The sequence below is a fragment of the Tachypleus tridentatus genome, chromosome 3 (assembly GCF_004210375.1).
Source record: "Tachypleus tridentatus isolate NWPU-2018 chromosome 3, ASM421037v1, whole genome shotgun sequence".
Lineage (NCBI taxonomy): Eukaryota > Metazoa > Arthropoda > Merostomata > Xiphosura > Limulidae > Tachypleus > Tachypleus tridentatus.
In genome coordinates this window covers 104258820-104319327 of record NC_134827.1, presented here as the reverse complement: position 1 = coordinate 104319327, position 60508 = coordinate 104258820, and the positions used below count along the sequence as shown (strand labels likewise).

Below are 60508 nucleotides of genomic sequence, written 5' to 3'. Positions count from 1 at the left end.
TTCAATGTATTCCTATTTCAACATTAACAGGCATGAAACCAAACCCATAATTCAAAATTATTCCGATTTCAACATTAACAGAGCATAATGAAACCAAACCCATAATTCAATGTATTCCTATTTCAACATTAACAGAGCATAATAATGAAACCAAATCCCATAATTCAATTATTCCTATTTCATTAACAGAGCATAATGAAACCAAACCCATGAATTCAAATGTATTCCTATTTCAACATTAACAGAGCATAATGAAACCAAACCCATTCAAATTATTCCGATTTCAACATTAACAGAGCATAATGAAACCCCCATAATTCAAATTATTCGATTTCAGCATTAACAGAGCATAATGAAACCAAACCCATAATTCAAATTATTCGATTTCAACATTAACAGAGCATAATGAAACCAAACCCATATTCAATGTATTCTATTTCAACATTAGGCATAATGAAACCAAACCCATAATTCAAATTATTCCGATTTCAACATTGAAGGCATAATGAAACCAAACCCATAATTCAATGTATTCCTATTTCAACATTAACAGAGCATAATGAAACCAAACCAATAATTCAATGTATTCCCTATTTCAACATTAACAGGCATAATGAAACCAAACCCATAATTCAAATTATTCCGATTTCAACATTAACAGAGCATAATAAAACCAAACCCATAATTCAAATGTATTCCTATTTCAACATTAACAGAGCATAATGAAACCAAACCCATAATTCAATGTATCCTATTTCAACATTAACATTAAGAGCATAATGAAACCAAACCCATAATTCAAATTATTCGATTTCAACATAACAGAGCATAATGAAACCAAACATAATTCAAATTATTCTGATTTCAACATTGACAGAGCATAATGAAACCAATAATTCAATGTATTCCTATTTCAACATTAACAAGCATAATGAAACCAAACACATAATTCAAATTATTCCGATTTCAACATTAACAGAGCATAATGAAACCAAACCATAATTCAAATATTCCTGATTTCAACATTGACAGAGCATAATGAAACCAACCCATAATTCAATGTATTCCGATTTCAACATTAACAGAGCATAATGAAACCAAACCCATAATTCAATGCAATGTATTCCTATTTCAACATTAACAGAGCATAATGAAACCAAACCCCATAATTCAATGTATTCCTATTTCAACATTAACAGAGCATAATGAAACCAAACCCATAATTCAAATTATTCTGATTTCAACATTAACAGAGCATAATGAAACCAAACCCATAATTCAAATTATTCCTATTTCCAGCATTAACAGAGCATAATGAAACCAAACCCATAATTCAAATTATTCCTATTTCAGCACATTATGAGCATAATGAAACCAAACCCATAATTCAATTATTCCTATTAACAGAGCATAATGAAACCAAACCATAATTCAATGTATTCCTATTTCAACATTAACAGAGCATAATGAAACCAAACCCATAATTCAATGTATTCTATTTCAACATTAACAGAGCATAATGAAACCAAACCCATAATTCAATGTATTCCTATTTCAACATTAACAGAGCAATAATGAAACCAAACCCATAATTCAAATTATTGATTTCAGCATTAACAGAGCATAATGAAACCAAACCCATAATTCAATGTATTCCTATTTCAACATTAACAGAGCATAATGAAACCAAACCAATAATTCAAATGTATTCCTATTTCAACATTAACAGAGCATAATGAAACCAAACCATAATTCAAATTATTCCGATTTCAACATTAACAGAGCATAATGAAACCAAACCCATAATTCAAATTATTCTGATTTCAACATTAACAGAGCATATGAAACCAAACCCATAATTCAAATTATTCCGATTTCAGCATTAACAGAGCATAATGAAACCAAACCCATAATTCAAATTATTCCGATTTCAACATTAACAGAGCATAATGAAACCAAACCCATAATTCAAATTATTCTGATTTCAACATTGACAGAGCATAATGAAACCAAACCCATAATTCAATGTATTCCTATTTCAACATTAACAGAGCATAATGAAACCAAACCCATAATTCAATGTATTCCTATTTCAACATTAACAGAGCATAAAAACCCATAATTCAAATTATTCTGATTTCAACATTGACAGAGCATAATGAAACCAAACCCATAATTCAACATATTCTATTTCAACATTAACAGAGCATAATGAAACCAAACCAATAATTCAATGTATTCCTATTTCAAGCATTAACAGAGCATAATGAAACCAAACCCATAATTCAAATTATTCCGATTTCAGCATTAACAGAGTATAATGAAACCAGACCCATGAATTCAAATTATTCCTATTTCAAGCATTAACAGAGCATAATGAAACCAAACCCATTGTTCAATTGTTTCGATTTCAACGGTAAAACGGGCATAATGAGAATAAAGCACATGAATTCAATGTATTCCTATTTCAGCATTGAACAGAGCATAGTCAAACCAAACCCATAATTCAAATTATTCTGGTTTCAGCATTGAAGAGCATAATGAAACCAAACCCATAATTTCAATGTATTCCTATTTCAGCATTGACAGAGCATAATGAAACCAGGCCAAAAATTCAAAATGTTCCGATTTCAACATTGACAGAGCATAATGAAACCAAGACCCAATGATTCAATGTGTTCCTATTTCAGCATTAACAGAGCATAATAAGAACCAAACCCATAATTCAAATTATTCCGATTTCAACATTAACGGAGCATAATGAAACCAAACCCATAATTCAATGTATTCCTATATCAGCATTAACCTGGAGGCATAATGAAACCAAACCCATAATTCAAGTAATTCCGATTTCAGCATTAACAGGGCGCATACCAGGCCATGCGGTGGATTCAAATTCCTCCGTTTTGCAGCTTGATAACGGAGCATGTAAGAGAGCAAAAGCATACATGGTCAAATGTATTCCTATTTCCAGCATTGGCAGGGGCATAGTAAGAACCAAACCCATAATTCAGGTTATTCCGAGTTTCAACCATAACAGAGCATAATGAAACAAACCCATAATTCAGTAATTCCTATTTCAGCATTGACAGGAGCATAATGGAAACCAAACCAATAATTCAATGTGTTTCTATATTCAACATTAACAGGCATGAAGAGCCAGACCATGAATTCAAATTATTCTGGTTTCAACATTGACGGAGTCGAACCAAATATAATTCAATTATTCCTATTTCAGCATTAACAGAGCATAATGAATGACATAATTCAAATTATTCCTATTTCAGCATTGACAGAGCAGCTCATGAAACCAAACCCATAATTCAAATTATTCCGATTTCAGCATTGACAGGCATATAAGAACCAAACCAATAATTCAAGGCCTTATTCCTGATTTCAGCATTAACAGGCATAATGAAACCAAACACATAATTCAAATTATTCTGATTTCAACATTGACAGAGCATAATGAAACCAAACCCATAATTCAAGTTATTCTGATTTCAACATTAACAGAGCATAGCAAGAAACCAAACCCATGAATTCAATGTATTCCTATTTCAACATTAACGGAGCATAATGAGACCAAAGCATTAACATTCAAGTGTATTCCTATTTCAACAATAACAGAGCATAATGAGCAAACCCATAATTCAGTGTTCCTATTTCAGCATTAACAGAGAATAACCAAACCCATAATTCAAATTATTCACAGTTCAGCATTGACAGGCATAATAGACCAGGCCATAGACGTATTCCTATTTCAGCATTGACAGCATAATGAAGAAAGGCCCATGATTCAGTGTATTTCCTATTTCAGCATTAACAGGCATAATGAAACCAAACCATAATTCAAATTATTCCTGTTTCAACATTAACGGGCATAATAAGAGCCCAGGCACATGGCCTCAATGTGTTCTGGGTTTCAACATTGACGGGTAATGAAACCACCATAATTCAATTGTTCTGGTTCCAGCATTGACAGGCATAATGAAACCAAACCCATGATTCAGTGTGTTCCCTATTTCAGCATTAACAGAGCATAATGAGCCAAACATAATTCAGTGTTCCTATTTCAACATTAACAGGCATATGGAACCAGACCCATAATTCAAATTATTCTGATTTCAGCATTAACAGGCATAGTGAAACCAAACCATGATTCAAGTGTATTCCTATTTCAACATTAACATAGCATAAGGAAAGACCAGGCCCATAATTCAATGTATTCCGATTTCAACATTGACAGGGCATAATGAAACCAAACCAATAATTCAAGTATTATTCCTATTTCAGCATTAACAGAGCATAATGAAACCAAACCCATGAATTCAAATTATTCCGATTTCAACATTAACAGAGCATAATGGAGACCAAACCCATTAATTCAGTAGCCATTCTATATCGGCATCAACAGAGCATAATAAGCCAAACCCATAATTCCAGGTGCATTCCAGTTTCAAGCATTAACAGGGCGTAATGAAACCAAACCCATAATTCAAATTATTCCGATTTCAACATTAACAGAGCATAATAAGAAACAAACCCATAATTCAAATTATTCCGATTTCAGCATTAACGGGGCATAATGAAACCAAACCCATAATTCAGCGTATTCCTATTTCAGCATTAACAGAGCATAATGGAGAATAGACCCATGATTTAAATTGTTCCGATTTCAGCATTAACAGAGCATAATGAAAACAGGCCCATAATTCAATGTGTTTTCCTATTTCAGCATTAACAGGCATAATGAAACCAAACCCATAATTCAAGTGTGATTCCTATATCAGCATTAACGGAGCATAATGAAACCAGAGCCATAATTCAAATGTATTCCGGTTTCAACATTAACAGGAGCATAATGAAGACCCATAATTCAAATTATTCTGGTTCCAGCATTGACGGAGCATGTGAAACCAGGCCCATGAATTCAGTGTGTTCCTATTTCACATTAACAGGGCATAGAGCCAAACACATGATTCAGGTTATTCCTATTTCAACATTAACAGAGCATAGTGGAACCAAACCCATAATTCAAATTATTCTGGTTTCAGCATTGACAGAGGAGAATAATGAGAGCCAATGATAATTCAATTATACATTCCATATCAGCATTAACAGAGCATAATGAAACCAAACCCATGATTCAAATTATTCCGATTTCAACATTAACAGAGCATAATGAAACCAAACCCATAATTCCAGATTATTCTGATTTCAACATTAACGGAGCATAATGAAACCAAGGCCATGAATTCAGTGTTATTCAGATTTCGGCATTAACGGAGCATAATGAAACCAAACCCATAATTCAGTAATGTTCCGATTTCAACATTAACGGAGCATAATGAAGCCAGACACATAATTCAATGTGTTCCTATTTCAGCATTAACAGAGCATAATGAAACCAAAACCCATGATTCAAATTATTCTGATTTCAGCATTGACGGAGCATAATGTGAACCAGACCCATGATTCAATGTATTCCTATTTCAAGCATTAACGGAACATAATGAAACCAAGCCCATAATTCAGCGTGTTCCTATTTCAACATTAACAGGGCATGGTGAAACCAGACCAATAGTTCAATGTGTTTCTATATCAGCATTAACAGAGCATAGTAGAACCAAACCCATGATTCAATGTATTCCTATTTCAGCATTAACGGAGCATAATGAGACCAAACCCATGATTCAATGTATTCCTATTTGAACATTAATAGAGAGCATAGTGAAACCAAACAATATAATTCAGTGTATTCCTATTTCAACATTAACGGAGCATAGTGAAACCAAACCCATGAATTCAAATTATATTCTATTTCAGCATTAACAGGGCATAAGGAAACCAGAGCCATGATTCAATGTGTTCCTATTTCAGCATTAACAGAGCATAATGAAACCAAAAACCAATGATTCAAATGCATTCCTATTTCAGCATTGAACAGAGCATAATGAAACCAAACCCGCCAATTCAAATTATTCCGATTTCAGCATTAACAGAGCACAATGAAACCAAACCCATAATTCAAATTGTTCCTATTTCAACATTGACGGTGCATAATGAGACCAGGCCCATAATTCAATGTATTCCCATTTCAACGTTAACGGAGCATAATGGAAATAAACCCATAATTCAAATTGTTCCGATTTCAGCATTAACGGAGGCATAATGAATAGGCCCACATAATTCAAATTATTCTGTTTTCAGCATTAACAGAGCATGATGAAACCAGGCCCATATCTCAGGTTATTCTGATTTCAGCATTAACAGAGCATAGTGAGAGCTGAACCCATGATTCCAGGTGTTTCGATTTCAGCATTAACAGAGCATAATGAGAGCCAAAGCCATAATTCAAATTATTCTTGATTTCAGCATTGACGGAGCATAATGAAACCAAACCCATAATTCTTGTAATATTCCTATTTCAGCATTAACAGAGCATAATGAGACCAAACCTATAATTCAATGTATTCCTATTTCAGCATTAACAGAGCATAATGAAACCAAACCCATAATTCAAATTATTCTGATTTCAACATTGACAGAGCATAATGAAACCAGAGCCCATATTCCAGCGTGTTCCTATTTCCAGCATTAACAAGGCATAGATGAAACCAAACCAATAATTCAATGTATTCCTATATCAGCATTAACAGAGCATAGTAAGAGCTAGGCTATAATTCCAAATTATTCCGATTTCAGCATTAACAGAGCATAATGAAGACCAAACCCATAATTCAAATTGTCTTCGATTTCAACATTAATAGGCATAGTGAAACCAAACCCATGATTCAAATTATTCTGATTTCAACATTAACAGAGCATAGTAGAGCCAAACCCATGAATTCCAATGTATTCCTATTTCAACATTAACAGAGCATAATGAAACCAAACCCATAATTCAAATTATTATTCTGATTTCAGCATTGAAAGGGCATATAGTAAGAGGCCAAACCCATAATTCAGTGTATTCCTATTTCAACATTAACAGAGCAGCATGAAACCAAACCCATAATTCAAATTATTCTGATTTCAACATTGAACAGAGCATAATGAGGAATAAACCAATAATTCAATATGTTCCTATTTCAACAATGGAGCAGAGTATAATGAAAGCCAAACCCATAATTCAGGTTATTCCGGGTTCAACATTAACAGAGCATAATGAAACCAAAACCCATAATTCAATGTGTATTCTATTTCAGCATTAACAGAGCAGGGCATGAAACCATAGGCATAATTCCAGTTATTCCGATTTCAAACATTAACAGAGCATAATGAAACCAAACCCATAATTGAAGGCATGCCGATTTCAACATTAACAGAGCATAATGAAACCAAACCCATAATTCAACGTGTATTCCTATTTCAACATTAACAGAGCATAATGAAACCAAACCCATAATTCAAATTATTCCGATTTCAGCATTAACAGAGCATAATGAAAACAAACCCATAATTCAATGTATTATTCCCATTTCAACATTAACAGAGCATAATGAAACCAAACCAATAATTCAATGTATTCCTATAGCTGCATTAACAGAGCATAATTAGGCCAAACCCATAATTCAAATTATTCCGATTTCAACATTAACAGAGCATAATGAAAACCAAACCCATAATTCAACCCATATTTCTGATTTCAATATTGACAGAGCATAATGAAACCAAACCCATAATTCAATGTATTTCTATTTCAGCATTAACAGAGCATAATGAAACCAAACACATAATTCAAATTATTCCGATTTCAACATTAACAGAGCATAATGAAACCTTGGCCATAATTCAAATTTTATTCTGATTTTGAACATTACTGGAAAGCATAATGAAACCAAACCAATAATTCAATGTATTCCTATTTCAACATTAACAGAGCATAATGAAACCAAACCCATGATTCAGGGTTGATCCGATTTCAACATTAACAGAGTATAATGAAACCAAACCCATGAATTCAGGTTATTCTGGTTTCAGCATTGAACAGAGCATAATGAAACCAAAACCCATAATTCAATGTGTATTCCGATTTCAGCATTGACAGGGCATAATGAGAACCAGGCCCATAATTCAATGTATTCCTATTTCAACATTAACAGAGCATAATGGGCCAGGCACATAATTCAATGTATTCCTGTTTCAGCATTAACAGAGCATAATGAAACCAAACCCATGATTCCTATTATTCTGATTTCAACATTAACAGAGCATAATGAAACCAAACCCATAATTCAACGTATTCCTATTTCAACATTAACAGAGCATAATGAAACCAAACCCATAATTCAATGTATTCCTATTTCAACATTGACAGAGCATAATGAAACCAAACCCATAATTCAAATTATTCCGATTTCAGCATTAACAGAGCATAATGAAACCAAACCCATAATTCAATGTATTCCTATTTCAACATTAACAGAGCATAATGCAAGATGAGCCAATAATTTCAATGTATTCCTATATCAACATTAACGGAGCATAATGAAAACCAAACCCATAATTCAAATTATTCCGATTTCAACATTAACAGAGCATAATGAAACCAAACCCATAATTCAAATTATTCTGATTTCAACATTGACAGAGCATAATGAAACCAAACCCATAATTCAATGTATTCCTATTTCAACATTAACAGAGCATAGTGAAACCAAACCCATAATTCAATGCTATTCCGATTTCAACATTAACAGAGCATAATGAAACCAAACCCATAATTCAATTATTCTGAGTTTCAACATTGACAGAGCATAATGAAACCAAACCCATAATTCAATGTGTTCCGATTTCAACATTGACAGAGCATAATGAAACCAAACCCATAATTCAATGTATTCCTATTTCAACATTAACAGAGCATAATGAAACCAAACACATAATTCAAATGTATTCCTGTTTCCAGCGATTAACGGAGCATGATGGAACCAGGCCATAATTCAGATTATTCTGAGTTTTCAGCATTGACAGGGGCATAATGGAGCCAGACCCATGAATTCGGCGTATTTCCTATCCCAACATTAACAGAGCATAGTGAAACCAAACCCATAATTCAGCGATTATTCTGATTTCAACATTAACGGAGCATGGTGAAACCAAACCAATAATTCAATGTATTCCTATATCAACATTAACGGGGCATAATGAAACCAACCTATAATTCAATGTTGTTCCTATTTCAGGCATTAACCGGGCATAATGAAACCAAACCCATAATTCAATGTGTATTCCTATTTCAGACATTAACGGAGCATGGTGAGAACCAAACACATAATTCAATGTGTTCCTATTTCCAACATTAACAGAGCATGATTAAGAATGGAATACATAATTCAAGTTATTCTGGGTTTCAACATTAACAGGAGCATAGTGGAGACCAAAACCCATAATTCAATGTGTTCCTATTTCAACATTAACAGAGCATAATGAAACCAAACCATAATTCAACGTATTCCTATTTCAACATTAACAGAGCATAATGAAACCAAACCAATAATTCAATGTATTCCTATTTCAACATTAACAGAGCATAATGAAACCAAACCATAATAAATTATTCTGATTTCAACATTGACAGAGCATAATGAAACCAAACCCATAATTCAAATTATTCTGATTTCAACATTGACAGAGCATAATGAAACCAAACCCATAATTCAATGTATTCCTATTTCAACATTAACAGAGCATAATGAAACCAAACCCATAATTCAAATTATTCTGATTTCAACATTGACAGAGCATAATGAAACCAAACCCATAATTCAAATTATTCTGATTTCAACATTGACAGAGCATAATGAAACCAAACCCATAATTCAATGTATTCCTATTTCAACATTAACAGAGCATAATGAAACCAAACACATAATTCAATGTATTCCTATTTCAACATTAACAGAGCATAATGAAACCAAACCCATAATTCAATGTATTCCTATTTCAACATTGACAGAGCATAATGAAACCAAACCCATAATTCAAATTATTCCGATTTCAACATTGACAGAGCATAATGAAACCAAACCAATAATTCAATGTATTCCTATTTCAACATTAACAGAGCATAATGAAACCAAACCCATAATTCAATGTATTCCTATTTCAACATTAACAGAGCATAATGAAACCAAACCAATAATTCAATGTATTCCTATTTCAGCATTAACAGAGCATAATGAAACCAAACCCATAATTCAAATTATTCCGATTTCAACATTAACAGAGCATAATGAAACCAAACCCATAATTCAATGTATTCCTATTTCACACATTAACAGAGCATAATGAAACCAACCCAATAATTCAATGTATTCTATATCAACATTAACAGAGCATAATGAAACCAAACCCATAATTCAAATTATTCCGATTTCAACATTAACAGAGCATAATGAAACCAAACCCATAATTCAAATTATTCTGATTTCAGCATTAACAGAGCATAATGAAACCAAACCCATAATTCAAATTATTCCGATTTCAGCATTAACAGAGCATAATGAAACCAAACCCATAATTCAAATTATTTCGATTTCAACATTAACAGAGCATAATGAAACCAAACCCATAATTCAAATTATTCTGATTTCAACATTAACAGAGCATAATGAAACCAAACCCATAATTCAATGTATTCCTATTTCAACATTAACAGAGCATAATGAAACCAAACCCATAATTCAATGTATTCCTATTTCAACATTAACAGGAGCATAATGAAACCAAACCCATAATTCAAATTATTCTGATTTCAAGCATTGACAGAGCATAATGAAACCAAACCCATGAATTCAATGTATTCCTATTTCAACATTAACAGAGCAAAATGAAACCAAACCAATAATTCAATGTATTCCTATATCAGCATTAACAGAGCATAATGAAACCAAACCCATAATTCAAATTATTCCTATTTCAACATTAACAGAGCATAATGAAACCAAACCAATAATTCAAATTATTCCTATTTCAACATTAACAGAGCATAATGAAACCAAACCCATAATTCAAATTATTCCGATTTCAACATTAACAGAGCATAATGAAACCAAACCCATAATTCAAATTATTCCGATTTCAACATTAACAGAGCATAATGAAACCAAACCCATAATTCAAATTATTCTGATTTCAACATTGACAGAGCATAATGAAACCAAACCCATAAATTCAAATTATTCTGATTTCAACATTAACAGAGCATAATGAAACCAAACCCATAATTCAATGTATTCCTATTTCAACATTAACAGAGCATAATGAAACCAAACACATAATTCAATGTATTCTATTTCAACATTAACAGAGCATAATGAAACCAAACCCATAATTCAAATTATTCTGATTTCAACATTGAAAGAGCATAATGAAACCAAACCCATAATTCAATGTATTCCTATTTCAACATTGACAGAGCATAATGAAACCAAACCCATAATTCAAATTATTCCGATTTCAACATTGACAGAGCATAATGAAACCAAACCCAATAATTCAATGTATTCCTATTTCAACATTAACAGAGCATAATGAAACCAAACCCATAATTCAAATTATTCCGATTTCAACATTAACAGAGCATAATGAAACCAAACCCATAATTCAATGTATTCCTATATTCAACATTAACAGAGCATAATGAAACCAAACCCATAATTCAAATTATTCCGATTTCAACATTAACAGAGCATAATGAAACCAAACCCATAATTCAAATTATTCCGATTTCAACATTAACAGAGCATAATGAAACAAACCCATAATTCAAATGTATTCCTATTTCAACATTAACAGAGCATAATGAAACCAAACCCATAATTCAAATTATTCCGATTTCAACATTAACAGAGCATAATGAAACCAAACCCATAATTCAATGTATTCCTATTTCAACATTAACAGAGCATAATGAAACCAAACCAATAATTCAATGTATTCCTATATCAACATTAACAGAGCATAATGAAACCAAACCCATAATTCAAATTATTCCGATTTCAACATTAACAGAGCATAATGAAACCAAACCCATAATTCAAATTATTCTGATTTCAACATTGACAGAGCATAATGAAACCAAACCCATAATTCAATGTATTCCTATTTCAACATTAACAGAGCATAATGAAACCAAACCCATAATTCAATGTATTCCGATTTCAACATTAACAGAGCATAATGAAACCAAACCCATAATTCAAATTATTCTGATTTCAACATTGACAGAGCATAATGAAACCAAACCAATAATTCAATGTATTCCTATATTCAACATTAACAGAGCATAATGAAACCAAACCCATAATTCAAATTATTCCGATTTCAACATTAACAGAGCATAATGAAACCAAACCCATAATTCAAATTATTCTGATTTCAACATTGACAGAGCATAATGAAACCAAACCCATAATTCAATGTATTCCGATTTCAACATTGACAGAGCATAATGAAACCAAACCCATAATTCAATGTATTCCTATTTCAACATTAACAGAGCATAATGAAACCAAACACATAATTCAATGTATTCCTATTTCAACATTGACAGAGCATAATGAAACCAAACCCATAATTCAACGTATTCCTATTTCAACATTAACAGAGCATAATGAAACCAAACCCATAATTCAACGTATTCCTATTTCAACATTAACAGAGCATAATGAAACCAAACCCATAATTCAACGTATTCCTATATCAACATTAACAGAGCATAATGAAACCAAACCCATAATTCAATGTATTCCTATATCAACATTGACAGAGCATAATGAAACCAAACCCATAATTCAAATTATTCTGATTTCAACATTGACAGAGCATAATGAAACCAAACCCATAATTCAAATTATTCTGATTTCAACATTGACAGAGCATAATGAAACCAAACCCATAATTCAATGTATTCCTATTTCAACATTAACAGAGCATAATGAAACCAAACCCATAATTCAATGTATTCCTATTTGAACATTAACAGAGCATAATGAAACCAAACCCATAATTCAATGGAGAAAAAAACCCAAACAAACTGGAAGTTAATTTTCTTGATTCTACTCAGATAATGAAATATAGAAAAATTATCTTGAAGTATTGAATAAAAATAATGGAAATGTTGTCAGCAGATGGCATGAAATTCTTTAATAATAAATTGTATTTTTTTGTAATGGTATAAATAAGTGATTTTGGCAAAACAACACACACTTGAAGACATACAGTGAAAACCTGTGAAGTGTGCGACACTGTTTCAATCTCATTGGACTTTTTTTTTCTTTATTCTGTACACAAAGTTATTTCTTCTATTGCACTTTTGAGACTGGGACTAATGTGGTTTTTAAAATTGTTTCCACATATCATCATTTATTACTATGTGTGGTTTTTAAAACTGTCGCACAGATTGACTGTTTTCACCTACTGATGGAGAACAGATACATGACATTTTATACCTGGTAATTTTTGTTTTTGAATTTTGCGCAAAGCTACACGAGGGCCATCTGTGCTAGCCGTGCCTAATTTATGAGTGAAAGACTAAAGGGAAGGCAACTAGTCATCACTACCCAGTGCCAATTCTTAAGCTACTCTTTTATCAACAAATAGTGGGATTGACCATAACATTACAATGTCCCCATGGCTGAAAGGACGAGGATGTTTGGTGCAATGAGGATTCGAACCATGATCGTCACACGACAAGTCGAATGCCTTAATCCACCTGGCCATGCCAGGCCACCCGGTAATGACTGACACAAACTATTTGATGAAGAGAAACCCAATTGAAATAAAAATGTATCTCAAGACAGCTGATATGGGTATTAACACTTTTATTGGTAAGGAGTGAACAACGTTTTGACCTTCCTAGGTAATCTTCAGGTTTAGACACGAGTACTGATTTCAACTGCTAGTGTGTACATAACTCATATTTTTACCATCTGAAGAACAAATGGTTACACCGATTTATTTTGAAAACAAATGTATTACTTTTCTTTAATATAACCAGTTTGTACAGTATCTTATATTATTAAGATAAATATCTAAGCATGAAAGACTGGGGTTTTAATTCTGAACCAAATATACGGTCTGAACAACCTTGGAAGTCTACAACGTTTCTCTCTCTCTCTCTCTTTTAACCTTTGACTGCAGTAATAAAAGCTAGTCAGCAGCATTGACCACCACAAAGTCCTTTAACTGAATAACTACAGCTAATAGAATGATCAGTTACATTAGGTCACAAATGTTATGATCCTTGGTGTATCATTAACCATTGGGTTATGGCAACAATAAAATAAGATGGATAAAACCACTTTGAGATTTGTTAGTTGACAAACAACAACTGTTTGTTGTAAACGATCTATGGCAACAATAAAACAAGATGGATAAAACCACTTAGAGATTTGTTAGTTGACAAACAACAACTGTTTGTTGTAAACGATCTATGGCAACAATAAAACAAGATGGATAAAACCACTTAGAGATTTGTTAGTTGACAAACAACAACTGTTTGTTGTAAACGATCTATGGCAACAATAAAACAAGATGGATAAAACCACTTAGAGATTTGTTAGTTGACAAACAACAACTGTTTATTGTAAACGATCTATGGCAACAATAAAACAAGATGGATAAAACCACTTTGAGATTTGTTAGTTGACAAACAACAACTGTTTGTTGTAAACGATCTATGGCAACAATAAAATAAGATGGATAAAACCACTTAGAGATTTGTTAGTTGACAAACAACAACTGTTTGTTGTAAACGATCTATGGCAACAATTAAACAAGATGGATAAAACCACTTTGAGATTTGTTAGTTGACAAACAACAACTGTTTATTGTAAACGATCTATGGCAACAATAAAACAAGATGGATAAAACCACTTTGAGATTTGTTAGTTGACAAACAACAACTGTTTATTGTAAACGATCTATGGCAACAATAAAACAAGATGGATAAAACCACTTAGAGATTTGTTAGTTGACAAACAACAACTGTTTATTGAGATTTGTTAGTTGACAAACAACAACTGTTTGAGATTTGTTAGTTGACAAACAACAACTGTTTATTGAGATTTGTTAGTTGACAAACAACAACTGTTTATTGAGATTTGTTAGTTGACAAACAACAACTGTTTATTGAGATTTGTTAGTTGACAAACAACAACTGTTTATTGTAAACGATCAATACCAAAAACTGCTTCTCTTCACCACCAGATTTGTCTCATTTCTCTTTAACATTTTATCAAAATTTTTGAATTAAATTATAGAACTTAAATACAAAGTTATTATTCTGTTTCATCTGAATATATTATCTACAGTAATGTAGTGTTCTTGGTCTAGAATAACAACTACACATCTGTTGTACTTGTCACATTTTTGGATTAACACTTAACTCTGTTTAATGTTACAGTGAAATGCATGGTGGATCTCTTTTTTTTTTTTAAATGACTGATTTCAGAAGGAACAGTTGCTGATGGAACATTGCCATTGGTTGGTGTCATAGTGATTCTTGGGATAATCCTATTGATTGCAGTAGGTGCCACAGGTTACCACCTATGGTCACAACCTCACCTTAATATGCGGGGCAAGGAACATGCCAACAACAAGAAGACATTGGATAACATTTTCGTAACAAATAACAAACACATAAGCAGTCAGCAAACAGTGTCAACCCACGAAATGTTCAAGAAACCAGGTCTAGTAAGTGTATAACTTTTGAGGTAAGAGGAAACATGTCTTAAAGTCTGTAAACAGTAGCAGTTACATATCTGCCCCCACAAAAGCTATTTATTTATCAATAACACTAAGACTACAGTACTATAAGGTTCAACAAAGTAATGTTTTACTAATAAACTTCTTAAACCTCAGTTTCATTGTGCACACAAACATGTATTTTAGTTCCATCTCACTTTGTAGACAGAACAAACAAACAAAAATGAGCACGATTTATGGCTTTACATTAAAAAAAATACTTTTCTTTCTTAATAGTGAGGGAATGGGACATCATATTTTCTAACACTTAAACCACCAGTACAATGCTAACTTATTTTATTCCATGAGTCACCCTAAGCCTTTTGTCAAATTATATTTACGCTATTGCAAAGAAATACAGCAATCTTAAAAATTAAAATTTTCTGTTCAATACAGCCATATAAATATTAAAAAAGATCCAGTGCCACGTAAAAATTCTAATAAACGACAGAGATTTGTTATTGGACACAAAACTACACAAAAAACCATCTGTACTCTGCACACCATGGGTATCAAAACCCTGTTTCTTGCAGTATATGACCACAGATATACTACTGTGCCACTATACAGTGCATTGGAGAATAAAGTGGGACTATATATGTGTTGAGCCAAGTTTCTAAATAAGCTGTCATGAGCAAAAAATGAGAGAGAAAAGAAAATGGTCAAAATGGTATTGACGATGGAGAAAGGGGATATATTTTACTTATACTAATGAAATATTAGCACCTCTTCACCAAATAGACTGGTCATCAATGTATATTTCTCATTACTGGAAAATCTGAAGTGTCATTTCTGTACACCCAAACTGTCAATGTTACGTTTTCTCCACCCTTGACTGTTGTAGTTCAAGTCTTCAGAGCACAACTCTCGGCTTGCATGTGGAATCTAATTTACAAGTACGATTTCCTAAAAAAAGATATCCACATAGCTTTTTCTTCTCCCCCCAAAACAATGTGCAACAGGTAGGATCCTCAGCAAGCAGGATAAACGGTTTACGAGGTACAGTAATGAGATAAGTTAAGCAATAACTAAAAGGTATTCATAAGGATATGAAGTGTTGAATTTCTCGTTATGTTTGTTGTCTGTTAATACTATTTCCATGTTCTTTTTAGAACTTATGCAATACCCGAGCTTGGTGTTCGAGTTATAGTAACCCCTAGGGTTCAGACACAAGCATTCCAATTTAGAAATGATGCCCGTGCTAACTATCCAAAAGCATCAAGAATATATTTTAATTGGAAAGTGAGCTATCACAGTTAGCCCATACATATGGGAGTGAACAGCCAGTTAAGTGAATCAAACCTTATACCCTATGATATGCATCCTGGCCTTTAGTGCAGAAAGCTTCAGTTATATGTAAATATATGTAATTTTCTATCCTAATTAAGGAAATAAAAATGGTTATCAATATCCTTCAATCATTTATATCATACTGAAGTGTTCACAGGTTATAAAATGTTTTGCTTCTTTTCAAATATAGAAAAGAAAATATCAAACTTCAGTAAATGATACAGTTACAAAACAAATAGGTTCGAAACCATGTTCACAACTGTTCGACTAATGAAGGTTAAATATTTTAATACATTTTAAAACTTTAGTTCAACACAACTGACTTCAAAAATACAAAATTTGATAACATCCAATATTTGTTTTGTTTATAAAGCACAGAGCAGGATATCGGGCTACGTGTGCTGTGTCAACTGTGAGTATTGAAACCAGGTTTCAGCACGAGTCCACAGACACACTGACATTCAATGCTGAACAATTTTTGTCATAAGTTTGCAAATGTATGGTAACACTGCTTAAGGTACACACCTAAATATTTAAAGCAAAAACAAAAACACAATCTTACTGTTCCAATTACACATAATTTGAAGATACCATTGGATATTAAAAACGTAAATAGTTTACCTAACAACAAAAAACTTGCTTCCAAATTATCACATAAATTTGAGAAATGTGATAAAATAAGTAATTTGTTTTGTATAATACTACTGCAGTATCGTTCACCTGTTGTTCATTTGTAAATTGCAACTTTTATACAGATACCAGTGACTAATTAATTAAACTGAATTAATGAATATTAACAAAATTCTTTGTTATTTGAACATTAAATGCAATATAGTAGGAAGAGAAATGTCTTGAAACAGTGCAAAAGTTTCATTCTTATTTTAATTGGATTTTACAAGTGTACAGAGTAGGAATATTTCTGTGTTACTACACTTTGTTAAAGGCACATTGATTAGATCCCCAAATAAAATAGTTCTTTACTCATTTTAAGAACTGCACAGTTATTGTAATTTTGTAATTTGAATAAACTGAACATATTTTATGTATCAGTGATTTATAATTTTTGTGGTTGTTACTCTAAATGCAAATTTAACTTTCCTCTGACACCCAAAACAAAGAATTTGGTATTTTTATCTGAATGCATCTTATGTGACACAGGGCTAAAGGGTCAGGCCAGAGAATCTTAAGATTCATACCTAATTTAGTACAGTTGACCAGAGGGAGGAATACAGACCACCAGTTCTTGATCAAATTGACCAATATTAACCCCCCCCCAGTCTAATATAAGGAGTGTGTACGAGTGTGACCCTTTGATACACAGTGCAGCATGCTAGTAAAGAGGCAACAGTTCTTGATCAAATTGACCAATATTAACCCCCCCAGTCTAATATAAGGAGTGTGTACAGGTGTGACCCTTTTGATACACAGTGCAGCATGCTAGTAAAGAGGCAACAGTTCTTGATCAAATTGACCAATATTACCCCCCCCCAGTCTAATATAAGGAGTGTGTACATGAGTGTGACCCTTTGATACACAGTGCAGCATGCTAGTAAAGAGGCAACAGTTCTTGATCAAATTGACCAATATTAACAACCCCCAGTCTAATATAAGGAGTGTGTACAGGAGTGTGACCCTTTTGATACACAGTGCAGCATGCTAGTAAAGAGGCAACAGTTCTTGATCAAATTGACCAATATTAACAACCCCCAGTCTAATATAAGGAGTGTGTACACGAGTGTGACCCTTTTGATACACAGTGCAGCATGCAACACTCAAGGAACAGAAATATCTCGGGACTTACTATTAATACATTGTAATTAGTTACGTAAACTTCAGAACTACACAAACGAATTAGGTTAAAAGGCATACTGTTCAGGAAAACAGCTCCTGCATCAATATTATACAAACTTAAAACAAATTGTAGAAGATAACTTGAAGCTCCTGGAAACTGATTTTTAAAAGGTTCATTAACCTCCAATCACACACTTACATAATTCTACAGAATTAAACTTTTTTTGTTTGATTGACATCTTACACCTTAAAAAGTTTTCAATGGATAAGCTCAGACTGTACATGAAGACCTGCTAGTATTACCAAACTTAAGAACAAAGTTTGTTTGTAACTTTTCCCCTTAGTTTTAACTTTCAAATAATTTCATATTTTAAATCTCAGAGAATGGACAAGTTGTTGTAAGGAAAGATGTTACAAATGGTTGGTTAAGAGTTTTAAATTCTGATGAAAATTTTAAATAATAAGTTGATTTTTTAAAAACTTATAAAACAAGAACAGTAATTGTCTTGTACCCCCAATTTATAAATGATTTAACAGTGACACCATTTAGGAGTATAGTGGTACTATATAAGCATTGAGCCAAGTTTCTTTATTTAACTGCACACAAATAAAGAACTCTTGTCCTTGTTTAAGGAACAGCTATACAGTTTTATGTAGAAATCCAACAGATTGCATCAAAATCATAAGCAAAAATGTCAGGATAAACTTAAGAAAACCACTGAAGACTTTTGTTTAGATTCAAAGAATTTCCAATAGTAACACCACTGGTACATTAAAAGAAAAGGTAATTTGTAAGAACATCACTGTAATTTTACACAAATTACAAGTTTACAAAAAACAGATATTAAAAGTTGAAGTGAATTAACTCTTTTTTACATGATAAAATTACAAGTGAAACATTAAAACACCCAGATGTATAATGCTGATGATACAGAAAGAAACAGGGCCTTTGGTCAGCTTATCATCCTTCAACTATGAAAGTGTTTTATTAACGTGTTTAGTATTCATAGATACCAGAAAACAGTACAAAATCATTATCACACCAAGTCTGCAGTTGAAAAAACACCAACACAAACTGTATTCAAACAGATCTTGGGCACTTTTTAAGGTACTATAATAAAACGGATCATCAACAAAGATCTCTAATTATACGATAATGATTTTGTATGTATTAAATCAGGGATGTAAATACAGATCATGTAATTGAAAAGAACAAATAAACAGACATTGATAACAGTAAACCCTCAATTTGGAAGTATTTCTAACAGAATCTGATAAACTATTAAAACCACTTCTCTATATCTATAACAACATAATGCTGAAAACAATTAGTATATATATATTTGTATATATATAAAGCATTTAAAATACATCTTGGCCTTACTGGAATTTATCTTCCAGATAAACATAGACTAGTTTCATGTCAACTTTAACATAACTCTACTTTATTATGATATAATAACTGTTTAAAAAGCACCAAAGTTCAAGAAGAGAGCTAATTAAACTTCCAGTAATAAGATTTCTATGTCTTTACTTTCACGTGAAGTTTTGATGGCTTCTTTTACATGTCTGTTTAAGTAAAGAATACTTTCTTATAGTACACAATTACATTAAAACTTTAACTTCATCAACTTAGTTTAATAGTCTAACTAATTTGAGAAATAATCTTGAGGGAAGAGAAACAAATATTTCTGAGTTACCCATCTCGTCACATCAACCCTAATTCCTAAGACAAGATTTTATTCTAAAAGAATACTCACTATATGAAGAAACGTTGAACACGGAGATATTCACATCACATTTATCCTGTACATTATTCGATATCTTGACATCCTCTTCATCAGAAACAAAGGTAACGGGCCAAATCCTTCATACCAAACCTTCCCGAACATGCAAACATTTTTTTTTTATTGAATGAAAGAAATAAAGTTTAATAATCGATGTAAACTTCAGTAGAGAATAACATCATGCATCTATAATTTATTTACTGAGTAAATAAATATGTTACAACATGTTATTCAATATTGGGTTACGAATTTGATATCAAAATCAACTTTCCAAGCTACTGTACACTGCTGATTTGCAACAGTTCCCATTAAGAGAGAGAAAATAACAGATACAGTAGTGAAAGGTTGCTGAATAAACAACTAGATAGGAATTTAGGAGATTCTACAGGTTATTTAAATGTCAACTCTACAACGGGAAGGAGGGGAGAATGATTTTTATTTACACCTATGCATTCTGGTTTCTCAAAGACCAAGTCTGACTGACCCTACCGTACCACTTACATATAACATCAGTAACATAGTTTTCTTTAATAAAGCAGACCTTTACTGAAAACTGCTTCATTTTAGGAAGGTACACTTCATGTATTTAAATTTATAGACATTATTACTTCTTTAGTATGTGGCTGGTCTCACTGGCTAACCCTGTGATCATTCGTTTACTGCATAAAACATCATCAAAATAGTAAATAAATATAAAGTTTTCGTAGAACTACTGATTTATCTTATTTTTTAATTTATAAAAAAAAACGTTTTTCAAAAAAATAAAATACTGTTGTGGAGTTTTACAAAGATTAGAAGAAAGATGTGTTTAAAATGGTAAGGCCAAACACAAACATGTTTGTTTGGTGATGTGTTTGAGTTTTTCACTGAAATGTTGTAGGTATGGTAGGTAAATGGTAACTTTATGATCTTTTCTTTCTGTTGTGGTCTTCTTCAAGGTGTTTCTGATCAAGGAGGAGGTGTAACCATTCTGTTTAAAACTCTCTATGATCTTTTGACATTCTGCTTCGATGGATGTCTTATTGCAAATGTTTTCCGCTCTCTTGTTTAGGCATTAGATTATACCACGATTTGTCAAGGTTGGATGATAGGACTGGAAGTGTAGATATTTGTTCATGTGGGTGGGTTTTCTGTATACAGTTGTGGTTATTTGTCTTGCTTGTTTGCTGATGAGTACTTCAAGAAATTGTAGACTGTTTTGTTCCTCTATTTCCACAGTGGATTCTTTTGTCTATGGAATTGAGGTGTTCTAAGAAGCATGGCAAGTTCTCATGACTGTGGGACCAAATAACAAAGGTGTCATCAACATAACGCCTGTAGAAACTTGGTCTACAGAAGACTTTCAAAACGTCATCCCCTATGCTGGTGTCTCCACAAGAAGCAGTTGCCAGCCCATTTTGAAACGCTTTCATCAGTTCATAATCTGCTCTATCCAATGGCATTTAAACTTTATCTGTAACTATTTTCAAAACTGAACTACAGTTAGTAGTCGTTCCAATCACATGCTTTAAAATCATAAAATGATAAAAACAGATTATTAATAAATTCAGAGAAAGAGAAGAAAATCTGCATGAGGAACAAAACTTCTCAAAGGTTGACAGATTCTTAGTAAATATAAACCCCTGCTTTAGGATGGGCGCATTTACAGGTGAAGATTTTAGAGGTGAGGCTCTCTCTGAAGTTGTGCAGTAAATGTAACAATTTATCTTTAAATTACACTAAATGTTCCAAAATGACAATTCTATAAAAATGTTAAATCACATTTATTATTTTTACTTAAATTTTGAATGCATCAAATGACTTGGAGGTGTATATCTTACACCTAATAGGTGCTCATTGATTCAGTAAAGCTTAATAACATAATATTTAATTTCACAATCAAACATACACTTGCTTGATTGTTTCCAGTCAGTTAAAATGGTGAATAGTGTACACCATTTCTTGCACCAATTCTAAAACAAGGCAAACTTTATTAACTTTCATCATGGAATTATTATTATTTTTTTTTTTAATGAAGTGATGACTAAAAAAACCACAATGATAATACAGTTGCTAGATGCTATTTTAGTATCACTAAACTGATAGAACAACAAATTTCTCATCAGAAAAGTCACTAACCACTAACCTTGGTTTTTATTTTAAATTCCTAACATACCTGAGCTGCAGTCACATTGATAAATACATTAAAAGTTCTGTTTGACTCGTACATTGAATAAAAATTACCCTCAAACATTTATATTTTCATTTCAAAATACAAAGGAGAATAAAAAAGTAAGCATACTGGTTAGCTGTACTTTGTCTGAACACTTTTAGTAATACATTTTAAATGTATAACACTTTTAGTTTATGGTCAAGAGCTGAAACTTGGTTAAGTCCTATAAAATATGCATTAGGCTTAGATCACTGAAAATACAAGTTTGCCCATAATTAAAATATTTACAAACATCCAAAGTGTTGAAAGGAAACTCATTTGAGTATCATAAAATGTTTTAAATTTCTAGAATGCATGCAACTAGTTAATTTACTTTTTAGCCTATGTACTTTTCACATGTTTTATAATTCACTTTACTTGTTATAAGCACTTCTGTTAAACTTGCTAAGAATGATAAACATTTAGAGTATCCTATTTATAAACATACAAATAAAATAAAATATAAGCAAATTTGGTCAAAATCTTTCGAGAAAAATAATTCAGTGGAGTGAAAAAAAATAGAAAAAAATACACATCTGGGATTTTTATGTAATGAGAAAACAGCCATACATAATAATACCATTTTTTTCTTTTTTTAAACCAATTTAACCAATGTGTTAAACTAGGAAAACAAATTTACTTTTGAAACATGACACTCTAAGACAACACTTCTCAAACTGGGGGCCCACAAGTCAGGTTGGAAGTTTCACAAACAAATTAAAGAAAAAAAAATCTAGAATAACAATGTTTTTCTTTAAAATTAGACTCATATGAAGTAAAACATTAAATTATGGAATACAGTTTTTCATGTACGTGAATTTTTTTAAAAAACAAAAACAATGACAGGACTAGAGGTCTGGGAACAATTTAAATTAAAACGAGTCCTCAGGACACAAAGGTTTGAGAACTACTGCTTTCAAATTTATATATCCATAATCTTCTCTTTGATTGTTTCATGAAACAGTTTTTTATTTGTATTCACTAGCTGAATTGGAAGCTTCAGTGCTAATTTTTTTTATAAACCTTTTACATATGGCAAGGTTTAACCTATTCAGTTCAGAATAACTCGTCCAAGCCGATTGGTAACACAGTGCCATGGACGAGTTAATTCGTTTTCAGTAATACCTAACTTCAACGCTAGATGTCAGCACCATCATGCATTTGACCTACTTAAAATTGTTTCACTTTCGATCCAAAATGGCATCACAAAAAAAGTTACAAAATGAAAAGCATTAGAGTTGTATTTTAAACTTGGTTCAGAGTTGCCATAGCAGCTGAAACATTTGGCATTCAACAGGTTAATTAGAACATTTATATTATGCATACAATTTAATATTTGTTACACTTTAATCTACCTTAGTATTTTAATATGACTTTTAAAACAATCTACTAGCATCTAAGTTACAAGAAATGTGAGGAAATTGAAAAAAAACTAAATTAACATAAGATTAAAACTGTAGAGGACTGAGACAAGAATGATATAACCCTCTAGTCAATGCTGTTCTTTTTGTTTCAAGGTAGGCTCTCATTACAATCAGATCCAGCAGGCTTACTGTTCATCAGATGTACTATGTAAGAGCTGCTTAGATTGATGTTCATGATGACCACAGTGACATCCTTCTGCACATGAGAATTTAAGAGGTAAAGAGAACATCACTAAGTGGGCCCGCTTTCACAAGCAATTACCTGGAATTCAGATACTAATAATGTTTTCCAGTCCTTTCATAAAAAGTCCAATACTGAAACAAGGAACGGATGTTGTTTTGTCCGCTAACATCACATCTCCAGCAACACACTAAACATATAAAAACACTATCTGGATCCCACCTCCGCTTTCATCTTCAAGTGAAAGATTTTCACGTCATCCTCTACACTTGTGTCTCCACAACAGAGAGTTGCCGTCCATTCTACAAAGTTTCATAGTGAGATATTATTGGAAATCAGATCAATTTTGTTGTTTACCCAAAACACTTTATTTCATTTTTGTGTGCAATAAGAAATTATGTTTACCTGTGTAGTCCACACAGACACTGATCATAACTAGCATAATGAAACATACTTTCTTCCTGTGTAGTCCACACAGACACTGATCATAACCAGTATAATGAAACATACTTTCTTCCTGTGTAGTCCACACAGACACTGATCATAACTAGCATAATGAAACATACTTTCTTCCTGTGTAGTCCACACAGACACTGATCATAACTAGCATAATGAAACATACTTTCTTCCTGTGTAGTCCACACAGACACTGATCATAACCAGTATAATGAAACATACTTTCTTCCTGTGTAGTCCACACAGACACTGATCATAACCAGTATAATGAAACATACTTTCTTCCTGTGTAGTCCACACAGACACTGATCATAACCAGTATAATGAAACATACTTTCTTCCTGTGTAGTCCACACAGACACTGATCATAACTAGCATAATGAAACATACTTTCTTCCTGTGTAGTCCACACAGACACTGATCATAACTAGCATAATGAAACATACTTTCTTCCTGTGTAGTCCACACAGACACTGATCATAACCAGTATAATGAAACATACTTTCTTCCTGTGTAGTCCACACAGACACTGATCATAACCAGTATAATGAAACCAGTATAATGAAACATACTTTCTTCCTGTGTAGTCCACACAGACACTGATCATAACTAGTATAATGAAACATACTTTCTTCCTGTGTAGTCCACACAGACACTGATCATAACCAGTATAATGAAACATACTTTCTTCCTGTGTAGTCCACACAGACACTGATCATAACCAGTATAATGAAACATACTTTCTTCCTGTGTAGTCCACACAGACACTGATCATAACCAGTATAATGAAACATACTTTCTTCCTGTGTAGTCCACACAGACACTGATCATAACCAGTATAATGAAACATACTTTCTTCCTGTGTAGTCCACACAGACACTGATCATAACCAGTATAATGAAACATACTTTCTTCCTGTGTAGTCCACACAGACACTGATCATAACCAGTATAATGAAACATACTTTCTTCCTGTGTAGTCCACACAGACACTGATCATAACTAGCATAATGAAACATACTTTCTTCCTGTGTAGTCCACACAGACACTGATCATAACCAGTATAATGAAACATACTTTCTTCCTGTGTAGTCCACACAGACACTGATCATAACTAGTATAATGAAACATACTTTCTTCCTGTGTAGTCCACACAGACACTGATCATAACTAGCATAATGAAACATACTTTCTTCCTGTGTAGTCCACACAGACACTGATCATAACTAGTATATATAATGAAACATACTTTCTTCCTGTGTAGTCCACACAGACACTGATCATAACTAGCATAATGAAACATACTTTCTTCCTGTGTAGTCCACACAGACACTGATCATAACCAGTATAATGAAACATACTTTCTTCCTGTGTAGTCCACACAGACACTGATCATAACCAGTATAATGAAACATACTTTCTTCCTGTGTAGTCCACACAGACACTGATCATAACTAGCATAATGAAACATACTTTCTTCCTGTGTAGTCCACACAGACACTGATCATAACCAGTATAATGAAACATACTTTCTTCCTGTGTAGTCCACACAGACACTGATCATAACCAGTATAATGAAACATACTTTCTTCCTGTGTAGTCCACACAGACACTGATCATAACCAGTATAATGAAACATACTTTCTTCCTGTGTAGTCCACACAGACACTGATCATAACTAGTATAATGAAACATACTTTCTTCCTGTGTAGTCCACACAGACACTGATTATAAGCAGTATAATGAAACATACTTTCTTCCTGTGTAGTCCACACAGACACTGATCATAACTAGTATAATGAAACATACTTTCTTCCTGTGTAGTCCACACAGACACTGATCATAACCAGTATAATGAAACATACTTTCTTCCTGTGTAGTCCACACAGACACTGATCATAACTAGTATATATAATGAAACATACTTTCTTCCTGTGTAGTCCACACAGACACTGATCATAACTAGTATATATAATGAAACATACTTTCTTCCTGTGTAGTCCACACAGACACTGATCATAACCAGTATAATGAAACATACTTTCTTCCTGTGTAGTCCACACAGACACTGATCATAACTAGTATAATAATGAAACATACTTTCTTCCTGTGTAGTCCACACAGACACTGATCATAACTAGTATAATGAAACATACTTTCTTCCTGTGTAGTCCACACAGACACTGATCATAACCAGTATAATGAAACATACTTTCTTCCTGTGTAGTCCACACAGACACTGATCATAACTAGTATAATGAAACATACTTTCTTCCTGTGTAGTCCACACAGACACTGATCATAACCAGTATAATGAAACATACTTTCTTCCTGTGTAGTCCACACAGACACTGATCATAACTAGTATATATAATGAAACATACTTTCTTCCTGTGTAGTCCACACAGACACTGATCATAACTAGCATAATGAAACATACTTTCTTCCTGTGTAGTCCACACAGACACTGATCATAACTAGTATATATAATGAAACATACTTTCTTCCTGTGTAGTCCACACAGACACTGATCATAACCAGCATAATGAAACATACTTTCTTCCTGTGTGGTCCACACAGACACTGATCATAACTAGTATAATGAAACATACTTTCTTCTGTGTAGTCCACACAGACACTGATCATAACCAGTATAATGAAACATACTTTCTTCCTGTGTAGTCCACACAGACACTGATCATAACTAGTATAATGAAACATACTTTCTTCCTGTGTAGTCCACACAGACACTGATCATAACTAGTATAATGAAACATACTTTCTTCCTGTGTAGTCCACACAGACACTGATCATAACCAGTATAATGAAACATACTTTCTTCCTGTGTAGTCCACACAGACACTGATCATAACTAGCATAATGAAACATACTTTCTTCCTGTGTAGTCCACACAGACACTGATCATAACTAGCATAATGAAACATACTTTCTTCCTGTGTAGTCCACACAGACACTGATCATAACTAGTATAATGAAACATACTTTCTTCCTGTGTAGTCCACACAGACACTGATCATAACCAGTATAATGAAACATACTTTCTTCCTGTGTAGTCCACACAGACACTGATCATAACCAGTATAATGAAACATACTTTCTTCCTGTGTAGTCCACACAGACACTGATCATAACCAGTATAATGAAACATACTTTCTTCCTGTGTAGTCCACACAGACACTGATCATAACTAGTATAATGAAATATACTTTCTTGCTATATTATTTATATCTATCCACGCTTTTGTTCAGAAAATAATTATTTAATAAGTTGCGTGTTCCTAAAAAAATATCTTAAACTTAAGTTTTAAATACACTAGTTTTGACTCTTCAACTGTATTTCATTTCAATCACCTTTGCCCTCAATACGTTATGAAATGTTATGTCATACTTTATTAGTTTAAAAGTGTTATTTATAATAACTGGAATCAATTACAAATAAACGTAAGTTAAAAAAAGTGATGATGGTAAAATCTGTGGTTGATTGGTTGATTTAGTGTTTTATAGCACAAACCAGCTAGGCTATCTGTGCCAAGCATCCAGTAAAAAGTTAAAATTAAAGTATTTTTGTAAAATTCATAAAAGGAAATTAAGGTAAAACAAAACAAATTTTAAAATAAAATATAAATAGCATAAAACCAATGTTTACATCTAATGTACAGCAGTAAGAGAAAACTAGAGTAATACAAGTTTGACTAACAGGTAGTTCAAACAGCAGCATTAGTCACCTGAAGTTGGCCTTTCCAGTCCTGGTTTCGAGTTATTTGATGTTACAGCCATTTTCTAATTTCAAATCGAACTAGATGGGCTTTGATTCTTAAAAGGGAATCACATCAAAAAAGGTCTAATTTTTAAATAAGAAACTTAAATGATATTAAAAAGATTAATGGCCTTTAAAAACTAAAAACATTACCAAGGTGGACAGTGTCACCATCACCAATAACACTGTCTAATGTTATGGACAAATCTTGAGATAGAACATGTTTAAAATTGTGCTGATGTTGAGAGTCGTAAAATGGCAAAAAAGTAAAATGTGAGTTTGTTGTGACCTGAGCGTTACATAGACTACGCACTGGTCACATTTTTTGACTTATCGGTTTCTTTTATCTGGAACTTCCTCTTACCAATTCTCATGGAAGCAAGATGGCCAAAGTCCAATAGAGGGTTTTATTTGGAAAAGCTTGTTTTCACGCTGCTCACTCCAAGTCGACTGCCAGCTGGCATGGAGTCGAGCCTTGAATACAGGACCATAGTCCATGTATGGAACAGGCACAGTGGTGCCAGAGAAGATAGATTTAGCTGTGGTGTCGGCGAGCTCATTCCTGCAAGTACCAACATGGCCTGGTATCCAGAAACACTGGACAGAAGTAGATGTTAAAGAGAAATGGGCCAGTCGGTTTTGAATATCAGTGAGATCAGGTTGTGAACCAACATGAAGTGATTCCAGGGCCAGTAGAGAACCAAGAGAGTCAGTATAAATAGTGCAGTTTAAGTACTGCTTAGCTTCTATGTGATCCAGGGCAAGAGAAATGGCATACAGTTCAGCAGTGAACACAAAAGCTGTAGAGGTGATTCTGCACACAACCACAACAAACACACAGTCACCTGATTTTGAGCCATCTGTATAAATTGGAATGGAAACATGGTTCGAAAGATATTCAGCAAATAGCAGACAGTATTTCCAAATGGGAGTGTCTGCTTTTCTCAGATGACTTAACGATAGGTCACATTTGGGAACCGCAAGAAGCCATGGTATGATGGGCTGACCAGTGGATACAGCAATGTTATCCAAGGACAGATCCAATTCATCCAACTATGCCTGGATATGTGGGCCAAAAGGAGCAATGGCAGATCATCTGTTCTGAAAAAGTATGGACAGTCTGTAGCTGCTGCTCAGTATACCTCATGATCGACGACTGACATAAGACGTGAAAGTTGCCGACACAGAGCCCCTTTGCAACAGTGAGAGGGAGTTGTTCAGTGATGGCATTAATTTTTACACTGAAAAGTTTAACATTCAAAACACAGCCCTGATGAACTCCAAGTTCTTGTAGAAAAGAACAGAAAAGTGTTGAACCTACACAAACTTGGAATCTCCTGTCCATTAAAAATTTTTTAATAAAAATGGGCAAATGGCCAAATAACCCATATATATGAAGGTCTCGCAAAATACCATACCTCCATGTTGTATCATAAGCCTTTACAATGTCAAAGAATATTGATACAAAATGCCATATGAGAAAGGCTTCTCTGATTGAAGTATCAAGTTGAATCAGGTGATCCACGGTGGAGTGCTGTCGTCGGAATCCACACTGGATGGGCGAGAGGAAGTTGTTTGATTCAAGGAACCAAACAAGATGAGCATTAACCATCTTCTCTAAGGTCTTACAGAGACAGCTTGTCAAAGCAACTGGATGGTAGTTTGAAGTAATCTTGGGACCCTTCCCAGGCTAAAGATAAGGTAGAACAATAGTCTGGCACCAGGCATCAGGAAAAACATTCTCCTGCCAGATCCAGTTAAAAACAATCAGAAGAATTGCAAGAGAAGCAGGAGATAGATGGCACAGCATTTCATAGTGTATATCATCAGGTCCAACTGAGGTACTGCCAGATGACAAGGTGGGCACACGCTGATCAACCAATAGTGCCACCCCTCCATGCACTCATCCCTCTTACAGCCTGTCATTTCTGTTGAAAGAAAACCACCAAAGGTGACTGTATTGGCAGGTTTCAGAAACATTTCCTGTAAGGAAAGACATACAGGATAGTAGGAAGCCATCAGTGTTTTGATATCATCCAGATTAGAACATAAACCTCGACAATTCCATTGTATCAAGGTGGTCATTTTATTTACGTAGGCGAACTGGGTGGAGAACCCTTCTGTTTATGATTATGTCTTTTTGCCTACATGGATCCTGTCCTTGGCCATTTGGGCAGGTCTTTGCTGTTGGAAGAGGATCCCAGTGACTAAGGACATGAAAGAATGATCATTTTGCATCTTGGGGTGAGAGAAAAAGATGTATCTGAGGAAATGCCTGTACCCAGAACCAAAGGAAGTGGATCTTGGGGTTTGCTGGAATGTATGTTAGGGACAGAAGTAGGTACTGAATTTGATAACAATTTGATCATGGAGGTCAAAAGACTTTTCATTTTGTTGGAGAATGATTTTTTTGGAGGCACAGAGAGATCTGTCTGCACTCCATTGTAGTTGTGGAACGAAGTGCAGCAAAATGTCCGAAATGAAGTGCTGGACAGCAACCTTCAAGCCTCAGGATAGGTAATGTTATGAATCATTATTAAACACTGCACCTCTTTTTCTTCCAACCATTTAGGGCAAGAACGAAAGTAGGACAGATGAGAGCCATTGCAATTGACACAACGAGGGCCCATTTCACACTCATAAGCATCATGGTTCTTGCCACCGCAACGAGCACACGTCTAGAACCACAACATGACGTCTTCAAGTGACCGATCTGCTGACATTGGAAACATTGGAGAGGGTTTAGAATATATGGCAATTAAGATATCCTGTTTTGATGGTGGCAGGTGGGCGTGGTGATGTAAATGTCAGAACAAGGACATTGGTCAGCATTGTAATTCCATCTTTGTGAGTGGAGATATGCTTCACTCTAGAAACTCCTGAAATGGAGAAACCAGAAAGAATCTATAACTCTGGGATGTTCTTCAAAATCCCTCTCAACAATAACTCTTAGTGATGAATTAAAAGTAGGATGACGTGTAACCTCAATAGGTACATACCCAATTGTCTTTGAATGCAAGAGGAGTTTAATGTGTTGAGCTGTGGATGTTTCCACCAATATGTCACCAGATCAAAGCTTCTTTACTGACTTTAGAGAGCCAGCTAGTCCTTCTAGTCCCTACTGAATGAAAAAGGGAGACATATGCCCAAAAGGTTTGTCTAAAAGAGAATGTAGTATAATAAAATGAGGTACAAGAGGTGTTACAGATGTTGAAGATTGCTGCTCAGAATTTCATGACGTGGTCATTTATCTTTAGATTGTTTTTTCACTATTTTATTTAAGTTTTTATTTGGAGGGTCCATAATAAAAAAGGAATATTTCGGTGCCCACTGACCCCACCCACCCATCATGGAGCCCTACGAGGGGACGCACTACAATGTCAAACCAGGACATTACAGTAACGCCAGGGTTTCGTGAGCACTATACCCAAACACATGTTGAGAACATCCAACACTGGTACTTGGTTGACCACAGCCCAAGTAGACCTGCCAACTGACCCAAGAGGGGCCACCCCAAGGCCGCCTATCTACAGGAATTCAGGCCAAAGTGGTGTGTTAGTGTAGAACCCCTTAACCACCAGGATCCTCTCCTCCCCTTCATGGATCACCACACATGGCAAACACGTGAGTGGATGTTTAGATCCAAGAGGAGGTAAACTGAAAGAATAGAACCTTCCCTGGGAGGTCCTCTCACCACATACAGGAATCCACACTGAGGAGTAGTATCTATGTAGACCCCACATTACATTGTGAATATCTTTATAGATTGGATGCTACAATAGCACTGAAACTTTAAGATTATGTTTTCTCTCAAAAGAGAAGGAAATGCATTGCAAAAATTATTTCAGTAAAATTAACATGCAGGAAAACACGTATATATTTGATTTACTGCCTTACAAATAACAGAATAATCAAACTAATTTTACAGCAAAAATCCTGATACAGGCTTGAGACGCATTCAGTTGACTTTAAGTACTGTAAAATGTTTTACATTCTTGTCCACCAGGTGAGAAATAAAGTACATTCTATTGCAAATATGTGAAAGAAAAAAAATCACAAGATTTATGTGATATATTTATGATTTTGACAACACTAGTTATACACAAAAAACGTAAATAGTTTAATTTTACAGTTCGTGATATAACCAATTTCAAAAACTGTTTTCAGGCATGTGATACACTTCCCCAGCAATCAATTAGCAACCATTATATAATTCACTACCAACAAAACTAACTTTATGTTCAATAACCAAAACAACCTACAAATAAGTATGGGCAATCCCATGTCATCAGTTCTAGCCAACATTTTTACGACACAGATTGAACCACAAGCGATCAATTCAGCCTTACACCCACCACTATAGTGGTACAGGTGTGTTGATGATAGTTATTTGATTCACATATACAGAATAAACACTTAGTCTTTTTCACCACTCAATACACCCTAACATTAAGTTCACCTGTGTGCAGGAAGAAAACAAACCAAATAACATTTCTCAACCTCCAGATCATAAGAACTGCTACACAAATCAAAACAGAAATCCACAGAAAAATCACCCATACTGGATTACACATTCCCTGGGACTCAGCACATGAAACAAAACAAAAACTCGACATATTAAGAAACCAAATAAACACAGCCACAAAACTATGCTCACCTGATAAAATTAATGATTAAATCAACAAAATAAAACAACACTTCATCAAGATTTACAAATTTCCTTAAAAAACTGTTGAGAAAAATTACACACACACCTAGATCAACAAGAAACAAATAACAATGAATCCCAAGATACAACAAACTGCAACGCCTTATACTGCTGCATACCATATGTTCCTGACATCAGTGAAAAAAATAACCAACATTTGGAAAAAAACTTATTACAAAACACAACATTCCAGTAAACATCAAATTTATTCAAAAACCAGACACAAAACTGAGGTCTATACTATGTAAAAACTACACTGACAAACACCACACCAACATTATTTATAAAATACAATGTGATAACTGCCACGACTTCTATATTGGAGAAACAAGTAGAAAAATGGAAACCAGATTCAAAGAACATAAAAAGTCACCTTCACACGTTTCTGAACACCACAAATCAAATAAACACAACAAAACCATACAAAACACCCAAATACTAAGTACAAAAACAAATATAAACAAACACAAAATCAAAGAAGCCCTACTTATACAACAATTAAAAGTAAAATTAAACCAACATGAAGGAACACCTTTATATCAATACTAATATACTTGTTTACACTTTTGTCTCTGAGGTGTGCCCAGCAACATTCAATTGCAAACTCTCTCTTTGTCAGCCTGGATATGACCCAAGAAGTTCAAAACATTGTTCTGCACTTTATTTTAAAGTGCTAATACCCATACCAGCCATCTTGAGAATATATTTTTACTTCAAATTAGTTTCTTGTCATCATGAAAGCTAAATGTTTGTTCCCTGAGAATCTATACTTGATAGAAAAACTTTCAAATCACATTTTTAGATTCAGATTGGTAGAGACAATAAACCTCACAATATTTTTTTTGTAATGAGCCATTGCTATTTTACCTGACTTCCAACAGGATTTAACTGTTGAAGAGTGGCCAACACAAAAACAGTAATCTTTCCCGTACCAGAGTTGGCTCAACATAAAATACCCATTCCTAATACTGGGATACACTCATGTTGAACTGAAAGCAGAAAATCAAACTAATACTGGAATACACTCATGTTGAACTGAAAGCAGAAAATCAAACTAATACTGGGATACACTCATGTTGAACTGAAAGCAGAAAATCAAACTAATACTGGGATACACTCATGTTGAACTGAAAGCAGAAAATCAAACTAATACTGGGATACACTCATGTTGAACTGAAAGCAGAAAATCAAACTAATACTGGGATACACTCATGTTGAACTGAAAACAGAAAATCAAACTAATACTGGGATACACTCATGTTGAACTGAAAGCAGAAAATCAAACTAATACTGGGATACACTCATGTTGAACTGAAAGCAGAAAATCAAACTAATACTGGGATACACTCATGTTGAACTGAAAGCAGAAAATCAAACTAATACTGGGATACACTCATGTTGAACTGAAAGCAGAAAATCAAACTAATACTGGGATACACTCATGTTGAACTGAAAGCAGAAAATCAAAGTAATACTGGGATACACTCATGTTGAACTGAAAGCAGAAAATCAAAGTAATACTGGGATACACTCATGTTGAACTGAAAGCAGAAAATCAAACTAATACTGGAATACACTCATGTTGAACTGAAAGCAGAAAATCAAACATACTGGGATACACTCATGTTGAACTGAAAGCAGAAAATCAAACTAATACTGGGATACACTCATGTTGAACTGAAAGCAGAAAATCAAACTAATACTGGGATACACTCATGTTGAACTGAAAGCAGAAAATCAAACTAATACTGGGATACACTCATGTTGAACTGAAAGCAGAAAATCAAACTAATACTGGGATACACTCATGTTGAACTGAAAGCAGAAAATCAAACTAATACTGGGATACACTCATGTTGAACTGAAAGCAGAAAATCAAACTAATACTGGGATACACTCATGTTGAACTGAAAACAGAAAATCAAACTAATACTGGGATACACTCATGTTGAACTGAAAACAGAAAATCAAACTAATACTGGGATACACTCATGTTGAACTGAAAACAGAAAATCAAACTAATACTGGGATACACTCATGTTGAACTGAAAGCAGAAAATCAAACTAATACTGGGATACACTCATGTTGAACTGAAAGCAGAAAATCAAACTAATACTGGGATACACTCATGTTGAACTGAAAGCAGAAAATCAAAGTAATACTGGGATACACTCATGTTGAACTGAAAGCAGAAAATCAAACTAATACTGGAATACACTCATGTTGAACTGAAAGCAGAAAATCAAACATACTGGGATACACTCATGTTGAACTGAAAGCAGAAAATCAAACATACTGGGATACACTCATGTTGAACTGAAAGCAGAAAATCAAACTAATACTGGGATACACTCATGTTGAACTGAAAGCAGAAAATCAAACTAATACTGGGATACACTCATGTTGAACTGAAAGCAGAAAATCAAACTAATACTGGGATACACTCATGTTGAACTGAAAGCAGAAAATCAAAGTAATACTGGGATACACTCATGTTGAACTGAAAGCAGAAAATCAAACTAATACTGGAATACACTCATGTTGAACTGAAAACAGAAAATCAAACTAATACTGGGATACACTCATGTTGAACTGAAAACAGAAAATCAAACTAATACTGGGATACACTCATGTTGAACTGAAAGCAGAAAATCAAACTAATACTGGGATACACTCATGTTGAACTGAAAGCAGAAAATCAAACTAATACTGGGATACACTCATGTTGAACTGAAAGCAGAAAATCAAAGTAATACTGGGATACACTCATGTTGAACTGAAAACAGAAAATCAAACTAATACTGGAATACACTCATGTTGAACTGAAAGCAGAAAATCAAACATACTGGGATACACTCATGTTGAACTGAAAGCAGAAAATCAAACATACTGGGATACACTCATGTTGAACTGAAAGCAGAAAATCAAACTAATACTGGGATACACTCATGTTGAACTGAAAGCAGAAAATCAAACATACTGGGATACACTCATGTTGAACTGAAAGCAGAAAATCAAACTAATACTGGGATACACTCATGTTGAACTGAAAGCAGAAAATCAAACTAATACTGGGATACACTCATGTTGAACTGAAAGCAGAAAATCAAACTAATACTGGGATACGCTCACGTTGAACTGAAAGCAGAAAATCAAACTAATACTAGGATACGCTCACATTGAACTGAAAGCAGAAAATCAAACTAATACTGGGATACACTCACGTTGAACTGAAAGCAGAAAATCAAACTAATACTGGGATACACTCATGTTGAACTGAAAGCAGAAAATCAAACTAATACTGGGATACACTCATGTTGAACTGAAAGCAGAAAATCAAACTAATACTGGAATACACTCATGTTGAACTGAAAGCAGAAAATCAAACTAATACTGGAATACACTCATGTTGAACTGAAAGCAGAAAATCAAACTCATACTGGGATACACTCATGTTGAACTGAAAGCAGAAAATCAAACTAATACTGGGATACACTCATGTTGAACTGAAAGCAGAAAATCAAACTAATACTGGGATACACTCATGTTGAACTGAAAGCAGAAAATCAAACTAATACTGGGATACACTCATGTTGAACTGAAAGCAGAAAATCAAACTAATTTTACCCTTCATGTATTACAAGCAAGTTAAAACTAAAGATTTATAAATACAACTATTAGGCAGTAAGCATCATCATACGTAAGCCTATTTAAATTGATTTTAATAGAAGACAGGAAGCATCAAGACACACATACAATATTATTTAATAAACAATGTTTCACTTGAATGTCAAATAAGGAGCAAACTTTAAACCAACCAGCTATCAATTCTCTATATAAGACGTGGCCTGCCTTCAGATGTTAAATGTGAGTGTACTGTGCATGGTGTACGACCTGCAGAAATTCCATATGCCTCAGTAAATGGGTAAACATTTAATGTAGTCTCAATAAATGGGTTAATGACAAAATCAATTTTAAAATGTTTGTACTTCAGCCATTTTTTACCCCAAAGTAAAAGTTAAACTTTCATTACAGCTCTGATTAGTTTATAATTAAAATACAGGGTGGTCCATAAGTTCCTACCCATCCATATGTTATTATGCTATATTCAATTATGCATATATTATAAAATTGTTTCTTTGTTTCAGAGAAATATGGCCGATGTAAGCCCATTTACACTTGAAGAGCGTATTGTGACAAGTACGTGGGTATATTATGCAGCGAGAATTAGGGACAGCACACAGATACACTGGATACATAAGATATATGGAATGGTAGGGACTACGGGCCACCCTGTACAGTTAATATTTTTCTAATAGTGTATGAGAGTTAAAAACAGAGTATTGAAAAGATAAGTTATACACAAAGCAATAAAACAATTGATAGAACAAAAGTTAACTTTAGTACATACTCTGAAGACAAAAGGAGTGAATGGTTAATGGAATGAGTTTCTGCCAGTGGTAACAGTGCCAACTACATCAGTGACTTTAATGAGAAAAATAGAATTAATGAAAGATAAAATGAGTCTTAATTTTTTAAACTTGTCCTCGAGGGGTGAGATGCACAAAGACAGCCTTGAATGACCAACTTGTCCCTTGTTTGTTTGAATAACTGTATGGTTTTCAGAGGAATCTGAAGGACCTTTAGATAAGACTGTTTTTCTAACTACAAAAATATAGTAGTAGTTTTATCATTTTAGTACACTGAAATTCTCATCTCTTGCAGTAACATAATGCACCATACCACTGAGAACATTGTGTAATATACTGGTTTAAGTTAGCATCTGCCTTAAACCTTAAACAGTGCGAACATGATGGCCACTGTGTAAGGGTTAACAAGCCATAACCTGTTCTGTGACACACTATAATTTCACTACAATTCTAGCTGTTTTGTAGTAGCTATATTGAATTAGAAATTAAAAAAAATTCACACCAGTTTCTGATTTCTTATTACTATCTCAATACTTTCAGTTGTAAGAGCCAATATGCACATTTATAAGAAACAATTATTTCATAATATAATTTAAATTATAATCAAATAATGCACACAAATTTCAAATTTATCATAACAAATTACAAAGTAACATTGATTGAAGGAGGGAACTGACAATAGTTATATTTTGAAACTGATAAATGGTTGCAACTTAAACAAGTTTGAACTATCAAATTTTGACATCTAGATACCATCAATGGGCGTTTCTGTTTAAAAAGTTAACAGGGAGACCATTCTTTGTTTTAACTGCCCAGATGGCCACTTGTGGTTATATCAAAATTCCATTTAATAATTTTTTCCCACTACACAATTCAGATGTAATTTTAAAATTTAGGTCTGGAAGTAAAACAGAAAAACTGTCAAGAGGGCAAAAAAGTGGATTTTCAAAACTATTCATACCTGGATATTAAATTTTAAATTATTCATTATAACTAAGCACACACAAAGAACAAGAAAAAAAAATTGTTCACCTTCCAAAAGATGCTCAAAACCACAATCAACAATAGTTTTTAAAAAGTTCTGGTTTTAGTAAGAAATCCCAGAGTCCAGAGCTAGTTGGATTCTTTGTTTCTTCCACTGAAGCACTGGCTGGTTGTTCCTGTTCTTCCTTGTAATCCAGAAGTTCAGCATCATTTTCAGCCATGACACTAAACAGAAAAAGTAATTTATAACAGTGGTTCTGCTAGGAATTTAAAAACATTAAACATAATATTGTAACTTTTCTGGTGTAGACTTTAACACACATTGTGGCAAGTCTTTTATTAATTTTCATTAATGATCAGATAATGAAGCCACTCATATTTATTCAAACAAGTTTTCTTGCACAATAAAAACACAAACTGATATATCTCACCAACATAAAAAAATACATAAACTGTTTAAAATCAGTCAACAAAACAAAAGCAAGTTCATCATGCCATCCCAAAATTATTTTCTCATGATATGAAGACAAACTATTCTCCATATTTACAGCTATAAACTGTATATATAATATTACTGAAGAATGAAACTCCACCTAAAACAGCAGTGCTTTGCCATTAGTACTGTATTTTATATTTACAACCCTACCATTTAACTGCTTAAGACACAAGTAAATCTCTCACAGTTTTGAAGACAAGAATCAAGATATTACAAAAATCATTTAATTTTTTTAAAATACGGGTATCATCCTACACAGGAACCAACTCATTCTGGAGGCCCAATCCTTCCACAATTTACATCACTTTTGTATCTTTAGTATGAAAATTAAAAGTGCATAATGCACTCCAAATAAGTTTCATCAGTCTTACAAAACTTCATGGGTGTCACCAACAACCAATGTTTCAATCACTCAGAACTATCTAGACAGACAGACCTGAGCTTTCAAATCTATAGAATAATTTTGCCTCAAACATCTTTGATTTTCACCTTGGTCTATTACAGCAATCTACTAAACTAAGTCATGACTAACATTAGTAAATATTCTACATGGTTATCAGTCTCATCTTTGAATAAAATCTAATGTTTAGCATTATTCACAGGCATTTCTGCCTTTGTAATGAACATTTTTCATAAGAAGTTACAGTGTCACCATCACTACTTTTAATGACTGAACTTACTTCTGTATATTGAAACTTAAACAATTCCAGTCCAATCCAAATGTTTTCAAATATTAAACTGTGGAACTATCACTGTCTAATAACCAACTAAGGTTCCAAAAAATACTTTTTATCTTATTATTCATGTTAACTTGATTGAAATAAAAATTACAATAATTCACTTTTTTCTTTTTATCTCTAAGTCAACTGTCTGTAAGTTCCTTAACATTTCAACCAATAACGTTTATTTTTAGAATTTGTAGAGCATATTTCAAGGATTTAAAACATTCCAACAACACAGTTAAAAATAAAAGACAATAAAAAATAAATGTTACCCTCCAGATAATAATAATAAAACTATTTCTTCAACATTCTGCCCCTGTGGATTCACTTCTACTACTAGCCTGGATGAAGCTACTGAATTTTTTTTAAATACCTTGAGGTTTTTTTTTCACACTTCATTGCCAAATTAGGGTTTATTCAAAATAAAAGGTGAGATTTTAGTAGTTCAATGATAGGGGAATATGGCATATGTTAATAAAGGGTTAAGCTGTTATAAAGTTTTAAATCACTGATGTTGAAGATCATGGCAAAGTGAATTATATATTTAGATACACAGACTTTTATGCTTTGTTATCCAACCACTCCCAGGTTACTCGGCTAATCAGAACCAAACTTTGTGGGGTGATGGTATAGAACAAGGGGCACATTAATGACTGTTATTAACCAATCCCTCAAGCAAGTCATTTTTCAAACATTTATGTGATATTAGGTAACTTGTAAAGAGCAGCTGTTTCTTAAAGCTTCTCTTGGGTAACCAAGAAGAATTTGTTTTCACTGCCCAAGAGAATTTGAAGATTTTTCAGGACTTTGATGACAAAAGAAAGTTGACCCCTCAAGTAAAACCATTACATTAAATTCATATCAACCATAACCGAAGCATATTTTTACTTTATAAATTATAAGGGAAATATAAATATTCTACCTGACATTCTTTTTACATGATTTTGGCAATCAAAATTTGAGAATACCTTGAGTGTACAGCTGAATAAACATTTCGCATCATGTCAACTTGTTAAGACAAGTTCCCCTATCACGTGACTATGATGTCACCTGTATAAATTCTATTCATAAGAAACTGAACTGCTAATTTTCTTGTGTGAGAAACCTCGCTGATAAACAGTTGAAATACCACATTTTATATTACTGATGTTACAATACTGATATAAAAGAATCCATCCATTTACCTTACATTTACAATTACATAATTAAACTATAACAGTACATAATAAGACAACCTGACAACCCACAATGTTTCTGAACTTGAACTTTGATGTTGATATACTATTAATACATCGTAAAGTTAAAATATAAATTAAAATAAACTTTAACAATCATAACGTGAAATCTCAACAAGTTTTAAAATAATGTTTCTTTTTACACCTAAGCCTAACATTTCATCAGCGTACTAGTTAGCCTTATTTAATTAAAATACAACGCAGTTTATACTATTTTCTACAAATGGCAAATGACTATTTTTACAACAAACCTGATGCAAGCACTATTTATTAACGTACAGTACATTAAAATATATGATAGAATAACTATATTTACGATAAAATACGATTTACTTTATATACATTCTAATTACAACACCTTACTTTAACAACTACAATGAATCTCCAACCGCATCTATCCACGGGCTATCTAAACAAGCTTACTAACTGAAAATAACTTACAAACTATTCTCAGCTTTGAAAAAATAATCAGAACATCAGAAAATTTATGGCAATTATTTTACATAATAACTAACATGCTAGTGTTAAAAGTTCAATTATCTAACACTTTTTCACTAGTCCATACAATCTTCTATACACAGAAAATAACATTAAATTGCTTATTCTATTAAAACATTAAATGTTGCAGAAAGATCAACTTACGTGTCCTTAGTGGTTTCCACCGTTACTTCGATGGACAAAAGTTTACAATCTCGACAAGTCACGCAACATTGAAATGACTGGTGAATTTTTGAAACCCAGTTCATCGAAGACAAATGAATGATTGAACATGTATACCACACAAACAAATTAAAACATTTATTTAACGTCAGACATTTTCTGTAGTTTAAGATTTTACTCACCCTTCTTTTACGGTTTCATTACACCAGTGACAACACACCGTGGTCTTTGGACAATTTGACAGACTGAAAATAGAACTGAAAAATAGTTCTAGTAACTTCAAGAACATAACTTTAACGTAACATAGACGTAACCACGGAATTAGTGATGCATTATGTCGAAGACCACGCGCTAATGAATAGTGTAAATATTATTAAAAGAGAGAACCATGAAGCAGTAACATGGTTTAAGACTTAAACGAAAGTTTCCCAAGGAAATATATACGAGTTTGAAATCAGTTATTTAGTGCGTCAGTAGTAGTGCAGACAAAGAACCTTCGTGTCAAACAATCACTTCCAAGTATATAGCCAAAAGATAAAGGTGCAATAAGCATAGTAGTGTTTATTATCGCTGTGAGGACGCTTGAATTTTCGGAAATGGGAAGACGCCAGAAGACAAGAACATGTCTGTTTGCTGTTCTTCCACTGTCTCCAGATACAAAAGCACCCTGACATCTCCACAACCTTCCAACAGCTGACCACTTAGGTATTAAGAAGGCAGTGGCTATAATAAGAGAAATTTTCTATTGTGTTGGGTGCAGGGGAAATATATGATTGATAAAATGGTATAAATCATGTTAACTATGAGGGGTTTCCGAAAAGTTCTTAGATCGACCTATAAAGCAAAGACATTGGTTCAACTATGATTTATTTTTCGACGTAATATCTTCCTGAGTTTATAGAGTGCATAAGTTGTGCTCTGAGGCGTTTATGACCTTCTGAGAAAAGGTTTTATTCTTAGCCCCAATCTATGACTGGAGAGTAAGCATGAGATCAGCATCACTCTGAAATCTTTCATCTTTCCTAAACGTTTTAAGGTTATGGAAGAGAAGAAAATTACTTGGAGCTAAATATGGTAGGAAAGAAGGTGACTGAGTAATTTGTAGCCAATACCACGGATAACATTCAAAGTAACACATGATTTCTAAGCTGTGGCTTTGTTCTGATGGAAGACTACATCTGTTTTAAACAATTATTTTCTCTTTCATTTGATTTATTGACACAAGTTGTTGACTAATGATATGTAGTAATCTCCTGTAATGATTTGAACTATTTCCAAATAAACAGCTACTAAAACACTCTAGGCATTACAACATATTGATGTCATGACCTTCCAGACAGAAGGTTGTGATTTGAATATTTTTTGGTTGGTCAACTTGGGTATTTCCATTACAAAGTTTTCATTTGTTGTTTCTAGGTCAAAATGATGAACAAGTTTCATCCTTAGTTACGAATCTATTGAAATCTTTAGAGTAAACACCGGGTTTTAACAGTTTGGATCAGTTTCCACTAGATGACAACGTTTTTGGAACCTATCTACCACGAACATTACTCACGCCCAAACTATAATTTTAAATGCTTGCTATAGTAGTTTTACCTATTTTCACTTCCTCTACGTTCTTTCTAATGGTAAATCTTCTATTATTTATAACAAAATCACGAACTTTATCTATAATTTCTGATGTGGTCAACGTTAAGGGTCAACTAGACCTCGGATAATTTTCACGTTTGCCTAAATGTTCACTGTTGAATATCCCAAAACGCCCTCTTCTACTGCTATTTCCATGTTCTGTGAATTTTTCTCTTTCGTTTTGTCGTTTTCTTTTTAACAAAATATTTGATCACGGCACAAATTTGATCTTCGCCATGACTTTTAACGCTGCTCACTATTTTCGTTCAAAAAGCCCCTGCTAGTGCAGCGGTAAGTCTACGGGTTTACAACGCTCAAATCAGGGGTTCGATTCCCCTCGGTGGGCTCAGTAGATAGCTCGATGTGGCTTTGCTATAAGAAAACACACACACACTCGTTCAAAAATCCGCAACACACAAAATAAGCTGATTAGATCATGTGTTTCGCGTTGTTTACCCATAAAAATAAAACTTAATTGTATTAAAAAATCATACATTCCAGATTTTATTGTAGGTCTGATCACGAATTTTTCGGACAATTCTTGTATGTTGTGAGCAAAAGATATCCACAAAAGAAACAGCTCAGGAAACTGCAATAGTATTACGTTAAAACGGTACTTCACAGAGTTGTTCTCTAATACAGAGTAACAGTGGGACTGTCTTAACAAATGGCGAGGATAATATTCTATTTCTAACCAGGAAAAATAAGCAAGGAAAGGAAACTCGTCAATGTGTACAGAACTTCATTCAAATCAAGAACTAAACTTTGAATTAGCCCATTTTGTGGATATGTTTCAAGTCTTTGGAACTAAAAGAGATTTGGACAATAGCAACAACTTTTCATCTATCTTCTGATGTAATGATGAAAATATACAAATATACAATTTTAAATTAATTAGTAATTTATATCGATGAACATAAAAATATGTTGTTTGTTATGAGCTATCGAACGACAGTGTATGAAGTAACATGCAACACTGATGTTTGAGAGAGAACTCATAATTATTGGACCTTTGTGCTCACATCATGAAGGTAATCACAAAGCAGAGTCTTATACATAATACGGTATTACGTGTTGTAATTTATCTCGGATACGTCTCCGATTTATTTTGTTACGTATATTTACATATTAATATTTCAAATAACCGGATATTGGAATTTAGAAGTTAATTAACGGTTAATATGTATTAAATTTATGTTATTTGTCAACAAGATGGATACGCACAATTTCCTTTTCTAACACAAATATATTTTAATATAAAAACATAAAAAGAACACAATTTGTAATAAAGGTTATTACTAATAATTATTACAAATGATGGCTTATATACAAGAGTTTTAAAAACTTTCAAACTCAACCAAGTCTTATATCCAGCTTAGAACTAAATATTTTATCAAATGTCCAGGTCCAGAACGAGCAAATTAATTCTTATTTTATATTGTTACGCCTCGCCTAAGCTAACGATGTGTTTTTCTTGGCTAGTCTCATACCGGGTACAAGCTGACTCCTTCCAGCAAAGAGATGTAATATCCTCATACAAACAATAACGTCTAAAGTATTTAATTGAAATTGAACGGTTTGTACTGTTCGAAATCTATAACGCTCCCGGTCAAATAGTGTAGTTTTTCCGATTAATAGTTTGTTTGTTTGTTTGTTTGGGAATTTCGCACAAAGCTACTCGAGGGCTATCTGTGCTAGCCGTCCCTAATTTAGCAGTGTAAGACTAGAGGGAAGGCAGCTAGTCATCACCACCCACCGCCAACTCTTGGGCTACTCTTTACCAACGAATAGTGGGATTGACCGTCACATTATACACCCCCACGGCTGGGAGGGCGAGCATGTTCAGCGCGACGCGGGCGCGAACCCGCGACCCTCGGATTACGAGTCGCACGCCTTACGCGCTAGGCCATGCCGGGCCGACCGATTAATAGACGTTAATCTAAATTACAGCTTCCTAGGCCTATAGCACACTAACTGTAGGTGTCCAATAATATTCTCTTCTGTCTCTCAGCTAGCCACTTTTTATAGGAATCACGCGATTTTTTTCGACGTTTCAACAATATACTAGTGTATTTTAGTAAACAAATATTGGTGATTCTCACTTTCAAGAACGTTCTTCAAATTTGTAGAACAGACGGAACTTGCGTAATATAGCCAAGAATATACGTCACATGCAAAAAACCCCATAGAAAAACATGCGTAGGCACTAAAAGAAATGTATAACAGTAAATCCGTTAAAAAAGTTAGACTAAGGAGGTCTATTAATGTCATACATAACTTTAATTCAGGAACAAATTACATCAACTAGTAATAAAGTGGAAAAGTCCCTATGATAAAACTGTATTTCATCAAGATGGCATGGTATAGCTATACATTGTTGTAAGAGAGTACGAACTTCTAAGCTAAGCAGGTGTAGAAAAGGACCACATGTACTTAAAAAGAGGCAATTATATGTTTACAAAATCCAGAAGAACATATAAGTTAAAAGTCATCCACAATAATAGTTTTTTGAAGTATTGTGTTGAGTAAATGGTCAACTGGTGAACTTCAGATAAGACTCTGGTAGTGGCGACTTGACTTATTGAAATGCCAAAGTTTCCTTTCAAGGTAGCTTCACAGAAGAATTTCCCTGTGTTAATTCTAGTAAAATTATAATGATAATAAATATTAATAATCAAATCTTTGGTTCTAAAATAAGTAAATAATTTGATCTTAAGAAAAATCATAAACCTATTTCTGATGTAAACTGACTTAAAAATAAATTGAAAAAACGAGCAGTTCACTAACTTGACCTAGTCCACATTAAAATAGTTAATACTCGAGTAATTAATGATACAATTAACATCTCAACGAATCTTATGTTTGTGACCTCTGGTGATCAGTGGTAAGTCTGAGAGCTTTTCCTGTTCACAATCAAGTTTCGATACCCATTATGGGCAGATTACTGTGTAGCATAGTGTTTAACAAGAAAATTTGTTTAAGTTATGTTTGTCGCATCCCAGCTGGTATAAGGATTCATGATACTGGACGAATAACATCGTTGGTAATAGGAATAACAAAATAAGGTGGTTGAGTTACCATTAAGATCTTTATTTTCATTTGTAACTTTATCTAATTATATAAAAATATCGTTAAATGATAAAATATCTACTAGACAGTTATTATTCTCAAATTGAATTGTTGTAGTAAGATGGACATCTTATATTTTAATCATCCTAATATCTTTACGTATTATTCTGACTATGTGATGTGACACTCCCACAAGATAAAGCTTATATAATCAGTTTTATATCACATAAAATAAGACGTTTAAAAAAAAAAGTGTTTATAGCAATAATTCAATGATTGACGTTCCAGATAGTTTACATACACCAGAGTCAAATACAGCAATAAAACAATCCCATGAATACTTTATCCCTTATGTTTTTGGCTCAACTGCAGAAAATATGACTATTTTTGTAGATGGTGAGGAATCCTCCTTTGATCCAGAAATTTGGACTCCAAAACGTGAGGTATATACCTATGTAGGGAATTATCATTTTGCTGTCCTGTTTTCCTTCATCAGGGATGTTATTAAGGCGTTTCTATCAAACCAAAGTGGACCACCCGTAGTCCATGGTTATTTCAGTATTCCTCTTGAGATTGTAATATTCTTGTACTTCACGACTTCTTCTCAGTTCCTTAACAGGTCTCGAACCATTTTTTCCCTTCTACCCTCATCCTAGTTTGAGGACAAGTCGTCAGACACATCCGTAACTTTACCGTTCTTGTAAACATGTGTACTTCTCTTTAGGCACTTGAAAGCACCTTCTTTCCTATAACTCTGATCTCTCTGATGTTTAAATTTTTGAGCAGTTGGCGTGTCATCATGATCACGTCCACACCTGGGATTTTTGATGCTCTACGTCTGCAGCTTAACTTTGAATACGACCTCGTTTTCATCTCTCCAAGAATAAATACTCAAAGAATCTGACTCGCTGTCTCATCAGTTCCTCACAGGTTTCACAAAAAGTTCGGAAACTGAAGAACGTTTTGCAGGTAATGTACTCCAAAAATTCCATGGCACTTAATTACAGTGAAAAAGTTACCCAACTGTATCTCAGAATAGCTGGTATGGGTATTAACACTTTTACTGATAAGCAGAGAACAACGTTTCGACCTTCCCAGGCCATCTTTAGATTAATAAAAGTGTTAATATCCATACCAGCCATTTTGAAATACATTTTTATTTCAAGTGGGTTTCTCTTTATAAAGAATTACCTAACGTAAGCCAAAAATCAACCATAACTTTTCTGGATGTGATGCAGTTGTATATAATATACACTTCTGTAGCCTTCATAAAATAATTCATATTTTTGTAGATTTTCAGGAAAAAAAACAATTTAATGTCAGGTACGGTTCCTACCATTTCTGTTATGTTGGATCAGAGACAGATTGTTATAAACTGAATATTAAACTCTCAAGATATATAGACACAGTTATGTTTAAGAACACTAGATGGCAGCACAATATGAAGGTTTAGGGTAAGAAAGGAAGAAATGAAGTTGACTGTCATAACTTTAAGAGAAATATGAAAACAGATTTATCTAATTAAAGACGATTACAATGAATAATATTCACATTCTATTACAAGTGTTTGAAATGGATGCTACGAATTATATTCAATACTATTTTCAATTTATTTTAATACAAACACGAATTTAAAAAAAGAATAAAAAAGCATAGAAGTAGGCATCCTTTCATTTTATCCTCGGAGAAATGACAACTCTTTGTTTTAAGTTACAAGTACAGAAACTAGGTCTGACTTTATTCAATAGTTGACTTCCCTGGTGAGTCAGCGGTAAATTTAAGGACTTACAACGTTAAAATGTGGGGCTCGATTCACTGCGGCCGACAGATTGCTAAGAGCCTATATAGTTTTGCACTTAATCAACCAACCAATCAAATCACATCATAGTTTAGATAATACAACTACTAACCAAAGATATTTATTATAAAGACTTGATGGTTTCAAGTAGATAAACAGTGAGAGTCGAGAGAGGAGCTTTAGCTTACTATCTACTTGTTTGTTTTGAATTTCGCGCAAAGCTACACGAGGTCTGTGTGCGTTAGCCGTCCATAATTCAGCAGTGTAAGACTAGAAGGAGGGCAGCTAGTCATCACCACCCACCGCCAACTTTTGGACTACTCTTTTTCCAAGGAATAGTGGGATTGACCGTCACATTATAAAGTCCTCACGGCTGAAAGGGCGAGCATGTTTGGTGTGACACCTATTGGTATATTATCCACGTGTAATATTTTCGTATTGAGATGGGGCTACATCTCACTTTTAAAATTTCTTTTGGCACCTTTTATTCATCATCATGTTTACCGGTACATTGCTTACGTGGCCAGGTGGCTAAGGCTTGTGTTTTTTGTTTGTTTGTTTTTGAATTTCGCACAAAGCTACTCGAGGGCTATCTGTGCTAGCCGTCCCTAATTTAGCAGTGTAAGACTAGAGGGAAGGCAGCTAGTCATCACCACCCACCGCCAACTTTTGGGCTACTCTTTTATCAACGAATAGTGGGATTGACCGTCACCTATAACGCCCCCACGGCTGGAAGGGCGAGCATGTTTGGCGCGACGGGGATGCAAACCCGCGACCCTCAGATTACGAGTCGCACGCCTTAACATGCCGGGCCCCATTTATATTCTAAGCTTCACAGTAATTTATAGCTTTGTCACCAACATAATTTACCTTTCTGATACAACATACATTTGTCATTAAATCTTTGTGTACCACTTATAATTCAAACCATCATTAGTCATATATCATTATTTTCTAATTTTATCACTATCAATCTGTGACCGCTTTTCACGAACGTAAATGTTATTTATTTGTTCATCTTCGTTATATTTAAGCCCGTGCTATTTACCTTCATCATTCGATATATTTTTTTCCGATTCTTTTTGCCAGTCCTGACTTCTGTTTTTATTTTACCTTATATTAACTGTTGTAAGCAAACACCAGATGGGTTAACAACAATAATTTATTCATTTTTAAGCGAATGTTTTTATTGTTTTTGTACTTAAGGAGTACGTGTGTCTTTCTTAGAGCAAAGCCACACTGGACCATCTGCTGAGTCCGCCGAGAGGAATCGAACCCCTGATTTTAGCGTTGTAAATCCGTAGACTTACCGCTGTACCAGCGGCGGACTGTACTTGAGAAGGTTTCCAATTTGGCTACTACGTTTATCAGGAATAAAGTAAGATATTCTGATACAAATACTTGTTTTTATCAACAAGATAATTATATCTTATCTTGCTTGATAGTAAGTAATGCAGCTCTGAAGTGCACCAAAGATACATTTTGACCCTTTACCCGAAGAACATCACGTTGCAGGACCAGTCCAACCAACATCTGATTGGCATGGCTTCAGGGGTAATCTAGGGACTGGTTCCTAGTGTCACCGTCTTCTCCCTGGAGCCTGCGATTTTGTTAGTCAGGCAGACAAGTGAGATACAAATTCATCGGTAATACATTTTGGACCTTTGGGACTTGCAGGTTGTCATAGAGAGGTCAGGTCGGGCTAAGAACTTGTCTGAACCATTCATATTGCTTGTGTCTTTCTCATTCTATTTAATTATGCTGTTTTGAAAGACTTTTACGCGTAAAGTCAGTCATTGGAACAATGAAAGCTGTTGAGAGAAAAAGACGCAATATTTTTTAGCTCTAAGACAAAAGTTTGTTTTGTTTGTTTGTTTTTGAATTTCGCACAAAGCTACTCGAAGGCTATCTGTGCTAGCCGTCCCTAATTTAGCAGTGTAAAACTAGAGGCAAGGCAGCTAGTAATCACTACCCACCGCCAACTCTTGGGCTACTCTCTTATCAACGAATAGTGGGATTGACCATCATATTATAACGCCTCCACGGCTGGGAGGGCGAGCATGTTTGGCGCGAGAGGAATGAGAACCCGCCACCCTCAGATTACGAGTCGCACACCTTAACACGCTTGGCCATGCCGGGCCGGCAAGATAAAAGATTCGTAACTACTTGTAGATGTAGATCACAACGCTCTCCTGGTTAAGATAATTAATTTTGTGCTGTTATTACAGCTTACATTAGTCGTTTCTATATGTGTGACTTAAAATAGTTAAGTTTTATTACTGTAGGTAGAACAAAGCTTAAAGTTACGACATTAAGCTTTGCTTACTATGATTTCTAGGTAATAATACGAGGTTTTTTTAAATGTTTCAGTGCTACATTAACATAAAAAATTATTGTTAGTTAAATAATAAAGGAGTTTTGCTTTTTATGAATTGAAATTGTAGTTTTCGCTACTTGGTAATTTCTAATAATTCAATGCATTTATAAATTATTTAAATTTGTGATTTAAAGACGGTGTACATCGTAATAGCAGACTGGAAATTATGGGATTTTGGTGCTAATCTAATCACTGTAAGTTATCTTAACTGTAGTTAAATACATGATAAGTGGATGGGTGAATTAAAAATAGCAAATAAAGGCTAGTAAAGTTCAATATTATTAGAGTTAATTACTTCAAGGATAACTGGAATTTGTAAAGTGTGTCTGGTGCCATGAGTGAATTATGGTTAAGAAGTGCGAACTTGTTCGCGACTTTTGGGAGGCCTAAAAAGACACAATACGCTACGTTTGTAAGAGCACATTTACTCGAAAATATTTTATAGATAGGATTTGGAGAATATTGTAATATTAGATTAAGGGGGGATAGCAGAATAGTATTAGAAATCGAGGAGACAAGACATGAAATTTATAGTGTTAGGGTTAGAACGAGACTGCTTGCATCACGAGAAGAACAGTATTTTAAACAAATTTTAGGTATGTAGATACAGGCTTATTTAGAACTCAGGTACCAGTTTCTTATAAATCTGAATCTTTGGCTGTTCAAAAGGAAGGAAAAATAATTATGAATAGGGGTAATCTTTAATTAGGTATTTCACGAGAGTTATTTGTAGTGGGAAGCATAGAAAGACAAGGACTAGAACGTACTTACCAGATGTTAGTGTACTCGACGGTATAACGTATGTCAACTGTTGAGTCGTTGGTGGTTAAGAATCGTTCTCTTTTTGTTGGGGCAAATTATGTTGGAAATTCTAAACCAGAAGAGTCGAATAAAAGTCATAAGTAAAGCCTTTAGAGGTTTAGGGACAAAAATAAACGTGCTTATTTCGGGAGTATTCTTTCGGGCTAGCTGCTGAGTCGACCGAGGGGAATCGAACCCCTGATTTTAGCGTTGTAAATCCGTAGACTTACAGAGTACCAACAGGGGACCCACTGGGAGGGAAAAGGGAAAAGTACAATGATTAGAGTTTTGCTCGACTCGTAGAAAGTGTCCCATTTTTATTGTTTTAAAAATTTAACTTCTGTTCGAATTTTAGTTCTCATTGTGTTTACTTGTTTTTATTTTTCTGTCGCTTGTTTCCATAATTTTTTCTTACTTGTCTTCTTTGCTTAATTAGTGTTATTAGTTGGATGCGTGATTTCCAAGCTTTGTTTATTGTTTTGTTTTGTTGTAGTGGTATTGTTTGTGTGCCGCTTCTTGAAGGTACTCCGTGATTATTTGATAGTACTTATCTATTTCGGATTGGTTTTTAGCTGTTTGAATAATTTTGATGGGTAGTCGATAATCTGTTACTTTTTGATATCCTTCCCAATTTGTTTTTTTAAATTAAAATTTTCTTTCCTGTGAGTTATATGTTTATAGGAGGTGTGATCGAAGATTGGTGAGTGACTTCTACCAACATCTGGCCCGGCATGGCCAGGCGTGCGACTCGTAATCTGAGGGTCGCGGGTTCGCATCCCCGTCGCGCCAAACATACTCGCCCTCCCTGCCGTGGGGGCGTTATAATGTGACGGTCAATCCCACTATTCGTTGGTAAGAGTAGCCCAAGAGTTGGCGGTGGGTTGTGATGACCAGCTGCCTTCCCTCTCGTCTTACACTGCTAAATTAGGGACGACTAGCGAACATAGCCCTTGTGTAGCTTTGCACGAAATTCAAAACAAACATTTCTCAGTTGTCGATTTTTGGATATAAGTAGTTCCATTATTTCATTGGAATGTCAACTATATATACATTCCATTATAACGAATTGAGTCAAAATATCGCATAACTGTTATTGTACGAGGAATGAGATATTTAATTGAATAAACTAGCGAAATCAGTGACTGACGGAAAAAAAAGGTTTTAAATTGGTATAGCTGCAACATCTTTCAGTAGTTATATTTTATTTAATAGAAATACGGTATTTATTGATTAAATAAAGTGTATCTGAAGGGCTGTTCAGTGTTATCAAATCTGTGGTTATTAATTACAATATTATGTAAATAAACATATGTGACTGGTTTATGTTCCTTTAAAAATACAGTTATCAGGGTGTATCTACCTTTAGTTTGTTAACTACAAAAATGAATAAATTTATAATTTTGTATCATTAAAAATTATATTTTCTGTTGATTAGAACACTGCTTCAGGGGAAATTTATGGTAAAACAGTTAAGTTCTGGGAGGAACATATTAATATCTGTTTAATTGTATGCTTGTAAATGCGGGAAAACTGGAAACGCCTGAACTTTCAAAGTATAATGCTTATAATCTGTAGAGAATTAAATATTTTTGTTTCGACTCCTCCTGTTGAACCACGTTAAAAATCATTAGTTGGGCAAATACAGTTAGGCTTAACCAGATACATTCAGTTTTTTCGACTACAGTGTGTTAGACACTGGGGGTTAGCTTAGGTGTAGTCTTCCATTATATTTGTTGCCAATAGGTAACAGTTGTTAGGGCGTGGATACTATACGTGGGGTAATTACATAAAGTCCATCCACTTTTAGTGTATTAAATTTACAGAGGTAATACAGCGACAAGACAGACAAGTTAGGGTTAGTAAACTCGTCTTCTGTTTGTTAACTGAATCATCGACTCACTTTACTTCTCTTTGTGTGGGAACCAGCAATATTTCCTTGAAGTAAGACCAATGTATAAGTTACAAGTTTGTAACATTCTAAAACATTCCAGTGAAAAGTATAACCAGTTACATGTTTTCTTTGCACAAAATGGAACAATACTCCTAACCAGTTCGACGTAATCTGTAACGCCATCTCATGTTTTCAGAAAGCAACTTAATAATTTATGATAAAATTACGACACTAAATAAAACACGAATTAGAAAAAGAAAGAAAAATAAATTAAGTAACACATTTATCATCAAGCTGTTAAAAATCAAAGGGGGCAGATGGAAAAATACTCATCATATATATTCGTTAGAAACAAAACATATTTCTATTATTAACATTTTTAAGACCTGAAACAAACGGTGCTAGTAGTGCCTAATTATACAAACAGTATGATTAGCTCACACTATCCAAGTGTAATTAAACGATGAGACAAGATGAAAGTTAGGTTGATATAATCATCTTTCAATATGGATTAATTTATATTTAGTTTTACGTCTGCTTCTCATTAGCATGAGTGTATATAACAAATATTTTCTTTCTCTTCATATTGCTGTAAAATATTACGCCACTGGCCACGTTTTTGGTAAAAATAATGGTAAACTCAGTCCATATAACTGTAGCAAATTAATTTATTTCTTCAATAACGTTTGCTACTGGCTAATTTTTATGATAGCCTCAACTTCACAAACTACATATAAACAGACGTTCAGTGTGTGTTTTTCTTATCGCAAAGCCACATCGGACTATCTGCTGAGCCCATCGTGGGGAATCGAACCCCTGATTTTAGCATTGTAAATCAGTAGACTTACCGCTGTACTGCCGGGGTGCCAGGTGTTCTCCACCTAATGCATGCCAACAAGTACGCCGACTTCCAAGTTCTAAACTCGATTACTGACGAACAGATGCAGTAACTCTCACTCACTAACTAACAATGTACTGACTAACCAACTCAGTCTGGCATCTTTATGTTGCACCAGTTTTCTAAGCACTTCAGGAATCTTCTAGAGTTTACAGAGACTTAAATTTATATGATATTTATAAACTTCACCAATCATCACTAATCTGAAAATTTTGTATAAAGAACTAAAATATAAACTAATAAACGTTTAGTCTATAACAGTGGCTGATGATGAAATGTAATATACAGTGTAGTGTCGAAAAGACACAATTTTATTATTTACGTGTTACGATAGAACGTATTACTACATCATTTATAAATCCAGAATTTGGCGAGAAATTGAAATATAATTAAATGAAGAGGTAAACATAGGACTTCTAATGGCAGTAATTTTAAAACTAAATCAGATAAACCTAAAATCGCAACGTATTTATAACAAAATATTATTACAGATTTAGTTGTGAGATTTGGTTTTACTAAGTAGGTAATACGTGTGTTCCAGTATAGTTAACATTAATTTACAAAAAAATATTATTTCAAATTTAGCTAAAACACAAAAAAAAACCCTTAGGAATCTGAAAAAAGTTTTCTAAACCTAGAAACTTGCTTAGTAAATTTGTAGTTAATTTACGTTTTTATTTTTGGAATTTTACAAATAACTACGTGATAGTTTCACATTATATGTTCCGTTCATGGCGAATTCTTCACTATTAAACACCGCAATCCAGCCATTGTGTATTTACAGTCGGAGGAATACGTCACAGCCCTATCTGAGATGGTTCATCTGTTTTGGTTGGTTTGGTTTGTTTTGAGTTTTGCGCAATAGGGGCTATTACTACATAAGGGCTATCTGCGCTAGTCACCCCTAATTTAGTCGCGTAAGACTAGTGGGAAGTCAGCTACTCATCACCACCCACCGTCAACTCTTGGATTACTCTTTTACCAACAAATAGTGGGGATTGACCGTCACATTATAACGTCCCCACAATTTAAAGGGCGAGCATGTTTGGTGTGATGGGGATTCGAATCCGCGACCTTCAGATTACGAGTCGAGTGCCTTCACCACCTCACCATGCCGGACCAGGTTCATCAGTAAAAAGCCATAGGGCACAATATTTTAAAGAAAGAAGCCCTCAGTTTTGATCACGGAACAAAATTAGCTGACATAGCAGAACGTTTAAGATAGCAAAGGTTTCCAAAACCATACCTTTATGCAATTCTGAAGAATATCTTCAAATCCAAAGTGAAACATACAGCTGCGAAAAAGGATATTATGAACAAAAGCAGCCGCTGCATCGAGGCTGATTATACATTGTGGTACCATTAATAAGATAGTAAATAAGGATTTGTTGAATGCTCATGTTCCAAAAACTCTTTATGTTTTCAGCCATATCTCCAAAGAAATGGATGTTCTTATGAGAAAGATGGCCGATGAAACTGAAATCACAATAAATCCCATATCTTGAAATTCCATTGATAGCATGGCCAAGTGGTTAATCTGATGATGGCGGGTTATAATCCTGAGCCCACCAAATATGCTTGCCCTTCCAGCTGTGGGGACGTCTAAATGTAACAGTCAATCCCATTATTTGTTGATAAAAGAGCAGTCCAAAAGTTGGAGTTGAGTCGTGATGACTATCTGCCTTCCCTCTAGTCTTTCGCTACTGTATTGTGGAAAGCTAGCGTCGATAGTCCTTGTGTAGCTTTGCGCAAAATTCAAAACAAACAGTTGTGTACCATACGACTGATTAATATCTTACATCCAGTGTATTTCAACAGAGAGAAACATATATTTATTCGTAACTACACAGTTTCATGAGAATAAATTTCTATCAAAATTAGAGACGATGATATTTCTTACGTAGCTTTGGGTTAAAACAAACAAATAAATTCTATAAGCTTTCATTATCATTGTTTCAGTTATCTGACATAAAGTAAGTCGGATGTCAAAGGCTCGTTTCAATGCGTTAAAATACCCGAGGCAAGGTCGTGAAGTAAAAATGGCTGTTAAGACGGTGAATGCAATTATTCCAGATAAATGCAATGCGAATAAGAGAAAAACCAAAACAAAAGCTAAAATGCGTGTTCCATTTCTTGTTTAAACAAAATTCTAATACTAAAGCAATAAAAACGTGGGGTTTATACAGAATAGTTGAAATGAAGGTTACTTTGTCGAGAAAAGCAAGCAGTAAAACTTTAAGGGGAACAAATTTGCTGTCTCATAAGCTTGGTGGAAACTGTCAACTAAGAAACAACAACAGCAGAATCATTACAAACGAAGTGTTTTGTTTTATTATTGATAGAAAAATCGAACACTGCAATTCTAAGTACAGAATAAGAAAGTGCTTTATAGTGTTAGGCTAAGTAGAAACGTTAGCAGTCGTGTTCAGAATAAGGAAGAGCCATCACGCAATTGTGTGTGATGCCTAAATATTTGTCTTTTATCTGATGATAGAATTTCGTGCCAAATAAGGGCTTGACTGTTGCTGTAAAAGATGTTTGGTATAGAAAATTAAATTATTTCTCTCAACAAGAGGATTTTATATATATGTATATATATATATATAATTTAAAATATATTAAGCTTCAGAACAATACAAATAAAAACCTATTAGTATTTTCTGTAGCTACGTAACTTATTTCCATTGTAGTTGCTCATTTATATTTGAGTTGTATGGCTGTTTGCTTATTTTTTGGAAAGCTGATTAGTGTGTTGTTGGTTACGTTCGACGAATTAACCTGAGAGCTAAGTCTTACAAGTTTTATTTTTTTTTAATTTCTCTTTCGCTTCTGAAGTTCAATGTACTAAACTTGACTTTTGTTGAAGTGATTGGCAAGTCTGAGTTCGTTAATTATCTCTTGTTTTGCAATTATTAGAATGATTATGTGATGGTTCAAAATAGATTTTATCCTAACAACAGAACAATCAAGGGACAATTTCCACTCGCAAAGATGATTCTACAAGGCTTAGCAATTTCTTAAATAAACATTTCAATGATGACCAGTTGGTAATACTTTAAAATTAGTTGAATGCTCGATTATTTGAAAGGAAAAATGATAAACACAAACTACATAAAATTGTAATGGTTACTGATAATCTGTGGAAGTTTGTGAAGATACGCATACTGTATTAAAAGTTATAGTATGAAAACAATAACAAACACGAAATGGTTACGAAATCGGTTCTTTGGACCGAGCTTGTAGTGAGAGAGTTCAAGTCTGATGTTCATAAAAAAATTAATGCAGTATTACATGATGAGTAGAAAAAAGTATACAACTGTAGCCATGTACAAAGTAACATTCTACCAGTAAAAAACAACAACATAAACAATTGGACTGTAAAGGACAAAAATTAAGAAGCTTAAATTAAGAGACATTTTTAGGAAACAGAAGAACTATCCGTTTAATAAGGAAGGATTAAAAGTTATAAACATACAAACTGTTTCAGCTCTCTGAATTGAAGGATTACAAACTATAAACAGAGGAATAATCTGTGTATTAAATAAGAATTAGAAGCTATAAACATAACAATAGTCTGTCTACTGAAGCAGGACCAGAAATTAAAAGCAGAAAAACAACTGTTTATTTAAGAATGGTTATAATCTATAATCAGAAAAATAGTCTATGTACTCAAAAAGGATTAGTAGTTATAAACAGAGAAACAATTTGTTTATCCAAGAAAAATTAGGAGCTTTTAATAGGGAACTGTGCACTCAAAAAAGATTAAAAACTATAAGCAGAGAAACAACTGTTTATTGAAAAAGGATTAGTAGCTACAAACAGAAAATAATTTGTGTGCTCAAAAAGGATTAAAAGTAATAAACAGAAAAACAGTCTGTGTACTTAAAAAAGTATAAAGTTATAAACAGGAAAACAATCTGTTTACTCAAGAAGGATCAGAAGTTATAAGCAAATAAACAACTGTTTATTCAACAATTATTAGAAGCCATAAACAGAAAAATAGTCTGTGTACGATTAGAAGCTATAAACAGAGAAACAACTATTTATTCAAGAATGATTAGAAACTATAAACAGAGAAACAGTCTGTGTATTCTAAAAAAAATATAAGTTATAAACAGAGGAACAGTCTGTATGTTCTGAAAAGATTAGAAGCTATAGACAGTCTTATTAAATATAAGACCTTAATTAACGAAGTTTAAATTAACGCAATATTAGTAACCTATAAATGAATAAACTCAAAAGTGAAAAATTCAAACAAATTAATTTTCTTTAAATAAAGACAGTCGCAGTGATCGTCTGGTTTTTCAGGCTATCGATATTGGGCGTTTAACAAATGTATCAATTGTGCGGGTTTTCTTATAGCAAGGCCACATCGGGCTATCTGCTGAGCCCATCGAGGGGACTCGAACCCATCATTTTATGGGTTGTAAATCCCTAGACTTACCGCTCTACTAGCAGGGGAAGGGGTGCGAAACGTAATGAATACGTACATTCTTATTACGTATTATATTCGCGACGTACATTCTTATTACGTGTTGTATTCGCGACGTACATTCTTATCACGTGTTATATTCGCGACGTGCATTCTTATTACGTGTTGTATTCGCGACGTACATTCTTATTACGTGTTGTATTCGCGTAAATGAAAGGTGTCCAGGAAATTCCGCTTGCATATTAATAAAAACAAACCTATTTTAATTCTTATTAAGGGGAAAACCGTATTAACTAATTTGATGTTTTGGGTGTACCCCGATTTTCCAAATCTGTTCAGATTTCCTGAATGGAAGGTAAGAGATATTTCATTAATTATCGTTGGGGGTTGGGGGAGGGTGGTGCCGTTTTGTTTTAGCGTGAAAACCATTATCGGAAAGAGGCTTAAATAATTAATTTCTAATACGTGGAAATGCAGTAGCAGCGTTACGTTGAATTAGCGACAGCCACTACAATGTATTGGAACAGCATGGGCGTTCTTACTCTCAGCGCCATGCCCTGGGCAGGGAAGAAAATTCTTGGCCACGCCCCGATGTTCGTTGTGAAAGAAGGTGTTAATCGTTGTCGCCTAGATGTACGATCTCTGTTTTATTTGTTTTTGAATTTCGCAGAAAGCTACTCGAGGGCTATCTGTGCTAGCCGTCCCTAATTTGGAGTGTAAGGCTAGAGGGAAGGCAGCTATGCATCACCACCCACCGACAACTTTTGGGCTACACCAATAGTGGGATTGACTGAAACATGTGCCACCACGGCTGGGATTCACCGTCACATTATATGACGGTATCCGCCTAAACTACTGCTTGTATTATTCCATGATTCTTTCTGTTAGGATATATACAGTATGTTTGGCGCGACGGGAATAGTGGGATGCGACGCAGATGCGAACCCGCGACCCTCAGATTACGAGTCGCACGCCTTAACGCGCTTGGCCGTGCCGGGCCGTAATTCAACAGTGAAACCACGTGTTTTTACCGAGTTTTGATATCAACATCAACAAATGTTGTATCGAATTTGTTAACAAACAACAACAACCAAAATGCATCTCTAATTTAGTGGTACAAATACCTAATTAACCACATCGGTCTTGAGGTTTTAAACGTTATTGTCTTTGCCGAAATCGTCCGTACCGGATTAAACATCTGTGGGGCTCGTAGAATTTTTAGAAGACGTAAGGAGAGCGCCTTTATCTTCCAGAATATATGTTCTTTACCGCAATTTTAATTTTTAAAACCATTGTAAATGGTACAGTTTTATCCAATTTTCATTAAAATTATTTTAAGTAAAAACGGATGATATATATGCATCTAAAAATCAAATAACTCCTATAATTATACTGCCGCCCCCAGTGGCACAGCGGGCTTCTTCTGCTATAAACCGCGTTTCGATACCCGTGGTGGGCAGAGCACAGATAGCCCATTCTATAGCTGGCTGTCTAATTTTAAATTAAACAAATAATAACATTGTCTTATAAAATAAAATGAAAATTTTTAAACTGCAATATATTATTGCACTAACCAATTCTATAGTGAATATTTTAAGAAGGCTAGTTCGGTGCTTATGATTTAACATTTCTATTAATTATTTATTTGCTATTAACTCATTATTTTATAAAATGTGTTGTTTTCAATATTTTATTGCATAATAATAATAGTTATAACCAATTTTA

The 60508-nt window shown here is 33.9% G+C and overlaps 1 long non-coding RNA gene across 10 annotated transcripts; it reads right to left on the bottom strand.

The window, feature by feature from the left end:
- Window positions 1–19541: 19541 nt before the first annotated feature.
- Window positions 19542–42216, bottom strand: LOC143247658 (uncharacterized). 10 transcript variants are annotated; one of them, XR_013026643.1, is made up of 4 exons: window positions 41592–41659; window positions 40916–41043; window positions 38824–39000; window positions 19542–22083 (listed from the first exon to the last, which is right to left on the bottom strand). It is a non-coding gene; the product is annotated as an uncharacterized LOC143247658 (long non-coding RNA). The 10 variants fall into 10 exon arrangements; XR_013026641.1 differs by having other exon boundaries at window positions 40962–41043; window positions 41592–41655; XR_013026637.1 differs by lacking the exons at window positions 40916–41043; window positions 41592–41659 and adding an exon at window positions 42071–42215.
- Between the last annotated feature and the right edge of the window lie 18292 nt (window positions 42217–60508).